The sequence below is a fragment of the Amblyraja radiata genome, chromosome 23 (genome assembly GCF_010909765.2).
Source record: "Amblyraja radiata isolate CabotCenter1 chromosome 23, sAmbRad1.1.pri, whole genome shotgun sequence".
In the NCBI taxonomy this organism is placed as follows: domain Eukaryota; kingdom Metazoa; phylum Chordata; class Chondrichthyes; order Rajiformes; family Rajidae; genus Amblyraja; species Amblyraja radiata.
Genome location: NC_045978.1, coordinates 23,679,925 through 23,740,872, shown reverse-complemented (window position 1 = coordinate 23,740,872; position 60,948 = coordinate 23,679,925). Strand labels below are relative to the sequence as shown.

Sequence of the window (60,948 nt, the reverse complement as noted above, 5' to 3'; positions counted from 1 at the left end):
CCAGGCAAAGTCCTGAGAGAATAGGTTTGGCTTTTATGCAATATCTTATCAATAGATAATAGACAGTAGACAATAACCTTATGTTTCAATAATCTTATATGTTTCAATAAGAACCCCTCTCATCCTTCTAAATTCCAGAGTATACAAGCCCAGCCGCTCCATTCTATCAACAGATGAAGTCCCTATCAACAAATAACAGTCCCTATCAACATATGACAGTCCCTATCAACATATGACAGTCCCTATCAACATATGACAGTCCATATCAACATATGACAGCTCCTCGAGTGAACCAACAGAGGAGGGCTGCTCATGTTAACAGATTAAGAAACCAGGCTACCAATAACACGAGGAAGAGAAGAGGAATTGAGTTTTAAAAATCGATGAGTGATTTAAGAATATATCCCCCCCACCCCCTCTCTTCCCTGTACCACACCTGTACGCGCACCCATTTCTCCCTTCACATTTCACGCCTCTTCTCTCCTTCTTTCACGTCCTTTTGTCTTTTCACCTCCAGCCTTTGACCAACCACCTGCCAATCAAAACTCCCCCTCAACTGTCCCCACCTCTCATTTGCCAGACTTTGTCCTGTCCCCAACTCTCTTCCAGAATTATTTCCCACCCCCACTTCAATCAGTCTGAAGAAATGTTCCAACCTGAAATGTCTCCTATCCATGTTTGCAGTCGTCTGCAATGTGCTGAGGCACAGCACAGCCAATTTAGACTCTAGAGATACAGCGTGGAAACAGGTCCTTCGGCCCACCAAGTCCGCACCAACCAGCGATCACCCCGCACGCTAGCACTATCCTACACACTAGGGACACTTTACAGTTGTTACCGATGCCAATTAACCTACAAACCGGCAAGTCTTTGTGGTGTGGAGAAAACTAGCGCATCCGGAGAAAACCCATGCAGTCACAGGGAGAACGTACAAACTGGACAGACAGCACCCGTGGAACCTGGGTTTCTGGCGCTGTAAGGCAGCAACTCTACCGCTGCGCCACTGTGCATCCAGTTGCTGGAACACATACAATTCTAGTTTACAAATCTACCAAAATACACGTTCTTCTTAAAACGTTTGTTCACGGGGTCTACAAGTCAGCAGAGTCAAATGGGACAACTAGTTGGTTGAAGTGATATTTCTAATCTTCCACTAGCCTTGTGCGGATTATGCTGCTGCATGTGGGAGCTGTAGCTTGGAAATTCTTCACCACCTTGTTGAATTGAATGAAAAGCTGCTTTTATCTGACACCAGAACCTGAAATAGGAGACTTTAGATCTGAAATCACGGACATACGTGATGTTTGAACCATTCGATCTGAAAAGTAAAGAAAAAGGCTCTTTGAAACTCATTTGTGCTTAAGTCTCCATCTGCCAGGGTATGACGCAAAATGCTGGAGTAACTCAGCGGGTCAGTCAGCATCTCTGGAAAACATGGCTGGGTGACTTTTTGGGTCGCGTCCCTTCTCCAGACCCGAAACATCTCTTATCCATGTTCTCCAGAGATGCTACCTGAACTGCTGTTGCTCCAACACTTTTTGTTAATATGTATAGGAGTTTGGTATGACATAGGAAAAGAAGCCAGATGTTTAAAAGCCAGATGTTCAAAATATTTTAAAATGGGTGCAGAAATTAAAATAAATATGTACTTGAAACACAACAACCATTGTCCCTAATAAGGAACGGGAGCTAGCAAGTGAGTGCGTCCACGTGGGCATCCTCTCTACGCTGGACGTTTGAAGAGGCTGGAGAATTTACAAATAGAGAGATTTGTGAATTCTACAACCTCTTCACATGTCCAGATCAATGGCCGATTTAGTGGAAGAGTTCTGAATTTCATGAGACTCAAAACTTTCCAAAATGTTTAACAATCAATAGTTCTGATCTGAGATAGACACAAAGTGCTGGAGTAACTCAGCGGGTCAGGCAGTATCTCTGGAGAAAAGGAATAGGTGACGTTTCATGTTGGGACCCTTGTTCAATCTGATTGTAGTGGGGTGCCGACCCAAAACATTCACCTATCCATTTTCTCCAGAGATGCTGCCTGACCCACTGAGTGACTCCAGCACTTTGTGTCTATCTAAGATTTTGAATTTGTTATTAAATAATTAATCAAGAGACATCACTCCTACTGCCCTAGCTCTAGACCAGAAAGAGGTGGGAGAGATCTGGTTGAATTTCTATAGCAGTAAAGCACCACCCTGCATGCATTTTGAGCCACGTGGATCAGACGAGATAAGGCGTATCGAGAACAGCCACTCCATCAGATATCCCTCCATCTGCAAACTTCATGCTCTTTGTGCGAAGTAGGTGCCCGGCACATATGTTCATGGACAGTCGATTACAATTCCTACAAGAGAGAAACACAAGAGTCAACATTCACAAGCACTAGTGCTCACCAATCCACACTATGAAAATCCACACTATTACACGCACAGTATTTCCACCCACTCCTCCTCCAGTTACCCAGTCAGGTAATTGAAACATTAACTGGATTAAGTGCAGGCAGATGAGATTAGTTTTTGTTAGAATCATGTTGGGCACAGCCATAGTGGGCTGAAGGGTCTGTTCCCATGCTGTTCAGTTCTACATTCTATGTTCTCTCCCCAGATACTGAGTTCTGCTTTATTTTTGAAGACACACACGAAATGAGTAACTCAGCGGGTCAGGTTGCATCTCTGGATAGGTGACATTTTGGGTTGTATGTCTTTCTTTGTTATAAACCAGCATCTGCAGTTCCTTTTATATTACATCTGCTTTATTTTTGGTTATTTTCTTTGCTAGGTTACCATTTTTTGACAGCCAAAAGGAATCGTTGTTGCGATTCCAAGATAACACGCCTCGAGTCTTTTTGTTTAATCTTTCGTGGGATGGGGATGTTGTTGCCAATGCCAGCATTTATCCACCATCCCGATCCTGCCCGTGGACTCAGTAAACTGCTAAGGATTATCATTGCCTGAAAGATGCTAGTACATCATGATAATGTCATTAGACAACCAGATTAGTAAATGCTGTGAGACCTCCTTCCTGCCTTCAAGTACACAGAGCATTTACTGTGTTGCAGCATAGCACATATAACCATACAGGACAGAAACAGGTCCTTCAGCCCATCATTTCTTTATCAAACATGATGCCATGGCCAACTCCTATGTGTCTGCACATAATCCATGTCCCTTTATTCCTGCCTATACATATGCCAATCTAAATGTCTCTTAAATGACACCATCATATCTGCTTTTCAGTACGTTCCAGGCACCCACCATCCTCTGTGTAAAATAACTTGTCCTGCACATCTCCTTTAAACATTGCCTGTCACATTAAAAGTATGCCTTCCAATATTTGCATTTACCGTCCCAGGGAAAAGGTTCTAATTGTTTACCCTATCTGTGCCTCTCATAATTTTATAAACCTCTGCCACATCTCCACACACTTCTGTCATTCCAGAGAAAACAATCCAAGTCTGTCCAACATCTCCCTGTGGCAACCATCGTCTAATCTGGCAATTCTGGTAAACCCCCTGACCCTTTCCATAACGTCCACATCCTTCCTGTCATGGGGTGACAAGAATTGCACGCAATGCTCCAAATGCGGCCTAACCAAAGTCCTATAAAGTTGCATCATGTCTTCCTGACTCTTGCCATTTCTCTGCCTATTTCTGTAGCTGATTAATAACCCGCTGTATAATGCGACAGCCTTCCTCACGGTCCACGACCCCAGAGATCTCGGTGTCAAATGCAAACTAGCTAACCAACCCGTCTATGTTTATGTCCAAATCATTTATAGAATTCGCAAACACCAGAGGTCCCAACACAGATCTCTGCGGAACTCCACTGGTCATAGATCTCCAGGCTGAATAGTGTGCTTCCACCACCACGTGCTACCTTAATTCAGTAAGTCAGGATCTCGCTTGGATCTCTGCTGGGGAATTAGTCCAAGAGTGAAACTTTATTCCCAGGCTACGCTGCACCTGAATCAAATGCTTCAGCAGAATGAGGTGAGAACAGACCAAAATGACAGCAAGTATCCAAGGCCTCTCCTTACCTGATATAGACACCAAACATTCCCAACTCAGGTGTACACTCCAACAGTTGCACAACCGCCCCAGGGTGCAGCAAGTAATTTTTCACCACCTGTGGTTTGAAGCGGTCCATCAGGATATAGGCCGATCTCTGTGAATCACCTTTAATACTCCCCAGAACATGCGCGAGTTCTTCATCAAAAATGTTGTTTCCTAACAGCAACACAAATAGTACGAGTTAAACACATGTCTGAAGAAGGGTCTTGACCCGAAACGTCACCCATTCCTTCTATCCAGAGATGCTGCCTGTCCCGTTGAGTTGCTCCAGCATTTTGTGTCTAAAGATTTATCCGTTCATTTTATATCCATCTGTGATTGAACCGATCACTGGTGCCAACGGCTGCCCTCTACATCTACGCCTACGCCTGTCACGATCCAGTGCAACTCTATCAAATCTATCAACCTCCTTTGCTCTCCAGTGAACAATGCCAGCGTCTCCAGTCTGACATTTTCCCTCATCTCTGGAACCATTTCAATCAATCCTCAGTCAATCCAATCAAACATCTTCAGCATCTTCCCCGAGACCCATCCAGAGAGGTGGTGACCAAATTACAAAGCTCCAGCGTATTACAATGGTTACGATGCTTACCATGTGGCCTAACCTGTATCTGATACAAGTTCAGGCTGGTAACTGGCAAAATCTGCTGTACTTTAGTCAGAAACGCAATAAGTTGTTGTCTACTGCTTCTATTCCCTTTCAGTTTCATAGACAAAGTCCACTGTCCCCAATGGGGTAGTGGTGAATCAAACAGTACCCCAGCTTGAGGAGGGACTCTAGTTCATGTGAAATTTAGAGGAAACCTCTTTCTTCAATTTACAAAGAGAAAGCACCATCTTACCTCCTCCCTCTCACTGTGGTTTCAGCACATAGGCTCCTGGGTCCTCCAGTGCTTTAGCTATTATTTCATCGCCCTCGGGACCCTGCCACAGAGAGAATTTTAGTTTAAGTTAGCAATGTTACAATACTTACCTTCAGCAGCGCTGAAGTTCTGCCACTGGTGACTTTGGTGCCTTTGGGGAGGGGGGGGGGGGGGGGGGGGGGGGAGTGGGGGGGTGGGCGGGATTAAAATCCAGTTTTCTACCGTATGTCCGAGGCCGATTTCGGGCTGCCAGCTGCTGCAGAAAAAGCGTTCCGACTTCCATTCCTGATTTTTTTTTTTTAATCGCGAGACAATTTAATGATTATATTAAAATAAAAAGCGACTTCTAACGCCATCAACGCCTGCAACGTACGGATCTCACATACGGGACAAAACATATGGGATAAAAATCGTTTATTTTACATATAAACTTGCTTCTTGGGATGACTTTAATCAATCCTCTACAGGCGAATATTTGGGCCCCATACGAACCAGCAGTGTTTTTCCTGCCGATATGGGGTTCAAATTCACTGCAAATGCAACGTTCCAATCGATCGCGTTCCAGAAGCAAGATGATTAAAATGCCCTTTTTTTTGGAGATAAGCCGTCTAAATTGTCTATATTTTGTGTCCATTCTCTCTCTCCATGGTCATTATTTTTAAACTAAATATTCACAACAGTTTGAGTCACATGTATTGTGCAAAAAACAATAATTTGATTATATTTTGGGTGGATGTTTCTTGATTAATTTATGGGAATTAAACATTAAATTCCTTCCATCTGGGATATAAATTCATGACAGTGAGATTTAAAAATCAAGTTATATTGTGAATTCTTGTGTGAATGGGATTAGTTTGTTATTTGGATACTTGGGCTATTTAAAAAAAATCCTTTTCTTAAGAAATGTAATCTACAGGACATTGTTAGTGGGAAAGTGATGGGCAGAAAGGCATGTCATGCGTGGTTTGAAGAGCAAAAACTTTTAGTTTACAATGCCAAAGTTGAAAAGTTGAGGAAAAACAAGGTGTACAGAGTTGCTTATTGGTTACAATCTGAGGAGTATGATGATGCTACTGATTATGATATGCCAATGTACCAGCTAGCAACTGATCTTCTCCATAAAGACTTGGTCTATTGCTAGAAATTGTAATTTATTTACCTATCTGTTACAGACTTACAGCATATTAATACAATAATATTAAAGTTCTGATCTTGAAAATATCACATTTTTGAATTTTCAAGGCAGTCTGGGTGTTTATTACTATTTCTGTCACAAGTCAATTTTGTAATTAGCTACAATTAGGTAATTAACTAATTATATGCTTTAATTTCAGGTCATCCAAGTAAGATGTTTTATATTTGTTTCAGAATGCTTCAATCTATAATAACTGAAAATGTCATTCAGTTCTCTTGATTTTTAAGAAAGTTATGGGCTTTTGACTGTCCTCGATTACAGCTTTTGTGTTAAGTCAACATCAAAAGCAATAGGGAACAAGATGCTAATTTCCGAGTATGAAATTGGCCATAACTTTTTTAATACTGAAGATATGAAAGTGAATTAGGTGTCAAATTAAACTTCTTTTTATGCTCTATCTGATGGGATAAATTGCAGACTTGATTTTCTAAATCTAAAATTTTTGTAACATTCCTATTTAAGTTATTAAATAACTTCTGATGCACAAGTTTACAGCAAAAAGATCAGTAAATATTAATTCCACTTGCTAACATGACTCCCATCTCAATATTATAAACAATAGATAATAGGTGCAGGAGTAGGCCATTCGGCCCTTCGAAACCAGCACCACCATTCACTGTGATCATGGTTGATCATCCACAATCAGTACCCCGTTCCTGCCTCCTCCCCATATCCCCATATTCCGCTGCCTTTAAGAGCCCTATGTAGCTCTCTCTTGAAAGTATCCAGAGAACCGGCCTCCACCGCCCTCTGAGGCAGAGAATTCCACTGACACAACTCTGTGAGAAAAAGTGTTTCCTTGTCTTTGTTCTAAATGGCTTACCCCTTATTCTTAAACTGTGGCCCCTGGTTCTGGACTCCCCCAACATCGGGAACATGTTTCCTGCCTCTAGCAGGTCCAAAACATTCTTGATTCTTGACCATTGGTAAATGTTCCCACCACAATTTTATAGTTCAATGTTTTGTTTTTTTATGGGATGCATTGCCACCTTCTGGTGCCTTATCAATACAGCCATTATCTAGAGTAGACTACCTCGTCAATGCTGTAGAGGCCCACAAAAGTTGCACGGATTCGTTCAACAGCAGCCGGGTCGTCTGACAGGTAGTTCTCAAGGACTCCTTCACGCGCCAATTCCTGTTGAATCTTCTTGGTTCCCACAAGGTGGGTGGCGATATTTGGGCATTTAATTGCCATGGAACGCTCAATCATCAGTCGTGCAATCCAGCACTGAAGTAAAGATTAAGTGGATACATTATACCATGTTAAATAGATGTCAATTATTGGATATCAGTCCTAAACTTACTGTTCACTCACTCTTGCCACTGTTCACAGTTTACAATTCCCATTATCCTTAATCGTGAGGTCATATGTGATAGGAGCAGAATTAGGCCATTTGGCTGATCAAGTCTACTCCGCCATTCAGTCATGGCTGATCTAACCCCATTCTCCTGCCTTCTCCCCATATCCCCCGACCCCCGTACTAATCAAATAACTAATCAAGAATCACTTAAAATGGTTGCACGACTTTTCTGAAATGGGCAGCACAGTGGCATAGCTGATAGAGCTGCTGCCTCTCAGTTCCAGAACCTGGGTTCGTTCCTGACCTCTGGTGCTGTCCAAGTGTCCACTGGGTGCTCCGGTTTTCTCCCACATCCCAAAGACGTGTGGGTTTGTCGGATAATTGGCCCTCTGTAAACTGCCCCGAGAAAGGAGTGGGGCAATAGTGGCGCAGTCTACAGTAGAGTTGCTGCCTTACAGCAAAATGCAGCGTCAGAGACCCAGGTTCGATCCCGACTACGGGTGCTGTCTGTATGGAGTTCGTACGTTCTCCCCGTGATCTGCGTGGGTTTTCTCCGAGTTCTTTGGTTTCCTCCCACAGTCCAAAGATGTACAGTTTTATAGGTTAATTGGCTTGATAAAAACATAACAAATTGTCCAGTGCTGAGTGATGGTCTACCTAGAGCTTTTCAGCGAACTGCATCCAGATCCAGATATAGCGCCACTGTGAAATGGTGATCGATGGTGGGCGTGGACTCAGTGGGCAGAAGGGCCTCTTTCCATACTATCTCTTTAAAGTATTTGCATTTTAATGTTGCCACCATCCACTGGATCAATACGTAGATGCAGATACCGGTTACTATGGGGTTCTATGAGCCAATTTTCACACGGTCACAATTCTAAGTATGTTACTCAGTGGCACAAACACAAAAAGGCACTGATTTGAAGAGCAAATGACACATGTCTGGCATCTCCCCCCCTCCCCCACCCCCCAAAGAAAAATCCCTCAATTAAAATCAATGAAGAAGGAGCCCCCTTAGACCAGCCTGGTTAGGAAAGAGCTACCCAGGTTGAACCCACCTGCCAGCCCTAGGTCTGCAACCCTGCAAGACAGGGCTACACAAAGTTTAAATGTGCCGTGAGTTTCTGATTCAGCATCCTGTAACAATTTCAGTGAAGCAGTCACATTGGCGGTTGTGTGGATGCCACACACTTGCCCAAGCTTGTACTAAATGCAGCCAACAGCTTGACCACATTGACAAGCTAGTGCAAGAATATCACTCAAGAATGTGTAGGAAGGAACTGCAGATGCTGGATTAAGCCGAAGATAGACACAAAAAGCTGGAGTAACTCAGCGGGACAGGCAGCATCTCTGAAGGGAAGGAATAGGTGACGTTTTGGGTTGAGACCTTTCCTCACCAGTCTGAAGAAGGGTCTCGACCCGAAACGTCACCCATGCCTTCTCTCCAGAGAGGCTGCCTGTCCTGCTGAGTTACTCCAGCTTTTTGTGTCTATCTTTACTATTAGGTAGCAGGAATGTGCTGCCGGGGGTGGTGTTTCGGCACAGACATCGTCGGCCAAAGAGTCTCGTTACTGTGCTGTACTGTTCTATGTTCCGATGAGGGGCAACAAATAGAAAATGAGTTTAAAAGGACAGCAATGACTACAGGCCTTGTTATAAATAAATATGCATTGGTGGGAAGTTTAAAAATAAACGCACCAACCTCTTCACTAAGGTAATCATCTGGACTGTATCCAGTACGAAAGTAGACAACAGCAACTTCAAATCCATCTCTAAACATCAACACAACATGGACAGACGTTATAACATTTACCAAAACTAAATTTAAAATCAATGAAAATAACTTGAATCACTGAAATATGAGAAGCTTCTCTTTCCACTGAAGCTGTTTGACCTGCTTAGTTCTTCCTGACATTTTTGGATTATAGAGTTAGTCAGGCAACTGTCAGGTCACTGTTAATTACAAGTACTGGACATTTGTCAGCGTCGGGGTATCCCTGGCAAGACCACCCTTTATTTGCCCACTCCCCATTGTCCTCGAGAATGTAGTGGGAGAATGTGGCGACCCGCTGCATGGCTCCTGGTGAGCTGCTCCCACTGAACTATGGGGTAGAATTTTAGACCCAGTGACCATGAAGGAACAGAGATGCATTTCCATCTCAAGCGGGTGCGCAGCATGGACGGGGCCCTGGAGTTTAATTTATTGTCACGTGTACTGAGGTACAGTGAAAAGCCTTTGTCGCGTGCTAACCAGTAAATGGAAAGATGATGTGCGATTACAATCGAGCCATCCAAAGTTTACAGATACATGATAAAGGGAGCTTAGTTAAAGTAAGAAACGCTGCTGTTGGAGTAGAGGTGTAAAAGGGTGTTGCGATTGTAATGCGTGATTGCAGATCCACTTCTGTGACCAGCACACAAAGAGTCGCCTGGCTCTGGTGCCATCCAGGTGGTGGTATTCCCGTGCATTTGCTGTCCTTGTTGGTTGCTTGGGAGGTGTTGTTAGAGTAACCTTGACAAGTAACTGCAACGCATTCCGTGCATGCTGCAGACTCGTGTGTTGTCTTATAAAATAGGGAAATGAACATAATCCAAATGTGGAATGTGTATCTTTACATAGAAAGAAGGCCAGTTTAATAAACAATGTTGACTTGCATTTGTATGTTAGTCATTAGTTAGAGATGCAGTGGAGCATATAACTGTTTTGCAATTGTACAAATGATTCATTTTGCTAGTGTCATTTGAAAGAATAAACAAAACAGAATCTAAAACAACTTTAGGGCAGCACGGTGGTGCAGCGATAGAGTTGTCTTACAGCGCCAGAGACCTGACCACGGGTGCTGTTTGCTCATTATCACTGTGACCGCATGGGTTTTCTCCGTGTGCTCCGGTTTCCTCCCACATTTCAAAGACGTACGGGTTTGTAGGTTAATTGGCTTCTGTAAATTGTAAATTGTCCCTAGTGTATTGGATAGTGCTAGTGTACGGGGTGATCGCTGGTCGGTAGTGACTCGTGGGCCGAAGGGCCTGTTTCCACTCTGTAAGTCTAAAGTCCTCAATAAAAGTTGGGATATGTGCAGTGACTGAAGGATTGGAAGGTACAATGTATGTACACAAGACCACTGCACTGAGTCATTGAAAGTAGTGAAATCATCCCGGATTGATTGGGGAACTTCTCAATCCTCTCCACTCTAACAAGGTACGACTCAGTTATCATCTACAACATTTAAAACTGGTCAACCATCTTGTTACAGTTATTCAGGCAACTAGTGTCAACTAGGCAGAAACTCACACGAGAAGTCTTTTGCTGTTGTCCAAGGTCCCTCGCTCATATATTTCAAGCATTTGTCTCCTTATCACACGAAGATTCCTGTCATAGAAAGTAATGAAAATATCAAGAGCCCAACAGCACACAGAAATGACACTCTTAAAGCACAGACTAAATAAAAAAAACAGAAAGACACAGAGTTGACTTTGCACTTTATGTTTGTCCCTATACTTTCCTTTAGCACAAATTCTATATTTTTGTTTGTCATGTCTGACAGTGACTGGGACTCCCCCAGTACAAAAATGCATTCGGAATGCAAGGATGTGTACAGGACATTAGTAACACGGTATACACCATTACCGAACATTCTACAGTACAGGAACCAAAGTGCTGGGGTAAACCAGTGTCTAGAGAACATGGATAGTTGACGATGCATGCAGGACCCTTCTTCAGACTGATTGTGGGGTGTGAATCAGCCTGAAGAAGGGTCCCGATCCAAAACATCACCCATCAATGTTCTCCAGAGATGCTGCCAGTGTTACTCCAACATTTTGTGTCTTATGTGGGACTCGTGTAGATGGACCATCTTGGTGGGCACGGGGAAGTTGTACTGAAGGGTACGTTTCAGTGTTGTATGACTCTTAGACTATAATTAATTATGAATTTAACATCTCCTTCTGCTATGATGGGATTTGAATCCACTTCTCTAGCTTTGCTTTCAATGTGCCACCACTAATTGTGCAACCATTGGTTCCAAAACGTTACGCACACCAACAGAGCGAAAAATAAAATCAAGAATAGGTCTTTATTCTTTGGAGCGCAGATGGTTAACGGGGGACTTGATAGAGGTCTTTAAAATGATGAGAGGGATAGACAGAGTTGACATGGATAAGTTTTTCCCATTGAGAGTAGGGACGATTCAAACAAGAGGACATGACTTGAGAATTAAGGGACAAAAGTTTAGGGGTAACATGAGGGGGAATTTCTTTACTCAGAGAGTGGTAGCTGTGTGGAATGAGCTTCCAGTGGAAGTGGTGGAGGCAGGTTCGATTTTATCATTTAAAAATAAATTGGATAGGTATATGGACGGGAAAGAAATGGAGGGTTATGGTCTGAGTGCAGGTAGATGGGACTAGGGGAAAATAAGTGTTCGGCACGGACTTGAAGGGCCGAGATGGCCTGTTTTCCGTGCTGTAATTGTTATATGGTTATATGTTGGATCATCTAACATGGTTCACAAGGTTTGGCTTGTTTAAAACTCGTCTGTGCTGAGATTTTTTGTTTAGTTTAGAGATACAGCGCAGAAAAGGGCCCTTCGGCCCACCGAGTCCGTGCCGCCCCGTTAGTGTGGCACACACTACACACTAGGGACAATTTACAATTTTTATCAAAGCCAATTAACCTCCAGGCCCGCACGTGTTTGGAGTGTGGGAGGAAGCCGGAGCACCTGGGGAAATTGACACGGTCACGGGGAAACTGTACAAACTCCGGACAGGCAGCACCCACAGTCAGGATCGAACCCTGGTCTCTGGCGCTGTGAGGCAGCAACTCTACTGCTGCGCCACTGTGCCGTCTCCTTGCGCCACTGTGCCGAGATTCAGATCAACAAGGTGAGGAACTCATTAACCAAGACGGAGAACGACACAACCAATAAGTAAACATAACAATGAGCCACACACAGAAAATACACTAACTGATAACCTCAAACTGCAGACACAAACCTGTTCCAAAGCTTCATTTCCAAACAGCGTTGGTCAAATATATTCTTCGAGATTCTCTCAACCAGGAAGAGAACCACTGCCCTGAATGCAAAGCACAAAATACTGATGGTCAGCATTATACAATCCCCGCCATGGGTTTTCCTCATTCATGTGATACTTAATGTTATTGGGTGTGGCCTCTGCACAAATAATCTACCCTCTTCTCCCCTCTCCCATCAGGCAAGAGGTACAGAGGTTCAAAAACACACACCTCCAGATTCAGGGACCGTTTCTTCCCAGTTATCAGGCATATGAACCATCCTCTCACCAACTAGAGTGGTGTCCTGACCTCCTATCTACCACATTGGAGACATTGAAACCATCTTTAATTGGACTTTACAAGACTATATCTTTCACTAAACGTTATACCCTTTATCCTGTATACGTAGTGTGGATGAATCAATTGTAATCATGCATAGTGCTTTCACTGTCTGGATTACATGCACCAAAAAGCTTTTCACTGACAATTAAATAAACTAAGCATTAACTAAGGTATGTACAGTAAATGACAAGAGAGAGAGAAGGCAGAGACAAAGTGTTGAAGGAAACACGTGGCACGCTTTCCTTCATTGGATGGGGCATTGAGTACAAGAGTTGGGTTGCAGCTATGCAACTCATTGTTACAAGACCACATCTGGAATTTTGTAGGCAGTTCTGGTCGCCATACTATAGGACAGATGTCATTAAGTAAGAGAGAGTGCAGGAGAGATTCAAAAGGACTTTGCTGGGACTGAAGGGGTTAAATTCTAACAATAAATTGGTTAGGGTAACACTGTTTCCCTGGAGTGCAGGAGATATGACAATAACTAAATTAAACCAATGATAATGAAATGTGCAGGAAGGAACTGCAGATACTGGTTCACACCGAAGATACTGTAGATACAAAATGCTAGAGTACCTCAACATCCAGACAGCATCTCTGGAGAGAAGGAATGGGTGGCGTTTCGGGTCGAGACCCTTCCGTCTGAAGAAGAGTCTCCACCCAAAATATCACCTATTTCTTCTATCCAGTGATGCTGCCTGTCCTGCTGAGTTACTCCAGCATTTTGTGTCTATCTTTCAGGATTATAAGAAACAGGCTTCAGGTTTGTTTACCATACCCAGTTTCTGATGAAGGGCCCTTCATCTTGAATGACCACTTGATTTCCCTTTGCACTGATGCTACTTGACGTGTTGAGTATTTAGCTCAGATTTCTCAGTATCTGCGATCTTTTGATTTCCATTTACTGTTGAACGGTACTCACTCATGTGACCCATACAATTGCCATGCTTTAGTGATGCCTTTGCAAATTCCTTCCACTGTTACTCAGGATCTTTGCCGCTTCGTCAGGTTTTCCCCAGACATTCAATACATGCCTATGTGAAATATAGGAGGATAAATTAAATTGCATCAAATCACAAGTGGAATAGATAGGCTGAATTCACGCAGACTTTTACTTGGGTAGTGGAATCCAGAACCCGAGGACAAAGGTTTAAGGTGAGAGGTCAACGATTTAATAGGACCTGAGGCGCAACATTTTCACTCAGAGGATACATGGAACGAGTTGCCAGAGGTGGTAGTTGAGGCAGGTACCATAACAACATTGAAAAGACACTTGGACAGGTCTCTGATCAGGAAATATTATGGGGATAGGTGTCGCTCCCGAATTGCATGCCCTATATTGACGGATGCTACATGGGAGGAGCAGACCATGACCCTGGACACAACATGAACTAAATGGACAGAAACCGCCTAATGCCGAATCTTACCGATGGACTTCAGGGATCCTGCAAGCCAGCCCTGCCAAGCCGGCAGCGATGGTGTTAATCTCCACCTGTTTCAGAGTGGCACTCTCACTGTGTCTCTTGTCAAACATGTAGTCTGATCGGTTCACACCCAGAGTTATAGGCTGAACAAGGGGAATAAAATTAAAATGATTGGACTCAAGTTTATGCAAAAGCGTTACCACATGAAACATTTCCCAATGTGCAGGTTTTAAGACAATGCCCGCGTTTTTGAAAATCAGCTGAAGTTGCAGTTGCATGTATAGAGGAGGTTGTAGCGAGACCAAGCGGGAAGAGCAAATGGTTTTATTAACAAAACGTTGCTTGAACTACACGTTTAAGAAAGAACTGCAGATGCTGAACAAATAGACCCGCTCACCCGCTGAGTTTCTCCAGCATTTATGTCTAACTTGAACGACACGAGAACTTAGCCGGGAGAAAATTTTTTTTTTTAAGCTCTTGCCGTTGCAAAGAGCACTAGCTGCTGAACAAACTTACTAACTCTATAAACCCCGTGAAAATCCCTGTCACGTGACAGTCCCAACTTCTGACGAGGGTTCTGCATGCACGGCTTAACCACTAGGAGCCGCTATAAGATTACCAATTTGAAGTATGAATTCGAGACACAAAAGACCACGTGCTGGATTCTGAAGCGAAATAACTAACCTCCGGAGGAACTCAAATCATCTGGAATGATTATCCTGCTACTGATGGAAAGAGATGAGAGAAAGGGGTGGGACAAAAACTCTTCCCCTCACATCTTTCTTCCAGCAACCTCCCTCCCAGGCCTGAAGAAGGGTTCTGACACAAGTTACCTGTCCATTCCCCTCCACAGATGCTGCCTGATCTGCTGATTTCTTCCAGCCTATGCTTGTGCCTATTAACATTGCTTGAGGCTATCCCCGCAGATCAACAGTACTTCATCACACTCTTACTCATGGTGTTTTTTGCACCAAATGTTATCATTTTTGACGGATATAAAATGATTGGATGTTTTTTCGAGAAGGTCCTCTCCGAAACGGCATAAAACATAATCCATTACCTGGGTAATTCCTTCTTCAAGCACCTGACTGTGGATGCTGAACAGGCGAGCTGTAAATCCATCTGCTTCTATAGTACTGGAAAAGGCAGCACCAAAAACATATTTGATAAGACTGCAGCAATTAAACAACCAAAACAAAGTTCAATTACATTTAATGTAATACGTTAGACACAGTTCATTCCTTGACCCACAGGCCCAATTCCATACACATTTCAGCAATGTTTTTACGATCTTGCTAACAGGAAGCTCAAGACAGCATGGGTTATATAAAGTTCAGTCTGAAGAAGGGTTTCGACCCGAAACGTTACCCATTTCCTTCGCTCCATAGATGCTGCTGCACCCGCTGAGTTTCTCCAGCATTTTTGTGTACCATGGGTTATATAAATATAGACACAGAGTGCTGGAGTAACTCAGCGGATCAGGTTGCACCTTTGGAGAAAAGGAATAGGTGACATTTCGAGAGAAGATGTCCCAACCTATGGTGTCTGTCTATTCTCTCTTCAAACACTGCCTGGCCTGCCTAGTTCATGCAGCACTCTGTGTTTTGCTCAAGATTGCATAATCTGCAGCTGCTTGTGTCTGCAAGCTTCCTTCGTCTCCTTCCCAGTTCTGACAAACATTTCCCAATGTCATATATTGACCATTTCTCTTCCCACAGATGCAGTCTGAACGGCTGCGAATTTCCCCATTTTCTGTTTTTGTTTAGCATCTACTATCAGCACGTGCGTAACAATGATCTGGAATCTCAATACAGCCACCCCTCATTCTTCTGGACTTCAATTAGCCCAAGCCTTGGTATTTCCAGGAAGCTGTTATCACATCCCTTCCTGTTCTTTCCCTATGCCCACCCTAACATTCCCTTCCACCCTCCACTCCTCCCTCTGGTCCTACATTTCACTCCCCACCTTCCTTCCTTCTCAGGTTCCATCATTTCCACCTATTTGTCTAGTCAAACCTGAGCCATTGTACTATCTCTACCCCCCTCCCCTTTTCCCAGTTGACCATTCTGCCGATCAGATCAGATTCAGATTCAGATTCAATTTTAATTGTCATTGTCAGTGTATAGTGCAGGGACAACGAAATGCATTTAGCATCTCCCTGGAAGAGCGACATAGCAAATGATTTGAATAAATAATAATAAGTGTCCGGGGGGGGGGGGGGGGGGGGGGGGGTGATTGGCAGTCACATGGTACGTTGTTGAGTAGAGTGACAGCCGCCGGGAAGAAGCTGTTCCTGGACCTGCTGGTTCGGCAACGGAGAGACCTGTAGCACCTCCCGGATGGTAGGAGGGTAAACAGTCCATGGTTGGGGTGAGAGCAGTCCTTGGCGATGCTGAGCGCCCTCCGCAGAGAACGCTTGCTTTGGACAGACTCAATGGAGGGGAGCGAGGAACCGGTGATGCGTTGGGCAATTTTCACCACCCTCTGCAATGCCTTCCGGTCGGAGACAGAGCAGTTGCCATACCATACTGTGATGCAGTTGGTAAGGATGCTCTCGATGGTGCAGCGGTAGAAGTTCACCAGGATCTGAGGAGACAGATGGACCTTCTTCAGTCACCTCAGGAAGAAGAGACGCTGGTGAGCCTTCTTGATCAGAGTTGAGGTATTGTGGGTCCAAGAGAGGTCATCGGAGATGTTGACTCCCAGGAACCTGAAGCTAGAAACACGTTCCACCTCCGTCCCGTTAATGTGGATGGGGGTGTGCGTGCCGCCCCTGGACTTCCTGAAGTCTACAATGAGCTCCTTGGTCTTCTTGGAGTTAAGGGCCAGGTTGTTGTCAGCGCACCATGCTGCTAAGTGCTGGACCTCCTCCCTGTAGGCCGACTCATCGTTGTTGCTGATGAGGCCAATCACCGTTGTATCATCTGCATACTTGATGATGGTGTTAGTACCATGTACAGGTGTGCAGTCATAGGTGAAGAGGGAGGAGAGGAGGGGGCTCAGCACACAGCCCTGTGGAACGCCGGTGTTCAGGGTGAGGGTTGAAGAGGTGTGCTTGTCTAACCTAACAGACTGGGGTCTGTTGGTTAGAAAGTCCAGTATCCAGTTGCAGAGGGAGGGGTCGATGCCCAGGTTACCGAGTTTGGTGATCAGTTTTGATGGTATAATGGTGTTGAATGCTGAGCTGTAATCGATGAACAGCATTCTTACGTAAGTGTCTCTGTTGTCGAGGTGGGAGAGGGCGGAGTGAAGTGCCGTTGAGATGGCATCCTCCGTACTCCTGTTCTTGCGGTAGGCAAACTGATAGGGATCCAGTGTGGGGGGTAGGCAGCTTTTGAGGTGTGCCAGGACCAGCCTCTCGAAGCACTTGGTGATGATGGGGGTAAGTGCAACTGGGCGGAAGTCGTTGAGGCTTGCCGCAGTGGAGTGTTTTGGCACTGGCACGATGGAGGTGGTTTTAACCCTCCTCACCTGGCTCCAACTATCACTAGTCCTTGCCCTGTGCTTCCCCTCCCCTCTTTCTACCGGCTATCTCTCCTCTATTCCATCAGTTTGAAGAAGGGTCCCAACCCAAAATGTGATCTTTCCATTTTCCTCCACAGATGCTGCCTGACCCACCGAATTCCTCCAGCACTAAGTGTTTTGTTCTAGGTTCTGTCTCTCATGTCTCCCGCTTCTTCTTCTTCTTCTTCTTCGGAGGCGAGGAGGAGAGGCGGAGGAGGAGGAGGAGGAGGGGGAGGAGGCGGAGGAGGAGGGGGGAGGGAGGAGGAGGAGAGGAGGAGGGAGGAGGGAGGAGGAGGAGGAGGAGGAGGCGGAGGAGGAGGAGGAGGAGGCGGAGGAGGAGGAGGAGGAGGAGGAGGAGGAGGAGGAGGAGGATGGAGGAGGAGGAGGGGAGGAGGAGGAGGAGGAGGAGGAGGAGGAGGAGGAGGAGGAGGAGGAGGAGAGGAGGAGGAGGAGGAGGAGGAGGAGGAGGGGAGGAGGAGGAGGAGGAGGATGAGGAGGAGGAGGAGGAGGCGGAGGAGGAGGAGGAGGAGGAGGAGGAGGAGGAGGAGGAGGAGGAGGAGGAGGAGGAGGAGGAGGAGGAGGAGGAGGAGGAGGAGGAGGAGGAGGAGGAGGAGGAGGAGGTAGGAGGAGGAGGAGGAGGAGGATGAGGAGGAGGAGGAGGAGGAGGAGGAGGAGGAGGAGGGAGGAGGAGGAGGAGGAGGAGGAGGAGGAGGAGGAGGAGGAGGATGAGGCGGAGGAGGAGGAGGAGGGAGGAGGAGGAGGAGGAGGATGAGGCTGAGTCGGAGTAGGATGATGGATGAGTCGTAGGGGAGGAGTGGAGTAGTATTATCTGAGTCGTCGGGTCTTAGGCGCTCTTCTGTATTCTTCTTATTCTATGTCTTTATGTATTACTTCTTCTAGTGAGTCTATTCGTCTCTTCTTCTTCGTTCTTCTTGAGTATTGATGCTTCTTGCTTCTTATTCTCTTATCTTCTTCTTCTTCTCTTCTCTCTTCTTCTTCTTCTTCTCTTCTTCTTATTCTTCTTTTCCCAAGAAGTTGTTAGGGGGAGCTGAACACACTTCTCGGAATCTGCATACCATGGTGTCTGTCTTGCGCTTCTTGTGCTTCTTGTGCTGGTGTTGGAAAGTTTAACGAAAACCACGGCCGCGACGTGACCGCTCTTTCCTTGACCGTCTCCCGCTACCGTTACCACTTCAAAATAGTTACTTTCACTTATATGGAACTAATGCAGTAGAAAACACATCCAGGCTCTTTGCTGTTGTGTCCCAAAAATTGACACTGAACCACATAAGATGGATGAATGACCAAAAGCTCAGACAAAGGAGGAAATTGTAGATTTCAAGCCCTTTGCACGGCAACTACAATGGAGGAAGGGAATTAAATTATGGATACATGGGAGGGCCAGGAGTTTAAATATCTCAGCCTTGGAGAAAATTAGATTTAGGAATGGGACTGTCCACAGGGGTTTTGAAAAAAAATCAAAGTATGGTTGGTTAGGAAGGTGTGGGTGGTTAACAAGGTTCTACTTCTTCCCGTGTTCATTTATTTATTCTAGAGTCAGAAATTACTCTTGTCGTTGAGAAAATCTCCAGCAGTTTCAGGATGCATTTCCGAAATGCCCACCCTATAAGTTTAAGTTTAAGTTTAAACCTGCAACAACAATTCCTATGACCGTTTAAAAAGGCTCCAGGGGACAAGAGCAACAAAACAAGTGAACATGGAAGAGAGGAGTAGAGAACGCAGGACAAACCTGCAACATCCAATGCAAAACAAGAGAGAGTCCAGACAGCAGATACACAAAGTACTTTGTACAACTGCATAGGCAACTCCTGCACAACAGCCGCCTAGGTGACAGAAACTTTCTTGAAAAGATTTCACACATCACCGGGCAGAAATTCCACATGTGAAATCAAATTTTCTCTCTCAGAATGAATGTGGAAAAACCACCACAACATTTATATTTTATTCAACGTGTCTCTTGACGCATGAACCGATGACGTGGTTTCACGTTACAGAAAATGGCGATGAGGACAGATTTCTGTGAATGCAACCCCCTCTTTACATTGGAGGGCCCGTTTTTTTTTGTATATCCTATCGTCAGAGTCTCACCTTGCTAGTGCTTGTTTTAGAAATTCTGAATCCATGCTGATTTTATCAACTAGCACGTTGAAGTCTTACTGGACCTCAAATGCCTGGGTGAAGAGTCTTGTTGGTACCGGTGATGGGAACAGGTTGAAGGGAGCATAGTTGATCGTCTAGAAGGGAAGAGGTGAAAGATCCATTACACTAGGTATATGAGACTAAAACTATCAGCAATACAATATAATCTAGTACAGAGTCCAACGAAAGGACATTTACAAATACTGGAAATCAAAATTTGGAAGTGATGGAAACATACTTCAGGTCTTTCAGTTAGTGTTTCATGATCAGGAGACAATACATTGGTGGTAAACCTAGTTCCTAAATATTTAAACAAGTTGCATTTTAATTGTGCCTTAAATATAGTATATTTCTACAGATAAAGAATTTTTAAAAAGGAGGGACTTCATGCTGAAATCCATAAGAAAATAGCAGCGAGGGGAAACCAACTTTACTGAAGAAAGAAGACTTGCAGATGTCCCAGAGTGGAAAGCCTCAACTTGGGAGCAGGTGTGGTAAAGACAGAGGAGTTGAGAGCAAGGGACAGTCCCCTTGAAAGATGAGGTGGAGTCGAGGTAGCTGTGGGACTCAGTGGCTTTGTAGGAGATAAGTGGAGGGGAGGATGCTCCTCAAACTGCGAAGAATCTTGGACAATACAATTCACCTCCTCCATGACCCATGAGTCAGCCTGAGGAGTACCTTCAGCAACAGACTTGTCCCACCAAGATGCAGTACAGACCGCGGAGATCCTTCTTCCCTGTGGCTATCAAACTGTACAACTCCTCCCTCTTCTGTCGTGGGGTGGACTGACCCCCCTTTCCCCCCCCCCTTTTGCTCATATGTTGCAAAACATACTTGGCTAATAAATTACGATTGTGATTATGATGATCGTACCGTATAAGTTAGCAGGAGCAATTTAACGAGAATATATGTAGGATTGATTGCAAATTTGACCACGAGTTTCAACGTACTGCCCAAATTAAAAGTCCACTCTCACCAGAACTGACCTCACTGCTGTTTGGATCTTCCTTTGTCCTCATAAGGACCCCCTGAAGGAGAGCTGCATCTTTGGCTGCAGCTGTCAGGCGCTGGATGAGACTACTGTTCTGCAGGACTTCATCATCCGGGATCGCAAGCTCCTGTGACAACAGAGAAATCTTAGAACAGATACATCCAAATTATTGCTCCTTCCATCTTACCACCAGCACCTCTGCTGAATTTATCCAGGAATATCGGGTCAAGGAAAGAGCATTCACGTCGCGGCCCTGTTTTCACCAATCTTTCCACCACCACGCACAAGAATAAGAAGACAGACACCATCGTATGCAGATGTCGAGAAGTGTATCCAGCTCTGGCTGAACAACTTCTAATCTTGTGTATGGACTCGATAAGAAGACGAAGATCCAGGAATATGATTTTACAAAACTCTGACCAAGTGGCTTTTTATTTGGACGGGACTCGTGTTGCAGACAAAAATGGGGAAGGACAATGTTATCCTCCAGCAGGAACATTCCTTACTTGTGCAGTTTAGTGTAGTTTGGTTTAAAGATAATAACAGCATGGAAACAGGCCCTTAGGCCCAGAGTAATTTCCTGTAAAGGATTATTAAAGGTATAATCAATCGAGTCAATACCGACCAACAATCACCCGTACACTACTTCTATTCTGTGCATGAGGGACATTTGCAGAAGCCAATTAACCTACAAGCCTGCACATCTCTGGAATGTGGGAGGAAACCGGAGCACCAGGAGGAAGCCCACATGGTCACAGGGAGAATGTGCAAACTCTGTACAGACAGCACTTGCTGTGAGGATCGAACCCAGGTCTCTGGCACGGTAAAGCAGCAACTCTACCGCTGCACCACTGTGCTGCCCTAATTTAATTTAGAGATGCAGCATGGAAACAGGACCATCGATCACGCTAGTTCTGTGTTATCTCACTTGAGCAGAAACATCCAGGACCTGTGTTAATGGCCCAGCGGAGATCATTTAACTAAATGTTCAGCATCCCCATGGTCAATCATGGCACACGCTTCAGAGTGACTATCTTTGGAAGATTTGTTACACTGTAGTCAAATTTGGTGCTAGTGCTCAACTGAGCAGCTGAACTCAACCCAAGCTCAAGAACTGGGAGCTAGAACAGCATCTTATATTTCGCTTGGGCAGCTTAAAACCCAATGGTTTAAATATGGAATTCATATTGTTATTGTTCTATATCTCTCTATATCGCCGTCTATAATCTCTCGCCTCTCTTTCCCCCGTCTAGCCTACAACTAACAATGGAGCATTTCCAAGATTATTGTTACTTTTTTTGCATTTCTTTCATTCCTTTGTTCTATTTCTCTCTACATCATATATCTATATCTCTCGTTTCCCTCTCCCCTGACTCTCAGTCTAAATATAGCACTATGGCCACAGCGCTATGGGTCACAGGCTGTTCGGGAAAATTCTCGTATAACATTCCACCCCTCGAACAATCTAGTTACCGTCACATCCGGCCCGCAGGGTTACCACGTTACACCCGGCCCGCAGGGTTACCACGTTACACCCGGCCCGCAGGGTTACCACGTTACATCCGGCCCGCAGGGTTACCACGTTACACCCGGCCCGCAGGGTTACCACGTTACATCCGGCCCGCAGGGTTACCACGTTACATCCGGCCCGCAGGGTTACCACGTTACACCCGGCCCGCAGGCGTTACCACGTTACATCCGGCCCGCAGGCGTTACCACGTTACACCCGGCCCGCAGGGTTACCACGTTACATCCGGCCCGCAGGGTTACCACGTTACATCCGGCCCGCAGGCGTTACCACGTTACATCCGGCCCGCAGGGTTACCACGTTACATCCGGCCCGCAGGCGTTACCACGTTACACCCGGCCCGCAGGCGTTACCACGTTACACCCGGCCCGCAGGCGTTACCACGTTACATCCGGCACGCAGGGTTACCACGTTACATCCGGCACGCAGGGTTACCACGTTACACCCGGCCCGCAGGCGTTACCACGTTACATCCGGCCCGCAGGCGTTACCACGTTACATCCGGCACGCAGGCTGTAGTAAAGTCCACACGGTCGTGATGCCAATCCGCACATACAACGATGTAATATTATGGCCAACAGGATTGTCCCAGTGGTCAGCGAGGATGGTGATGTTCTCTTTTACCCCACCCAGGATCAAACCAGTAACCGAGTCTGTCTGACCATGCATCGTAGAAATTAACTTGTTTTGTTGGAGGTCCCAAACCATAATGCCATCAGCAATACGACCAGAGAAAGACAATAGGGGCAGGAGTAGGCCATTCGACCCTTCGGGCCAGCACCCCCATTCAATGTGATCATGGCTGATCATCCCCAATCAGTACCCCGTTCCTGCCTTCTCCCAATATCCCCTGACTCCGCTATCTTTAAGAGCCCTATCTAGCTCTCCCTTGAAAGTATCCAGAGAACTGGCCTCGACCGCCCTCTGAGGCAGAGAATTCCACAGACTCACAACTCTCTGTGTGAAAAAGTGTTTCCTCATCTCCGTTCTAAATGGCTTACCCCTTATTTTTAAACAGTGGCCCCTGGTTCTGGACTCCCCCAACATCGGGAACATGTTTCCTGCCTCTAGCATGTCCAAACCCTTAATAATCTTATATGTTTCAATAAGATATCCTCTCATCCTTCTAAACTCCAGAGTATACAAGCCCAGCCGCTCCATTCTCTCGGAATATGACAGTCCCACCATCCTGGGAATTAACCTTGTAAACCACCGCTGCACTCCTCCAATAGCAATAATGTCCTTACTCAAATTAGGGGACCAAAACTGCACACAATATTCCAAGTGTGGTCTCACTATGGCCCTGTACAACTGCAGAAGGACCTCTTTGCTCCTATACTCAACTTCTCTTGTTATGAAGGCCAACATGCCATTCGCCTTCTTCACTGCCTGCTGTACCTGCATGCTTACTTTCATTGACTGATGAACAAGGACCCCCAGATCCCGTTTTAATTCCCCTTTTCCCAACGACAACATTTAGATAATACTCTGCCTTCCTGTTTTTGCTACCAAAGTGGATAACCTCACATTTATCCACATTAAACTGCATCTGCCATGCATCTGCCCACTCACCCAACCTGTCCAAGTCACCCTGCATCCTCATAGCATCCTCCTCACAGTTCATACTGGCACCCAGCTTTGTGTCATCTGCAAAGACCAATGTACAGACCAATGTGGTCGCCATCAGGCAGGATAACATGAATTCACAAAGGATGTGTGACCTTTAAGCCTCTTGATTCTTTCACCAGTCCCACACTACTGACGTTTTGCCTGTTGATGCCAAGGCGACGAGCGGCTGCAACTGGTTGCGGGAGTGCTTGGCCTGAACCAGCGCCATCTCGTTTGTTATTTCTTTTTATCAAACATTTTCTATTCTATTCGTCCATCCTGCCGACTACGCCAATTGTTACAAGGGAACAGGCTCAAGGATCTGACAAGTTGAACAGAAAAAGGCTCACTCGTCTGTTTAATTGCAAATCATTATTGGTAAGAAAGACTGGATACTCGGCTTCTACTCGCTAGAATTTAGAAGATTGAGGGGGGGATCTTATAGAAACTTACAAAATTCTTAAGGGGTTGGGCAGGCTAAATCTTTTAGGACCGAGATGAGGAAAACATTTTTCACACAGAGAGTGGTGAATCTCTGGAATTCTCTGCCATGGAACCCTTTCTTGGAACTTGTTAACTCTCCCGGGGTCGCGGTGTTTGAGCCGCGGGACTGGTTGCTACATCGCCCGGTGGGGTATCGCCTCAGCGCAGAGAGAGAAGAGGAGGGAAGAGACTGCAGCCCTAAGACTTTTGCCTCCATCACAGTGAGAAGGTGCTATGTGGTCTCACTGTGGTGGATGTTAATATGTGTTTATTGTTGTTTTTTTATTGTATTGTATGTATGTATGACTGCAGGCACGAAATTTCGTTCAGACTTCGGTCTGAATGACAATAAAGGAAACCCTGTAACCCTGTAACTTGTCCCCGGACTCGGAAGAGGACTGAGTGCTCTCCACCATTGTTCTGCTCTACTGCAGCTGCTCTCCCCTTAACCCCCCCCCCTCCCACACTTATTTATTTAATCACTTACTTATTTACTGTTATTAGTGACCCCCTTTTTTAAATTTTTAATTAAAAAAAAATTTTTTTAGTACTTTTTGTTTCGTTTATCTTACCATATTTGTGTGGATGTGTATGTATGTGAGTGTTGTTTGTCCCCGTTTGGTTCCGACCTGATTCGGGTGGGTTGAAGGTGGGTAAGGGTAAGGGCTTTGAGGGTCGCTTACATACTGTTGCACAATTATGCCTTGACTGTCACTGTCTGTTATCATTTCATTCTACTTTTATGCAGACGACGGTCAGATTTATGTGCCTCTTAAAAAGAAGGATGAACACTCTGTCGGACTGTTACTTGAGTGTCTCAACGACATAAAGGCCTGGATGGCTCTGAACCTTTTAAAATTTAATGATAAAAAGATGGAAGTAATGGTTTTTGGTGGCACCACTGGGGCCCCCCCTGTAGATCTGGGCTCCCTGGCCCAGTATATCAAACCAAGCATCACAAACCTAGGGGTTAAATTGGACCCTGAGCTTAAATTTGACAGTCAGATCAAGGCTGTTGTTAAATCAAGCTTTTTCCATTTGAGGCAGCTGGCCAAAATAAAGCCAATTCTGTCAAGGCAGCACTTTGAGACGGTAATCCACGCCTTTGTTACCACTCGGCTGGATTACTGCAATGCACTGTATGTGGGGGTTAGTGGGTCCTCCATCGCCCGTCTCCAGATGGTACAGAATGCAGCTGTACGTCTTTTAACTGGCACACGTAAACATGAGCACATTTCGCACATTTTAGCCTCACTCCACTGGTTGCCTATTCAGTTTAGGATCCATTTTAAAGTTATTTTATTTGCTTTTAAATCCCTAAATGGTCTTGCCCCGCCCTACCTATCTGAGCTTCTACACCCACCCGCCCGCTCTCTCAGGTCAGATAATCAGCTGCTCCTGAGTGGGCCTAAAACTAAGCGGAAGCTCAGAGGGGACCGTGCCTTTGCTGTGTCGGCACCCAAATTATGGAACGATCTGCCTCTCCACATTAAACAGGCCTCTTCTCTGTCTGTTTTTAAATCTCTTCTTAAAACCCATCTCTTCTCCGTGGCCTTTGATACCCAGTAAGATGTCGACTTTATTTGCTTGATTTAGTTTCTTATTTTGATTGCTTTATTGCATGGTTATTATTTTTACTCATGTTTTATGTCTTTTGATTTATTGTTGTATTTCATATGTGATTTATGTGCCTTATGTGAGCTGTTATGTTATGTTCTGTTATGTTGTCTGTTTATGATGTCTTGTTTATTCTTCTGTACAGCACTTTGGTCAACATTGGTTGTCTTAAAGTGCTTAACAAATAAAGTTGGATTGGATTGGATTGTATGTATGCCAATTGCTGTGAAATTCAAATAAAAAGATTTAAATCAAAATTCTTAAGGGGTTGGATAGGCTAGATGCAGGAAGATTGTTCCCGATGTTGGGGAAGTCCAGAACAAGGGGTCACAGTTTAAGGATAAGGGGGAAATCTTTTAGGACCGAGATGAGGAAAACATTTTTCACACAGAGAGTGGTGAATCTCTGGAATTCTCTGCCACAGAACATAGTTGAGGCCAGTTCATTGGCTATATTTAAGAGGGAGTTAGATGTGGCTCTTGTGGCTAAATGGATCAGGGGGTATGGAGAGAAGGCAGGTACAGGATACTGAGTTGGATGATCAGCCATGATCATATTGAATGGCGGTGCAGGCTCGAAGGGCTGAATGGCCTACTCCTGCACCTATTTTCTATGTTTCTAAGAGAGGACAAAAACAACACTTGGCTCGGTATGCGCGGAGTCCAGTTTTACAGCACCACACCTCTCTCTCTGTGCCACCGCCCAGATCGTGACTCAACTGGCAAGAGAGATAACAAAAAAAATAGTTGTCTTGGTATGCCTGGGTTCAGTTTTACAGCAGCACACCTCTCTCTCTCTCTCTCGCTCTCTCTCTGCCTCCGTCCTCGGCTCTGATCGTGACTCAGCCAGTCGGTGAACCCCTCTCGTACATGAACTAACATGGCTTACTGGCGCCTGCCTTTATGCAGGTGAGAAATCAGCCATTAATAAAACCGCCAGTAAGTTCTCTCCCCCCCCCCCCCCCTCCTTGGGAACAAAGCACTATCAGCTGCAGACTGGTGCGGAAAGCAATACACAGCGCTACGGACTTGGAGCGTAATTGTAATACACACAGCTTTGCCGCGGTTTAGCGAGCATAGTTGGCTTAACGCGTGGGAATTTAAACAAAGCTGTGGGCTGCAGTGCTATGGGGGTTAAATATAGCGCCACTGGCCACAGCGCTATGGGTCACAGACTGTTCGGGAAAATTCTTGTATGACATCATGTGATTATTTTCAGCTTTCTGCTTTGATAATGCAAAAAAGCTGGTGAGAGATTCTCCCTGGATTCTTAAACAATCATACATTGAAGTACATAACTGGTTTGACCACGTTGAAAGGCCTCTGCGTTACCAAATTAAAAAATCGATATTAAATTAAATAATCGTCCATGCTATTGCAATTAACACAGGCAATTGTCTTAAAAGCAACTGCACGCACACATAGTTTTGTGGTGTGGCCACCTGGGCTTGGAGATATTATGGTGCACCTTGTTCTGGGCGGGTGCTGACTGTCAGGCCGTCTCCACCAGGTTCCCTGTTTAGTTTAGAGATACCGGGTCCGTGGCGACCAGCGATTCCCGCACATTAACACGATCCTGCATCCACCACGGACAACTTTTACATTTACCAAGCCAATAAATCTACAAACCTGTACGTCTTTGGAGTGTGGGAGGAAACCGAAGATCTCGGAGAAAACCCACGCAGGTCACTGGGAGAACGTATAAACTCCGTACTGACATAACCCGTCGGCGTGGATCGAGCCCGGGTCTCCGGCGCTGCTTTCGCTGTAAGGCAGCAACTCTACCGCTGCGCTACCGTGACTGTGACTGTTCCTGGGCATGGACTCAACCTCGGGCTGCCAACATTCTCACTCTCAAATAATGGGCAAAAGGTGTCGTGCCGCGGCGGTGTGGGTATGGTGCAGGCCTGGGATGAAGTGACCGAGGGGGCTGGCAGCTAGCAGATGGTAACAGGGGGCTTTTTCAAAAGAGAAAGAGAGAGGAAAAAAAACAACAACCCTGAATAGGTAAACAAATCCAATATAGGAACCATGTACATATCTTCAGTGTTATATAAAGCATAATATGACTGCCAGTCAGACAGAAATAACACCAAATAACCCTATCTTTATGTGCCTATAGAGTAGACATGTAATCACTGCAAAAGAGGAAGGGTGGGGGGGGGGGGGGGGGGGACTCACCAAGTCGATTTTTTCCATTGATATTTCTCGCTGCTCCTGACTGATTCAAGCAGTCCGTTAATGCGCTGATGAGAACTCCACATGCAACACGCACGCACGCTGTGTTAGGATCTGCCTGTAAGATCTAGGATCTGTCTGTAAGATCTAGGATCTGTCTGTAAGATCTAGGATCTGCCTGTAAGCGTACCTTCTGGTGATTACAGTAGCAGTCAATTACGGGACAAGGGCAGTCCCATATGGGACAAACCAATATATGTGATGTCCCGGCTAATACTGGTACAGTTGGCAACCCTACTGCAATGCAAAACATATCCAATTCCTTCCCTCCCCACAGATGCTGCTCGACTCGCTGAGTTCCGCCAACGAGTTTCGCTTCTTTAACCCGCAAAAAAATCGATAAACATACCATTCAAAACAGCAGCTTAACACACTCGTGACACAAATGCACACACATAGTATTTTACTGACAGAGCTCCCTTTCGCCCATTTTTAACAGATCAGAAATGTTTAAACCATTTCTATAGTTATTTATTTTAAGTTGCAATTTCTATCTACCTCATTGACGACCTTCCAACTATCCGACATCTACTACGAACCCACTGACCCCCATGCATATCTGGACTATACTTCTTCCCGCCCTGCTTCTTGTAAGGACTATCCCCTACTTTGGAGTGCATACTGTCGTTGTGTCCTTGGGCAAGACACTTCACCCACCTTTGCCCGTGTGTGAATGTGTATGAGTGATTGGTGGTGGTCGGAGGGGCCGTAGGCGCAGAATGGCAGCCACGCTTCCGTCAGTCTGCCCCAGGGCAGCTGTGGCTACAGAAGTAGCTTACCACCACCGAGTGTGACTGAGGAGTGAATGAATAATGCGATGTAAAGCGCCTTGAGTATTAGAAAGGCGCTATATAAATCCCATCCATCATTACTCCCAATTCCTCCATCTATGCCATATCTGCACCCAGGATGAGGTGTTCCAAACCAGGGCATGGGGGTTCCCCTCTTTGACTATAGATGAGGCTCTCACCAGGTTCTCCTCTATATCCCGTAGCTCTGCTCTCACTCCCCATCCCCCTACTCGTAAGAAGGGCTGAGTCCCCCTTGTCCTCACCTTCCACCCCACCAGCCTTCACATACAATAGATAATCCTCCGACATTTTCGCCACCTCCAACGGGATCCCACCACTGGCCACATCTTCCCATCTCCACCCCTTTCGGCTTTCCGCAGAGACCGCTCCCTCCATAACTCCCTGGTCAATTCGTCCTTTCTCACCCAAACCACCCCCTCCCCGGTACTTTTCCTTGCAACCGCAGGAAATACTACACTTGTCGCTTTACCTCCCCCCTTGACTCCATCCAAGAACCCAAGCAGTCTTTCCAGGTGCCGCAGAGGTTCACCTGCATCTCCCCCAACCTCATCTATTGCATCGGCTGCTCAAGGCATCAGTTGCTTTACATCGGTGAGACCAAGCGTAGGCTTGGCGATCACTTCGCCTAACACTTCCGCTCGGTTCACATTAACCAACCTGATCTCCCGGTGGCTCAGCACTTCAACTTCCCCTTCCCATTCCAAATCCGACCTTTCTGTCCTGGGTCTCCTATGGCCAGAGTGAGTCCCACCACAAATTGGAGAAGCAGCACCTCATATTCCGCTTGGGCAGTTTACACCCCAGCGGTACGAACATTGACCTCCAATTTCAGGTAGTCCTTGCATTCTCCCTCCATCCCCTCCCCTTCCCAGTTCTCCCAAGCTACCGTCTCCGCCTCTTTCTTTCTTCTTCCCGCCCCCCCCCCCCACCCCCACATCAGTCTGAAGAAGGGTCTTGACCCGAAACATCTCCTATTCCTTTGCTCCATAAATGCTGCCTCATCCGCTGAGTTTCTCCAGCATTTTTGTCTACCTTCGATTTTTCCAGCATCTGCAGTTCTTTCTTAAACATTCCAACTCTCTTTAATCGGACTTTATCTCACACTAAACGTACACTTGGACACTGTCGACATCTTGATTCACTGACTGGAAAGCATACAACAAAAAGCTTGTCACTGAACCTCGGTACATGTGACAATAATAAACTAAACTAAATCAGCATAAGCTGCAATAGACATTGGGCAACATATACTGAGCCCTCCATAATGTTTGGGACAAAGACTCATCATTTATTTATTTGCCTCTGTACTCCACAATTTGAGATTTGTAATGGAAAATATCACATGTGGTTAAGTGCCCATTGTCAGATTTTAATAAAGGCCATTTTTACACATTTTGGTTTCACCATGTAGAATTTCCAACAGTGTTTTAACATAGTCCCCCCCCATTTCAGGTCACCATAATGTTTGGGTCACAGCAATGTCATGTAGATGAAAGTTGTCATGTTTAGTATTTGTTGACCCTATTACCTCTATAGGGTATCAACTGACGTGTCGAACAAAATACTCTAAACCAAGGTTTAGTTTAGATCAGTACAACTTAATCTTTATTAACTCTCGAGTAACTTTAAACATGCATGCAAACAATTGACTTCTAATAACTTCTCATTTACTTTGCTAGTTCAACATCACTTCCTAAACTAAATCACAAAACGCATGACTTGGAGTCAAATATTACTCGTATGAATGAATTGGCCAGATTCACTCTGTTGGTAGGGGGTAGTCTTCTCTGAGCTTCGAACTCGGGTTCCCTCCTTCTTGCGATGGTTGTTCCCGAGTTGTCACTGCAGATGTCTTGGACCGCCCTTCTTTTATGCTAATTTCCCTTCCACCTTCGAAAGGAAGCCTTTGTTCTAACCCGAGGCTCTCATAGCTTTACAGTCAATCATTTCAAGCTGTTACTCCTCCAAGGGCTGAATAAACTAACATCTTTATTCCTTATCAGGCTAGGGAGTTCTTAATTATGTTGCCTGTTCCTATCTCCTTCTCATTATAGTTATTTTGCAATATGTCTGTTCCAGGCACTTTATCTTCTCAAGGCCGTACTGCCCGAGCTGTGAAGTTACCTTCAACTCGGCTCCCACCAGATATCAATGACGTGACTATTTTCACTGTGCTCCTTTGTTCTCCTGGCTCCAGCATTTAGCTCTGTCTGTCTCTCGCTAGTAGCATCCTCCCAAAGCCTGTCGGGATACTTGACATCCAGTCCCAGGCTATATATCCCTCTTTGACTCATTGAGTGTCTAGCGAATTGGATTACACTGAACCTTGGCCATAATTCATCTCATACATGTAAATATCTGAGCCATGTTACAATTATCTACAAAGCATAGCCATGCAAATAGTAATTAAGATTATCACGCTACTCTTAAAGCATTATTTCCCTCATCTTTTACCTTATCTACGTATACATGTCCGACCCTGCTTGTTGCCTATAATTTGGCAGTTCTTACTTGTTCTCTAACATTTGTCCTTTCTGATTTTTGATTAAGTTTCTCTCTATTCCCACTTTTCAAGTTTAAACATCATCAATACATACGTTTCATATATTAAAATTAAACCCATCCCAATGATAGCAATGTGGGAGGCAATGCCTACCCACGGGTGAATTTGCACATTTACACCCGTTTCAAATATCATCCCACCAGCTGGTTTCCTTAATTTTTTAAATATTCATCTCAATTTCTCCAGTGTGCTGGATGACCTTAATGAATGTACTATGGGTATTAATTCACTGTTTCTTAAAGCATTGTAAATTCTCAGGCAGGAGTCTAACTTCAGTAATATATATATTATGGAAGCATTTGCCTGAATCTTCTTTTATTCCCTCAGTTACTTCCATTGTGATTTCTTTACATTTATGTGTATCAATCAACTTGATTTGACCAATTCTGGCGGGTATTTGCGGGTTAATACAGAAGGTTGTATTGGTAATAGGGCAAGTCTGAACACCATACTGATATTCCTTTAAAGAAATGGTTATACATACATACATATACATACATACACACATATACATACATACACATACACACACACATAAAGGGAATGGACAACAATCCCGTCAGTGTGTTGGCATTTAGTCAGGGCTGTACCTACAAATCCCTCTGTATTTACTATGGCATAAGACAGACCATCTTAATGTCCTAGACATATCCCTTGCCTAATGATGCTTATATTTTGTACTTGGTAAACGTCCAGCCCACGTTTATCCTGAGGGATCATCAGAAGTCCCAGTATCATTCCCAAAGCTTTACTAGCAGCCAGGGCCGGTGCTAGGAATTGCGGGGCCCAATTAGAAAACTGATGGCGGGGCCCCTACTCTACAAAAGTAAAAATTTATGTATGTTTATATTTCGTGTAGTATGCTCGTCTTTAACCAAAAAAAACATTAAATGCTTGATATACTAAAATTTTGAAAAACTATATGAAAGTTTTATTTTTTTTAATACAAAGTAAGGCAATTACAGACATAATGCTTATACACAGGTCTTTTAGAAAAATACTTTTCTGGCTTTTTTATTTGCAAAGTCTCTCAAAATATTTTCAAGGTCAATGGTTTTAGCAATGTCATTTTCTATAGATATCATTGCCAAATTGTTTAGTCTCTCTTGTGAAATTGTTGACCGTAAGTATGTTTTAATCAGTTTTAGTTCTTTCACCTGATGCGACTGTTACAGGCATTGTTAAGTAAATCCTCAAAGCAATAAAAACATTAGGAAATGCTGTAAATCGATTGTTTACTACCAGGTATTCAAACAGAGCATGAGGCTTAATGATACTGGAGGGAAGAAATGTTTTCAGAGCTTCAAGTTCTTCAGCCAATAGGCTATGTTTACATTCATTACAAACATTCATTACAAACAGATGATTCCTAGCCAAACCTACCGCTAGATAAATTTTGAGTCATCTAATGAAACCAAACCAAACCAAACCTAACCTGCGATTGCACTTTTCATAATATAACATTAATTTAGGCCACATGTCGCGGATCTACTTACCCGGGCGGAATGATTTGCCGACGGTAATGTGGTGCGTTCCCCAAAAGTAAAAACTACCCTATATAAGTATCCATGGAACACGAAAAATAATCATTATATTCAGAATCAGCTATTGCACCCACAAGCCATTTTTGATGCATTGTTTACATTCATGACAGCTGATCGTAGGCTAGACATATTTCCATTTCCATGGCTAATTTCGTACTGTTCTTATGGAGTCTTTCTCTATGATATCCCAAACACTCTCTAACACTGTCATATCATTATCATGCACTAAATATATATAAATATCCATGGAACACGATAAATAATCGGTATATTCTGAACCAGCTGATCACTCACCAACCATTATTTCGTCTTCGGAGACGCACAATATTCACACTGTCATATGTCATTTATATGGCTAATTAGCCCACTCTTTCTGTTTCGTTTTTTTCTATACACTAATGTTTTGTAAAATTATGTTGTTACAGCACAATATATCCTTAAATACGTGACAAAACACGATATATCCAAAGAGCAATGACACTTGAAGAAAACAGTCTTTACACAATATACAAGGAACTTAAAGTACGACACATAAAAAACGAGTCACCATTCAGATAATAGTCTACTTTCCTGTTTTTGCCACCAAAGTGGGTAACCTCACATTTATCCACATTATACTGCATCTGCCATGCATTTGCCCACTCACCCAGCCTATACGTCACCTTGTAGCCTCCTAGTTTAGAGGGGTTTAAACGGTTTAGAGATGTTTAGAGGGCTTCAGATGGGGTTTAGAAGTGTTCTGAAGTGTTGTAGAGGGAAATAGGGGGGAATAGACGGGGTGTAGAGGTGTTCGGAGGGTCCCAGAGGGGTTTAGAGACGTTATAAGCCCCCCGTAAGAAATTGTATTTCTCTGAAATTGAAGATAGACATAAAGCTGGAGTAACTCAGCAGGCCAGGAAGCGCAGCGACTCTGGAGAGAAGACCCTTCTTCAGACTGAATTGAACTCTCGTCGGTGAGAGTACTTGTGATTGCCTGAAGAAGGGTCTCGACTAGAAAGGCAACCTCCTCCCCAGAGCCGCTGCCCGTCCCGCTGAGCGACCTTCAACTTCAGAGCCAAACAATAAACACAGAGTGCTGGAGGAACTCAGCGGTCAAGGCGGCTGCCTCACCCGCTGGGTTTCTCCAGCATTTTTGTCTACCGCTAAACGTCAATGATTCCGGGAATGCTGAGGAGACAGGGTGATAGAGAGGGAGTGGGAGAGCTAGAGAGAGACGAGATGGGGAGCGGGAGAGAGGGAGGGAAGGAGGGGGAGAGCAAAACACAGGGAGACACAACGTGGGTCGGTAGGTGAATGACTAACCTGCACACCAGGAAGAAGCCCCTTCTCGCGGTCCGGGGCCCTCACTCATGATGATGAGTTTAAAGAAATTCTCAATGTGTCATCGATCTACATTCCTCAGTAAATGTAATTGTGTTTTAAACAAGTATTATTGACGGCGCGTGAATTTTATTCAAATGAACACGGCGCCATTAATACTCATTCAAAACACAATAACATTTACTGAGGAATGTGGATGGATGCAGATTGATATAACAACTTGTTAACTACTTCATGTTAAGAAGTGCTAACAGTACTAGTTAACAAATCGTTTGTGTCTGATTGCCGTGCAGCAGTTGTTATACGTGTTCGTTTAAAAAAAAAAAATCCGCATGGCGAATTAAAAAAAAAAATCTTTATTTAACAAAGAGAATTCGTATCTCCGTACGAAATACGGAACAGTAGTGCGGGGCCCCCATTAGGAGTGGGGCCCAATTGGGGGCAATCGGTCAAATCGGCTTAAAGCCGGCCCTGCTGGCAGCTCTCCCACAACTTTCCTTGAACCAGACTTCAGTTAATTGGTGGCATTGACTCCCTGGTATCCTCGGATGTATTTCTCGGTTGGTTAAAGTCCCTAATTGTTCATCACTAATACAAGATGGAAAGCTCTTCCTTGCCTGACCTGGTCAAGATTTCTCTCATTTGTTCTCGCATCCAATTCCCATAGATACTACACAGGATCCTCTTTTGTGAGAGCTCATCTTATCTTCAGTCTTTTCCCTTATGATCTAATTCATTGTTTTTACAAGGCTATCTAGAACTTTGACCACTTGTTCCTTTGCCGAATTTCCCTCTGTATAGTCCCGATCCTAGCTTATTATTCAATTTTGCCAGAACTTGCTTGATATGCTGAGTTAAGTCTCTCAGCTTGCTATCTAGATTTTCCAGATCAAGGGCATTGACATTGGACATTCCAGCACTGTAAGCTGTGCCTACATCATTAATTATACCTCTTCTCATACAGGTCTTAGCTCCAAGCTACTTTTTTTTTGTTTTCCCCTGCTTCTTGCTCAAGCAATGTTTGTATCAATCCAATATATATATCTCGGATTGGAATTGGACACCATTCTGGTAACTGTATACCTGTGATATCCATTTTGTGATCCCTCTTTTGTATTGGGACACAATCCAATCTTCCCTCCACCATTGCCGACCCAGCTTTGGACCCTTCACACACTGGATTCTATCTTTATTTGTGCATTTACCATATATAATATTTATACCAGAATATGCTAGCATGGTCTAACCTCTGAGGCACAACGCCTCAGTAAGATTATATATCAGACCGACATCTTGAGCTGTTCCAATGCTGATCGGTATCCCCTCTGTTATCACCGCAATCAACGATTTCACTTTGCAGAACATCAATTATCTGCAAAAGACAAGCAATATCTGCTCTTATTTAGAGTTCTTGGTACAGGCCAATAAGCCAGTATTTTAATACGTCTTGACTTTATTTTTTTGCTAGCGATGGATGGGAGTCGGAGACGATGCCTCACATGGATCCACCAGGATGTGGTACTGACGGTTACTCTGTTCACTGAATGAGTTTAATTGATTGACATGGTACCATCCATTTCACATAGAATCGTTCTGTTGGGTCAATTTTCTGAATCATTGTTTCAGGGTTCTATTCATTCTTTCAATTATACCATTTGACTGCAGATGGTATGCTAGGTGGAGTTTCTGGTTTATTCCCAATAACCACATTACATTCTGCATGACATGTGCAGTAAAATGGGCGCCTTGGTCTGTCGCAATGTTGCGTGGAAATCCGCATTTGGTAAATATCTGCCGTATCAGTATATCACCCGTGGTCTTAGCTGTGTCATTCCTGATAGGAAAAGCTTCAACACATTAGGTACATGTGTCAATGGTTACCAAGATATACTTACATTCCCCCTTGCATGTTGGCAGAGAGTCAATATAATCTACCTGTAAGTTTGTCCAGGGACCATTCACTGGTCTGGTAAATTCTCCTTCGTTAGCAGTGATCTGGGTTATTCTGGGCACACACCAAACAGTTATCCCCATAGTGGTTTATGTCATTATCCATACTTGGTCACCAACACAAGATTTTAATTCACTCAGTGCTTGCTTCAACCCCTTGGTGTCCCTGAATATCGTGGCATTATCAAATAATTATTTAATTACGATCTCAGATGGGTACCACATATCATCCGCTTGTATCTTAGTTGTCATGTGATACTGGGTAAATTCCGTCTCGGATTTGTTTTATTTTATTGTCTGTGGTCTGAGCCTGTATCAGATCTTCAATCTGAGTCTGATTGAATAAGACTGCATCTAACTGTTCACCTTTTGGTGGTTGCCATACCTCTCCTTCTTGGATACCTATCTTTGCCAATTCATCTGCTCGTATGTTCACTGCAGGGGAAAATTTATAGCGTGCTTTTATTTTAATTATACCATATTCTCCTCCTTGAACTTACTGATTGATGCATTTGAAGAGATGCAGATAGTAAGATTTTACCGTTCGCTGACATAAAACCCCTCGTTTGCCATAGTAGCAAAAATCAGTTGGGCTGTTACATACATACATGCTGTCTGAGTATATGTTGACTGTTGGAGAAACTTGTCAGGGTGGATGACCATATAGGTTATTGCTACTAGCTCAGCATTCTGAGCACTCATTCTATCTGGTAGTTGTGCTTTATTTCAAACCAAGCACCACCAACCATTTGCTGTGCTTTTTCAAATAACCCCATTTTCATTTTCAAAGCACATCAAGGGCACTCAAGGTCAGTAAAACCCCACTCACAGTTTAGTAGACATGTGTTCAGTGTTATTCACATCTCAGACTGAGAGACGTGACCCTCTTGCTCCCCCATCTTGCAGAGACTGACTGAGGCATTCAACACTTCCGGGTTTTATCGTCCATCCTGAAGGGGCATGGTCTTCAGGAGAGAGAATCTCAACATTTTTTAAACACTGATAACTCTTTTATTTTTCCATTGATGGGAAAAATCCTATTGTCCTGCGCAGCGGAGAGGGACTCCGAGTAAGATGGCCAAATATCGCAGCCATTAGTGGCAGCGTTTTTTCTAAAATCAATATACAGAACAGGAAGTGGTCAAGATCAGACTTTTAGTAATATAAGGTAATATAAAAACAAATCTCGATGTTTACACTTCTCTTTCTTTAGAATCTTCAACATAACTGGAAAACTTAGAATAAAGTTAATTTCCACAGTGAAAACTTCCAACACATAATCCAACGAATAAATGAAACGAAAAGATGGATGGGACTCACACACAACTTCTTAAGGCAACATTACCTCCTAAGGGGTTAAGCAGTTAACAATACAAGAACAAAATTATGCAAACTTTAATGAAAGTGTTTGACTTTAACACTTTAAAGCAGAGGAATGCTGGAAATTATTGATTAATCAATTATTCATCATGTTAAAAGTGAAACAACCCCACAGCAGACAAAACTCCAACTATCTGGGTCCTTTTAGTAATAAATGTTGATGTTCTGTGCCAAGCCCCTGCTCTCGCGAACTCGAGTGAGGCTCTCGACAATCTCTAACGTAGTGTCCCTCTCGACCACAATTGTAACACTGAGTCTGATATCTCGGATCCTTATTCCAAACGGCTCTCTGAAATTGGTTTTCTCCCCTCCCTGCCAGGGATCTGTACAGGGGTGGTGGACCCCAGTAACCATTGCCACCTCTTCCTCTTCTCCTTCCATAATTTTTCCATACTGGACCCATGTCCTGGGTTTTAATACGATTCATTCTTCCCTCCATTTTAAACTTTGCAGCTTCTCTAACCTCCTCTTCCCAAGCCCGTATCAAATGTCTCAATACCTATGCTTCTGTGTGTGTCGGGTCACCTGGGCCAAAGCTTTCGCATGCCCTTCTACTGTCGTCTTGTACACAAAATCTGCTGGCATAAGCTGTCAGGTGTTCCCCTTTTTTCTATCTACACCTATTCAAACCCTCCACTGGATCAGTTCAATCACTTCCCACCTACATCATTATGACTATTTTCATGGCCTGCAAGCTTCCTCGCCAGTTAAGCACTTCGTGAAGTGTAATGATACATCTTGGAATAGTAAATCAAATGATATTAAAACAATCTTTCACGGAATTGCATGGAGATTCGAAATCCTTTTATTGAAAATAAAATCTCTATCACATTCCATCATGATTAAACTCTAATGTGCCACACAATGATGGCTAAAGGTCTAAACTGCGCTTCTCAGATCCATCCCAAGGTCCCTCCATTACATATTATTGGCAGCCTGGGTTCTAGTTGTGCTGACATGAGCAGCTTTCTCTTACCTCACTTGTGACATGGTACTCTGGTGAGATATTGTATTAAAACTAACCCAAATCTCTCATGGCATCTTGTCTTCCGGATGTTTACCTGGATCCAGTTTAGTTATGGCTCTCTGATGCCAGATTTGCCAGCCACTTAGACAGCTACCCCAAGAACAATGTCCGTCTGATTTAGGAGACAACCTTTCTTGCCCAAACTATAGTCACAGAACCATTGAGCTATACAACAGCTATTTTGTGCATTGAGCACAAAACAGGACCTTTGGCCCACCATGTCCAAAACGACCTGTTGGCATTCTGGGCTAGTCCCATTTGCCTGCATTTGACCCATACCCCTCCAACCCCTTTTGAAAGTCATAATTGTATCCTCTTCCATGGCTACCTCTGATACCTCTACAAGTGGAAAGATCTGTCAGCTATGATTGAAAATGTAGGCTAGTTGGCAAAGATATTGAGAAGAGTTAAATAAAAAATATTTAATTGTAATGTGGAACTGCAGAGACACAATGATCCAAGGCAGATCAGCCAAGATACAAGATGATCCTCAAGTCTGGGAGTGGGGCCTCACTGAATCCTGGTTGAAACTGGATTATACCAGGTCTCAGTGACTGGATGTAAATATTGTGACCTTATGCGAGTCCACTCCTGGATGCTGCCTAGCAACCACTGCAGACTCCGGAAGAGGGGTAATGATTTAAGTTTTTGCGTTTTAGAGATACAGAGTGGAAACAGGCCCACCGAGTCCGGGCCGACCAGCAATTTATCTTGCATACTAGGGACAATTTGCAGAAGGCAATTAACCTACAAACCTGCACGTATTTGGAATTAGGGAGAAAACCGGAGCACCCAGAGAAAACCCACGCGGTCACACGGAGAACATAATAACACCGTACAGACAGCACACGTAGTCAGGATCGAACCCGGGTCTCTGGCACTGCGAGGCACCAACTCTCCATGCTGTGCCACTTTGCATAAGGTGGAGTATAGTGTGGCCGTGCACATCTGTACCATGACACACGTCGCACAAGTTGGCCAAATTATAAGCAAATAATTTGTTCTGAAAGTAAACCCTGGACTCCACGTGAATAGTTCATCTACAGGAACACAAGCCAGGAAAATGGTGGGAAGTAGATTCAATAATAACAATCCAAAGTGGAATGAATAAGTATTATTGTTCTGTGCGAAATGACACTATAACTTATAGTTTTGACCAACTAGGATTGATTGCAATCTGTGAAATGCAGTCATCAATTTTCACACATTGATATCGTCTCATAAATGTTGATCACATGGTAAATTGGCTTGTAGTGAAATCCCATCTCCTGTCTTTTTTTGCAACAGTGGCGTGCCGAGAATGAAGGGGGACCCTGCCGGGGGTCGGGGGTTGGCGGTCACATGCGGTAGCAGGCGGTAGATAAGACTTTTCAGTGAACTTTTGTAACTTTGTCACACCGAATCGTGGCAACACCGTGTACTGCCTAGGTGAGGTCTGCTGTAGATGAACATACAGAATTCCAATGTTCAATGACATTCAATGATACTTAATGGTCATAGGTTGTTGTGTTCAGTGAAATGTTTTGTTTTGCATACAGCCTGGTAAAATCATACAGGGCTTTTACCGGGTTGTATGCAAAACAAAACATTTCACTGAACACAACAACCTATGACCATTAAGTATCATTGAATGTCATTGAACATTGGAATTCTGTATGTTCATCTTGGACAGTAGTTGGACATTTTGTACGAAATACAATTGCAATTGGGCAGCACTCCCTCAGTACTGCACTGGGACCACCTGCCGAGATCTTGATGCCTAAGGTTCTGGAGAGAGACCTGAACACAGACTTGTTTTAAAGCAGAGGCAAGATTCAGGCCCACTCGTCCACAGCTAACAACTGCAACATGTGAAACACACTAGAAAGCCCTATGGCATATCAATGTAAATTGTTACAAATATAATTACTGCTCAGTAACATTTTGCTTCTTTCAGATACCGCCAGTGCTTTAAACAACCAGAGACATTTTACTTCATATTTGGATTGAGTCATTCTCTTGGTCCATTTTATTTAAACCTAAGATTTTGAATCCTTCACTAAATAATGAGTCAAGAGCCTTCACCAGTACTGCCCTCTCTCCAGCCTAAGGAGAGAGTGTAAATGTTCTGGCTGAATTTCTACAGCAGTAATGCAGCAACCTGCATGCATTTCGAGCCACTTGTGGGTCAGATGAGATAAGGCGTATCGAGAACAGCCACTCCAGCAGACACCCCTCCATCTGCAAACTCCGTCCTCTTCGTGCGAAGTAGGTGCCCGGCAGACAAGTTCATGGACAGTCGATTACAATTCCTACAAGAGTGAAACAAAAGAGTCAACATTAACAAGCACCAGTGCTCACCAATCCACACTATGAAACATTTCACTACAGGTCCACCACTGATTTTCTGGCAACTGGTGGTCTGGCACCTCCTTTAATCCGGATAAATTATGGGAGCGCACTCAAAATCCCCACAAAAAAATGTGGCGCCTAGGCCAGGCCAGGCGGTCGATTGGCGGGTTGAATTTGCCCCTTGCGGTCAGGGCTCAGGAACTCCAGCCCCACTGTAGCCGGCAGATCCGTTCCCAACGCTGACTCCCGCGGCCGACTTTGCGGTTTGTTCCAGTACCGGTGGATTCCTCTCGGAGACCGTGACCTCTGTTGGTCGAGCAAAACGCGTCTGGAACCAAGAATGCCAGAAAATCAGTGGTGGATCTGCATTTCACACACTGCATTGCAGCAGAGCTACTCAGTCAGGTCATAGAAACATTAACTGGACCATGTTAATCAGGAGGATGAGGTGATCTTATAGAGCTACACAAAATCATGAGAGGAATAGATTAGGCAAACACCCAGAGTAGTGGAATTGAGAGCCAGATGTCATGGGTTTAAGGTGAGGAGTGGGGGCGGGGGGGGAGAGGAGGAGGAAGATTTAATAGGAACTGGAGGGGTAACTTTTACATACAAACAAATGGCAGTGGGTGTGTGGAACGAGCTGCCAGAGGAGGTAGTTGAGGCAGGTATTATCGCAATGTTTAGGAAACATTTGGACAGGTACATGGGTAGAACAGGTTTAGAGGGACATGGGACAAACACAGGCAGGTAGGACTAGTTTAGATGGGACATTTTGGTCAGTGCAGGCCAGTTGGGCTGAAGGGCCTGTTTCCACACTATGTGACCCTGTGACACAGTCAACTGCTTCAGCAGAAAGGATAATGTGGTGAGAATGAACTCAAAGGGTCCAGGGACTCTCCTTACCTGATGTAGACACCAAATACTCCCAACTCAACTACACATTCAGACAGTTTCACAGACGCCCCAGACTGCAGCAGGTAGTTCTTTACCACCTGTGGCTTGATGCGGTCCATCAGGATGTAGGCCGATCTCGAAGCTTTATCTTTAATACCCCCCAGGACTTGTCTGAGTTCTTCACCGAAAATGTTGTTTCCTAGCAGCAACACAAATGGTAAGAGTTTAATGCACACTATTACAGATCCAGCAGAGTGCAAGGAGGCCCACCGGGTTTATACTATCTCTTTGAAGAGCAATATCAGTTCCAATCCCCATCACCCCATAGTTCTGAAGAACATTTTCCCTCTTGTGCTTATCCAATTCCTCTCTGGGATCCCTCACTGCTTCCATCAGCTTCACAGACAGCAACATCCTGATTATAACCTCACAGCTTTTCCTGTAATCCCACCGTTTTATCCCTTCATCCTATATCCAGCACCAAAATAGAGGCTGGTTAAACTAGAGTGATATCATGGAGTGAAAATCCTTTGTGAGAAAGAAAAGTGCTGGGAAAACTCAGCAGGGCAGGCAGCATCCGTGGAGGGAAAAGCACAGGAGATGTTTCAGGTGGGATTCCTTCAGAGGACTGAACAGATCAGTCTGAAGGAGGGTCTTTACCCGAAAGGTCACCTGTCCGTTTCCCTCCACAGATGTTGCCTGACCCCCAAATCTGACAACACAACAATGCTGAAACTCCTCCAGCACTGTATTTTACTCAAGGTTTTAGCATCTGCAGTTTCTTGCATCTCCAGTGAAAATTCTCCTTCGCTTCCCATCCAGAGTGGCATGGAAATCTGGGAAAAGGTTTGGATGCTGATGACGATTCTGAACCAATATACTTTATCTGTGCTATGTGAAAGTTCCGAGTACAAGGAGAATATTCTGTCTTCCAATTTACAAAGAGAACTGCAAAACACATATTGGAGGACCAGCACCTCATATTTCGCATGGGAAGCTCTCAACCCAGCAGTATGAATATTGATCGCTCTAACTTCAAGTAACCTTTGCACCCCTCTCTCTCCGTCCCTCCCCCAGTCTAGTCGTCGTATCCGTTTCCCTGTCGTCCTGTTGCGTTTCATTATCTATATAACTCGTTGTCACCTTGCCCACAGCCAACAATCGACTGTTTCCTATACACTTGTTACTTTTTTGCATATCTTTCATTCATTTGTTCTATATCTCTCTATATCACCATGACTATCTCTCGTTTCCCTCTCCCCTGACTCTCAGTCTGAAAGCGGGTCTCGACCCGAAACATCACCTATTCCTTTTCTCCAGAGATGCTGCCTGACCCGCTGACTTACTCCAGCATTTTGTGTCTATCTTAGAGTCATGTAGTTCGGTGACTGCATAGCTGCAAACTACATAGACTTCTGAGGATTATTTTGAGATTGCTGTGTATACATGTGTGTATGTATGCATGTGCACACGCACACAAAAATTATTATTGGTTTTATAGTGTATTATGTTCACACATCTGTTGTGCACTACAAGTAAGAATGTCATTGTTCCTTTTGGGGACATATGACAATAAAACACTCTTGACCTGAAAGTATCATCTTACCTCCTCCCTCTCGCTGTGGTTTCAACACATAGGATTCTGGGTCCGCCAGTGCCTTTGCTATTATTTCATCGCCCTCAGGACCCTGTGACAGAAAAGGTTTGATCTAATTTATTAAAAACTTCACAAGGTTACCACTGACAAATCAGTAAATTTTCATGTGTAGGAAGGAACTGCAAATGCTGGTTTAAACAGTAGACACAAAAAGCGGGAGTAACTCAGCGGGACAGGCAGCATCTCTGGAGGGATGGAATGGGTGACGTTTCGGGTCGAGACTTTTTTTTGCATATCTTTCATTCATTTGTTCTCTATCTCTCTACATCACCATGCACATCTCTCATTTCCCTCTCCCCTGACTCGGTCTAAAGAAGGATCTCTACCTGAAACTTCACCCATTCCTTCTCTTCAGAGATGCTACCTGTCCCGCCGAGTTACTCCTGTTTTTTGTGTCTATCTTCAGTAAATTCTCATTCTCCTTGTGAACACGACTCGCATCGTGGACACAGGTCTCCCAAACCTCCCTCCGAGGGAGGTTTGGGAGACCTGTGTCCACGACTCCAGTACTGCTCCAGGAGAACAAATTTGCAAATGTTCCCACCTCAATTTATCAGTACATTGTTATTTTGTGCGGATCCATTGCCACCTTCTGGTGCCATATCTCTGCAGTCATTTACACACAAAATTGATAATGTGTTATCAAGGCTCATAAGCTCACAAGTGGCAACACCAGTGATTCTGTTCTCCCTTGTAAAACTGCAGTGCACACTTTCAATTGCAGCATGCATGCGTTGTTCAGTTAAGATGAGATGCCTCCTGCCATTTTGAAGCTATATCATTTTAAGTCTGCAGATGAACACAAAGTGCTTGAGCGACTTAGTGGGTCAGGCAGCATCTCTGGAGAACATAGATTGGTGGCGTTTCAGGTCGAGACCCTTCATCAGACCCGAAGACTTGCCAAGTTACTCCAGCACTTTGTGTCCTTTCAATTTTAATCTGCATAGGATGTTCACCCTTCATTCTCCAAAGTTTGTATATATTTTTTATTATGAATAGTCGAGACCCTTCTTCCGACAGAGTCAGGAGAAAGGAAAACGAAAGATATAGAAAGTATGCAGAACAAATGAGTGAAAGATATGCAAAAAGCAATGATGATCAAGAAAAGGTGGGGCCCACATTGGTCCATTGTTGGCTGTGGGATAGGTGATAACGGGTTATACTGAGAGAGAAACTCAACAGGACGACCGTGAAACTAGTATGAAGACTAAGGTGTGGGAAGGACGGAGAGGTGGGGGGGGGGGGAATGCAAGCGTTACTTGAAGTTAGAGAAATCAAAATGTATACCGCTGGGTTGTAAGCTGCCCAAAAGGAAATCGAGATACTGTCCCTCCAATTCGCTTTGGCCTCACTTTGACAATCGAGTAGGCCCAGGACAGAAAGGTCAGTATGGGAAGGAGAGTTAAAAAGTGTTTGGCAACTGTGAGATCATGTAGGCCGAGGCAGACTGAACGAAGGTGATCACCAAAACGTTTCGAAGAAATTGTTTGTTCAGTCCGCTTTGGCCTATGTCTGCAGGTACCAACGACATAGGTAAAAAAAGAGAAGAGGTCCTGAAAGAAGAATTTAGGGAGTTAGGTAGAGAGTTAAGGAGAAGGACTGCAAAGGTAACAATCTCAGGATTACTGCCTGTGCCACGCGACAGTGAGAGTAGGAATGGAGCGAGGTGGAGGATAAATGAGTGGATGAGGGACTGGTGCAGTGGGTATGGATTCAAGTTTCTGGATCATTGGGACCTCTTTTGGGGAAGGTGCGACCTGTACAGAAAGGACAGGTTGCACTTGAACTCGAGGGGGACCAATATCCTGGCGGGGAGATTTGCAAAGGCTACTGGGGAGACTTTAAACTAGTATGGTTGGGGGAGGGACTCAAATTGGGAAAGCTAGCAGTCAGTGTGTGAGGCAGGAGGCAGAGAATGGTAGCACTCTGACCCAAAATGTAGGGGAGAGAGAAGAAAAAGACAATAAACAGAGAATAAGAGAGGGTGGGTTTCTTAAATGTGTATATTTTAATGCTAGGAGCATTGTAAGAAAGGTGGATGAACTCAGAGCCTGGATTGACACCTGGAAGTATGATGTTGTGGCGATCAGTGAAACATGGTTGCAGGAGGGCTGTGATTGGAAACTAAATATTCCACGATTTCGTTGCTTCAGGTGTGATAGAATTGGATGGGCAAGAGGTGGAGGTGTTGCATTGCTTATCAGGGAAGATATTACAGCAGTGCTTTGGCAGGATAGATTAGAGGGCTCGTCTAGGGAGGCTATTTGGGTGGAACTGAGAAATGGGAAAGGGGTAGCAACACTTATAGGGGTGTATTATAGACCGCCAAATGGGGAGCGAGAATTGGAAGAGCAAATATGTAAGGAGATTGCAGATATTAGTAGTAAGCACAAGGTAGTGATTGTGGGAGATTTCATTTTTCCACACATAGACTGGGAAACACATTCTGTAAATGGGCTGGATGGGTTGGAGTTTGTAAAATGTGTGCAGGATAGTTTTTTGCAGCAATACATAGAAGTACCTACTAGAGAAGGGGCGGTGCTGGACCTCCTGTTAGGAAATGAGACGGGTCAGGTGGCAGAGGTATGCGTTGGGGAACAGTTCGGGACCAGTGATCACAATACCATTAGTTTCAATATAATTATGGAGAGGGTCAGAACTGGACCTAGGGTTGAGATTTTTGATTGGAGAAAGGCTAACTTTGAGGAGATGCGAAAGGATTTAAAAGGAGTAAATTGGGACATTTTGTTTTATGGGAAAGATGTGGAAGAGAAATGGAGTACATTTAAAGGTGAAATTTTAAGAGTACAGAATCTTTATGTCCCTGTTCGGTTGAAAGGAAATAGTAAAAATTGGAAAGAGCCATGGTTTTCAAGGGAAATTAGACACTTGGTTCGGAAAAAGAGGGAGATCTACAATAATTATAGGCAGCATGGAGTAAATGAGGTGCTTGAGGAGTATAAAGAATGTAAAAAGAATCTTAAGAAAGAAATTAGAAGAAGATATGAGGTTGCTAAAAAAGCTAAAAGAAGATATGAGGTTGCTTTGGCAAGTAAGGTGAAAGTAAATCCAAAGGGTTTCTAGAGCTATATTAATAGCAAAAGGATAACGAGGGATAAAATTGGTCCATTAGAGAGTCAGAGTGGACAGGTATCTGCAGAGCCAAAAGAGATGGGGGAGATATTGAACAATTTCTTTTCTTCGGTATTCACCAAGGAGAAGGATATTGAATTATGTGAGGTAAGGGAAACAAGTAGAGTAGCTATGGAAACTATGAGATTCAAAGAAGAGGAAGTACTGACACGTTTGAGAAATATAAAAGTGGATAAGTCTCCAGGTCCGGACAGGATATTCCCTAGGACATTGAGGGAAGTTAGTGTAGAAATAGCAGGGGCTATGACAGATATATTTCAAATGTCATTAGAAACAGGAATAGTACCGGAGGATTGGCGTACTGCGCATGTTGTTCCATTGTTTAAAAAGGGGTCTAAGAGTAAACCTAGCAATTATAGACCTGTTAGTTTGACGTCAGTGGTGGGCAAATTAATGGAAAGGATACTTAGAGATAATATATATAAACATCTGGATAAACAGGGTCTGATTAGGAACAGTCAACATGGATTTGTGCCTGGAAGGTCATGTTTAACTAATCTTCTTGAATTTTTTGAAGATGTTACTCGGGAAATTGATGAGGGTAAAGCAGTGGATGTTGTGTATATGGACTTCAGTAAGGCCTTTGACAAGGTTCCTCATGGAAGGTTGGTTAAGAAGGTTCAATGGTTGGGTATTAATGGTGGAGTAGCAAGATGGATTCAACAGTGGCTGAATGGGAGATGCCAGAGAGTAATGGTGGATGGTTGTTTGTCAGGTTGGAGGCCAGTGACTAGTGGGGTGCCACAGGGATCTGTGTTGGGTCCACTGTTGTTTGTCATGTACATCAATGATCTGGATGATGGTGTGGTAAATTGGATTAGTAAGTATGCAGATGATACTAAGATAGGTGGGGTTGTGGATAATGAAGTAGATTTTCAAAGTCTACAGAGAGATTTATGCCAGTTGGAAGAGTGGACTGAAAGATGGCAGATGGAGTTTATTGCTGATAAGTGTGAGGTGCTGCATCTTGGCAGGACAAATCAAAATAGGACGTACATGGTAAATGGTAGGGAATTGAAGAATGCAGGTGAACAGAGGGATCTGGGAATAACTGTGCACAGTTCCCTGAAAGTGGAATCTCATGTAGATAGGGTGGTAAAGAAAGCTTTTGGTGTGCTGGCCTTTATAAATCAGAGCATTGAGTATAGAAGTTGGGATGTAATGTTAAAATTGTACAAGGCATTGGTGAGGCCAATTCTGGAGTATGGGGTACAATTTTGGTCGCCTAATTATAGGAAGGATGTCAACAAAATAGAGAGAGTACAGAGGAGATTTACTAGAATGTTGCCTGGGTTTCAGCAACTAAGTTACAGAGAAAGGTTGAACAAGTTAGGGCTTTATTCTTTGGAGCGCAGAAGGTTAAGGGGGACTTGATAGAGGTCTTTAAAATGATGAGAGGGATAGACAGAGTTAACGTGGATAAGCTTTTCCCACTGAGAGTAGGGAAGATTCAAACAAGGGGACATGACTTGAGAATTAAGGGACAGAAGTTTAGGGGTAACATGAGGGGGAACTTCTTTACTCAGAGTGGTGGCTGTGTGGAATGAGCTTCCAGTGAAGGTGGTGGAGGCAGGTTCGTTTTTATCATTTAAAAATAAATTGGATAGTTATATGGACGGGAAAGGAATGGAGGGTTATGGTCTGAGCGCAGGTGTATGGGACTAGGGGAGAATACGTGTTCGGCACGGACTAGAAGGGTCGAGATGGCCTGTTTCCGTGCTGTAATTGTTATATGGTTATATGTGATCTTCCGCTTGCCACAACCACTCTCGCCGTCCCGTTCCCACCCGACTATCGTCTTGTTGAGTTTAACGGTCTGTATTACTCGTATTAATCACCTACCCCATTGCCAAACAATTAACAATTGGGAGTTCCAACTTTCCATGATCATCGTTGTATTTTGAATACCTTTCATTTATTTGTTCCACAGTGCCCTCCATAATGTTTAGGCCAAAGACCCATCATTTATTTATTTGTCTCTCCACTCCACAATTTGAGATTTGTCATAGAATAAAAATCACATGTGGTTAAAGTGCACATTGTCAGATTTTAATAAAGGCCATTTTTATGCATTTTGGTTTCATTTGGTCCCCCATTTCAGGACACCATAATGTTTGGGACACAGCAATGTCATGTAAATGAAAGTAGTCATGTTTAGTACTTTGATGCATATCCTTTGCACGCAATGACTGCTTGAAGTCTGCGATTCATGGACATCACCAGTTGCTGGGTGTCTTCTCTGGTGATGCTCTGCCTGGTTTGTATTGCAGCCATCTTTAGCTTATGCTTGTTTTGGGGACTAGTCCCCTTCAGGGTTCTCTTCAGCATATAAAAGGCATTCTCAATTGGGTTCAGATCGGGTGATTGACTTGGCCACTCAAGAATTTACCATTTTTTAGCTTTGAAAAACTCCTTTGTTGCTTTAGCAGTATGTTTGGGATCATTGTCGTGCTGTAGAATGAACCGCCGGCCGATGAGTTTTGAGGCATTTGTTTGAATTTGAGCAGATAGGATGTGTTTGTACATTTCAGAATTCATTATGCTACTACCATCAGCAGTTGTATCATCAAAAAGATAATTGAGTCAGTACCTTCAGCAGCCATACATGCCCACGCCATAACACCCCCACCACCGTGTATCACAGAAGAGGTGGTATGCTTTGGGTCTTGGGCAGTTCCTTCTCTCCTCCATACTTTGCTGCCATCACTCTGATACAAGTTAATCTTCATCTCATCTGTCCACAAGACCTTATTCCAGAACAATGGTTGTCCTTTTAAGTACTTCTTGGCAAACTGTAACCTGGCCATCCTATTTTTGCAACTAACCAGTGGTTTGCATCTTGCAGTGTAGCCTCTGTATTTCTGTTCATGAAGTCTTCTGCGGACAGTGGTCATTGACAAATCCACACCTGACTCCTGAAGAGTTTTTCTGGTCTGTCGGACAGGTGTTTGTGGATTTTTCTTTATTATAGAGAGAATTCTTCTGTCATCAGCTGTGGAGGCCTTCCTTGGCCTGCCAGTCTTTTTGTGATTAGTAAGCTCACCAGTGCTCTCTTTCTTCTTAATGATGTTCCAAACAATTCATTTTGGTAAGCCTAAGGTTTGGCTGATGTCTCTAACAGTTTTATTCTTGTTTCTCAGCCTCACAATGGCTTATTTGACTTTCATTGGCACAACTTTGGTCCTCAAGTTGATAAACAGCAATAAAAGTTTCCAAAGGTGATGGAAAGACTGAAGGAAAGACTTGGTGCTGAGAGCTCTCTTATACCTGCATTGAGGCATTTAAACACCCATGAGCAATTACAAATGCATGTGAAGCCATGTGCCACAAACATTATGGTGCCCTGAAATGGGGGGTCTATGTATAAACACAGTTGTAATTTCTACATGGTGAAACCAAAATGTATAAAAATACCCTCTAATAAAATCTGACAATGTGCACTTTAACTACATGATTTTTTTCTATTACAATTCTCAAATTGTGGAGTACAGAGGCAAATAAATAAATGATAGGCGTTTGTCACAAACATTATGGAGGGTATTAAGGGGTTGGACAGGCTAGATGCAGGAAGATTATTCCCGATGTTGGGGAAGTCCAGATCTAGGGGTCACAGTTTAAGGATAAGAGGGAACTCTTTTAGGACCGAGATGAGAAAATCATTTTTTACACAGAGAGTGGTGAATCTGTGGAATTCTCTGCCACAGAAGGTAGTTGAGGCCAGTTCATTGTCTATATTTAAGAGGGAGGCCCTTGTGGATAAAGGGATCAGGGGGCATGGAGAGAAGGCAGGGATGGGATACGGAGTTGGATGATCAGCCATGATCATATCGAATGGAGGTGCAGGCTCGAAGGGCCGAATGGCCTACTCCTGCACCTATTTTCTATGTTTCTATGTGCCATCTATATCTCTCTTTTTGCTTTCCCCAGACTCTCAATCTGCAGATGGGTTTTGACCCAAAACGTCACCTATTCCTTTTCTTCAGAGATGCTGCCTGGCCCACTGAGCTACTCCAGCTTTTTTGTGTCTATCTTCAGTTTAAACCAGCATCTGGAGTTCCTTCCTACACATTCATAATGTGGAACATTGTTTACATAAGGTCTGATCTACCCAATTTGCTGAAAGACTATAAAAGGATCCTGATAAAAAGGATTTGTAGTAAAAACAGAAACAGCATATTTCTCTACCTCATCAATGCTGTAGAGGCCCACAAAAGTTGCACGGATTCTTTCAACAGCAGCCGGGTCCTCTGGCAGAAACTTCTCAAGGACTCCTTCACGCACCAATTCCTGTTGAATCTTCTTGGTTCCCACAAGGTGGGTGGCGATATTTGGGCATTTAATTGCCATGGAACGTTCAATCATCAGTCGTGCAATCCAGCACTAAAATAAAGGTTAAACAGACATTATACCAAAAAAGGTGCAGAGAAGATTTACAACAATGTTGCCACGACTTGAGGGCCTGAGCTATAGGGAGAGGTTGAATAGGCCATGACTCTATTCCTTGGAACACAGGAGGATGAGGGGCGATCTTACTCAGGTGTACAAAATCATGAGAGGAATAGATGGGTAAACACACAGAGTCTCTTCCCCAGAGTACGTGAAATCAATAACCTGAGGACATAGGTTTAAGGTGAGAGGGGAAAGATTTAACGGGAACCCGAGGGGTTACTTTGTTCTTTACACACAAAGGGTGCTGGGTGTATGTGACGTGCTGCCGGAGGTAGTTGATGCAGGTATTATCGCAACATTTAAAAAACATTTAGACAAGCAGATAGGATAGGTTTAGAGGGGTATGGGCCAAACGCAAGCAAGTGGGACTAGTGTAGATGGTCCATGTTGGTCACTGTTACACAGAAGGCCTGTGCAGCAGAAAGTGCCCCAATGGCGAGACAGAATTCAAGCCGACAATGGCGGTAGTGCTTACCCAGAAGGCCGGGCTCTGCAGAATGTCACTGAAAGTTTATACTCCCAGCGAGTTATTTTGGGCAGGGGATGGAGATGCGGATTGCAACTTACATAAAATCTGACTTACAGAAGGATTCACGGAACGCAACCATTACCTGTCGGGGAGTGCCTGAATATGAAATTAATGCTGCAGCCTGACTAATATGGTATACACCTTTTGCATGATTCTCCTTGCCCTTGATTTCTACACCTTGACAATTAAACAGGTTATCGGGACATTATTACAATTGTTTACGTATGCTGTGCAAAGCAGTAAGGTCCTTTCAGATGTCTGCAAAGGATGAGAATGGTGCTACAGAAATATAAGTCAATTAATATTTTCTCTCAGGACGAGGTGGGAACTGGTTTCATTTCATCTTCCACATATTTACATTTCATCAAATGACTTGTGTATACTTCTAAACCTACAACATAAAGGTTTATCACAGCCAGCTACATCACCACTATTTAAAAGAACCAAAAACATTTGGTTGCGCAGGCTTTTACTCTTCCACCTCCATCCAATTCCCCTTTGAAAGTTATTTTGAATAACTAGAGATTTGAAAAAAATACTCGCGGTTGGCAGTGGCATTGCTTTACAGCACCAGAGACCCATCTTAATCCTGACCTGGTGTGCTGGCTGTACAGATTTTGCACATGCTTCCTGTATCTGCGTGGGTTTCCTCCAGATCAACAATATCTACAGGTCTTGTTATAAATGAATCAGAATCGGAAGTTTAAAACACACCAACCTCTTCACTAAAGTAATCATCTGGACTGTATCCAGTACGAAAGTAGGCAACGGCCACTTCATTTCCATCTCTAAACATCAACACAACATGGATAGATGTTACTAAACTAATTTTAAAGTCAACAAAAAAAAATCAACAGAATGGCAGACACTGAAATATGTGAAGTTTCTCTTTCCACTGAAGCTGTTTGACCTGCTGAGTTTTTCCTGACATTTTCGGATTAGTCAGGCAACTGTCAGGTCACTGTTAATTACAAGTACTGGAAAGTTTTCAGCGTCGGGGTATCCCTGGCAAGACTGCGCTTTATTTGCCCACTCCCCATTGTCCTCGAGAATGTAGTGGGAGAATGTGGTGACCCGCTGCAGGGCTCCTGGTGAGCTGCTCCCACTGGGCTATGGGTAGAATTTTAGACCTAGTGACCATGAAGGAACAGAGATGCATTTCCATCTCAAGCGGGTGCGCAGCATGGACGGGGCCCTGGAGGTGGTGGTGTTCATGCGCGTTTGCTCCCACCATCGCATGTTTGGGAGGTGCTGTCAGATTGGCTTTGACAAGTAACGGCAACGCATTTTGTACATGGTACAGACACACATGCAGTCTTATAAAATATGAACGTAATCCATATATGGAATTTGTCTCTTAACGGAGAAAGCAAGCCAATTAATTAAAATTATAGAAACAAGGAACTGCAGTTGCTGGTTTCCAAAAAAGACGCAAAGTGTTGGAGTAACTCCGCCTGTTGGGCAGCATCTCTGGAGAACATGAATAGGAGAGGCTGAGGTCAGAACCCTTCTGCAGACTGATTCATACCCCACAGTTTGAAGAAGGGTCCCAACAGGAGCCATCAGACAGCATGTTAGTTAAAACAGTATGTTGTCATTAGCTCGAGTTGCAGTGGGGCATATGATGGGGTTTGTGGTCGCCTTTTGAACAGCTGTTATTTTAGCCAGAGATTTTAAAGAGCAAAGGAAAGGGAACCCTCAGCAACTTCGTTTAGAGATACAGCATGTAAACAGGTCCTTCGGCCCACCAACTCCACACCGCCCACCATCTCCACACCGAACACCAATCGCCCGTACAATAGTTCTATCCTACACACTGGGGACAATTTACAGCAGCCAAATAATCTACAAACCTGTACGTCTTTGGAATGTGGGAGGAAACTGGAGCACCCAGAGGAAACCCACGGAGAACGTGCAAACTCCATAGAGATAGCACTGTTAGTCAGGATAGAACCCAGGTCTCTGGCGCTGTCTGAATATACGCAGGGAAGGTGCAGTGACCGGAGTATTGGAGGTACAACGTATGTACGCAAGATTGGCGAGTCACTGAAAGTAGTGAAATTACTAAACTTGGAATACAGGCCTAATGGGAGTAGGTTGGACATGTTGATGGGGCATGATGGTTGGCATAGGCAAGTTGTGCCAAAGAGCCTGTTTCCATGCCGCACGACTCTATGACACTAAACTGGATTAATTGGGGAACTTCTCAATCTTCTCCACTCTACCAGAGAATGCCACCATCACCATCTACAACCTTTCGAAAGAATTAAAACTGAAGTCAATTATCTTTTTAAAGTTTAGAAAGAAGCAACTGCAGAAACTGGTCTACAAAAAAAAAAGGAGTATCTCAGCGGGTCAGGCAGCATCTCTGGAGAACAATGATGGGTGACATTTTGGATTACTCCAGCACTTCGTGGGTTACTGGGTTACTAAAGCTCTTTGTGTCCTATTTTTATTCAGCAACTCATGTCAACTAGTCAAAATCCTCAGCTTCACAATCAGCGAGAGGGAAAAGAAAACTCACATTAAAAATAAAACTCACACAAAAAGTTTTTTGTTGTCATCCAAGGTCCCTCTCTCATATATTTCATACATTTGCCTCCTTATCACACGCACATTCCTGCCACAAAAAATAATGAAAGTATCAATTGTTTAACAGCAGATAAGTGGAAAATAACACTCAAAGTAAACGCAAAGCAATGAACTATCACAAAAATGAAACCAGAGACTCACGAGGTGTTAGAGCTGAATTTACATTGAATTATTTTCCCATGCTTTAAAAGTCACCAGACTTGTGTATCTCTTTGGTTGTCAGGCCATTAGTGGGCTGATAGTGCTTAACCCCAAAAGCACTCAGCCCCAAAACACATTCACTTTATACAATTATAAGAGCCTGAGATAGGGTAGATAGTCAGAACATTTCCTTCCCCACAGCGGAAATGTCAAATACTAGAGGGCATAGCTTTAAGGTCAGAGGGGGAAAAGTTTAAAAGGAGATGTGCAAGACAAGTTTGTTCATGTTGCCTCAGCAAGTCCACCAACATAATCAAGGACCAGTCTCACCCCGGTCGCTTCCTCTTCTCCCCGCTCCCATCAGGCAAGAGGTACAGAAGTTTGAATACACATTCCGACAGATTCAGGAACAATTTATTCCCCCGCTGTTGTCAGGCAACTGAACAGTCCTCTCACCAGCTGGAGAGCGGTCCAGACTTCCTATCACACCTCCTTGGAGACTTTTAAACCATATTTAATCAGACTATATCTTGCACTAAACCTTATACCCTTTATCTGCACACCGTGAACGGCTTGATTGTACTCATGTATCGTCTTTTCTTTGACTGGATAGCATGCAAACAACAGCTTTTCACTGGACAATAATAAACAAAACTAAAGTTTCATGCTGCCAGGGGTGGTGGTGGAAACAGATACAAGAGTGGCATTTAAGAGGCTTTAGGTAGGCATCTGAACATATAGGGAATGGAGGATTAAATATTTCATGCAGATAGTAATCAGCAGATCAATTTAGTTTTATTTGGAGTTCATAAATCATAAATCATAAATCATAGGCCATTTAACCCATTGAGTCTACTCCCCCCCGTCAATCATGGCTGTTCTATCTTTCCCTCTCAACCCCATTCTCCTGCCTTCTCCCCATAACCCTTGACATCCTTACTAATCAAGAATCTGTCAATCTTACATTAAAAACACCGAATGGCCTCCACAGCTGTCTGTGGCAATGTATTTCAGATTCACCACCCTCTGTCTATAGAAATTCTTCCTCATTTCCTTTCTAAACATACATCCTTATATTCTGAGGTTATGCCCTCCGGTTCTAGACCCTCCCACTAGTGGAAACATTCTCTCCACATCCACTCTAACCAGGCCCTTCATTATTCATTAAGTTTCAATGAGGTCCCTCTTCATCCTTCTAAACTCCATCAAGTACAGGCCATCAAATGAGTGTGAGGAATGTGCAGGACACCGTAAAAACAAGGAAATTCAGACGCCGGTTTACCAAAGAAAAAAAAACATTGCGTGCTGGAGCACCTCAGCGGGTCAGTGGATATCTCCGGACAACATTGATATGTGATGTTACGGGTTGAGACATTCCTTCAGATCTACGATGGCACAGGACATTAGCAACATGAGACACGTCCATAGCTACACATTGAACAATGCAGCACAGGATCAGGTCCTGTATCTCATGATGGCTGTGTCATACAACGAGTACAATTTGGATTAAAAAAAATAGATGAACCAACACTTCAACCTCATGGACACATACTTTTTCCAAAGCTCCATTTCCAAGCAACGCTGGTCAAAAATATTCCTCGAGAACTTCTCAACCAGGAAGAGAACCGCTGCGCTGTATTCAACACAAAAGGTTAGTATTACACAGTGCTTTTTTGTAGACAAATGGGTGTCAGTATGTATACAACAGTTCACGGGATGCTACACATCGATCTAGTTTAACTTTGAGTAACATCAGCGTGTACCGTTATGGAAAACAAAATCACCTGTATTAAACGACTTGCACCAGCCAATCCACAGGTTTTTAAATTGAAAATGGGATCTGAAGAGGAAGCTAGAGCTATGGCAGCCGACTGGTCGTGATCAAGTTAAATGGTATTTATTTATATATTGGATTATTCATTTCTTATTATTTTTTTATCACCATTGTGTGTGGACAATGCACTCACATTTCGAGTACTGTGAGCAAATTTGGGCCCCATTTCTAAGGAAGGATGTGCTGGCTCTGGAGAGGGTCCAGAGGAAATTTCCAGGAATGAGTGGGTTTGCCTACTTCTTTAGTCAGAGGGTAGTTAATCTGTGGAACTCATTGCCAGAGGGCTGTGGAGGCCAAGTCAGTGGGTATTTTTAAGGCAGGAATAGACAAATTCTTGATTAGAACAAGTGTCAAGGGTTATGGGGAGAAGGCAGCAAAATGGGATTAGGAGGCAGAGATCCACCATGATTGAATGGCAGAATGGACTCCATTTACTGAATGCTCTAATTCTACTCGGAAAACTTGTGTGGCCCCTGCACACACAATTGTAGTGCAAGTTTGAATGGCGCATTTTAGCACATAGGCTGCAAGTTAGAATGGCGCATTTAAATCTCTCATACGGATCAAGGGTCCTTCGCCTGGAATTTGTATAGCATTGCCCGAAAGGGTGGCACAGTGGTAGAGCTGCTGCCTTACGGCGCCAGAAACCCAGGTTCAATCCTGACTATGGATGCTGTCTGTACGGTGAGTTTGTACATTCTCCCTGTGATTGCGTGGGTTTTCACTGGGTGCTCCGGTTTCCTCCCACACACATACAGGTTTGTAGATTAATTGGCTTCAGTAAAATTGTAAATTTTCCTGTGTGCATAGGATAGTGCTGGTGTACGGGGTTCAATGGGTTTTTTATTGTCACGTATGCATAGGTGATCACTGGTTCATGCGGACTGGGTGGTACAAAGGGGCTGTGTCCACACTGTATCTCAAGTCTAAAGGCACAGATGCTGCCTGAACTGTTGAGCATTTTAGGTCAGATTTCACAACATCTAGTTCTTTTTATTTTCATATGCTGTTGAATAGTACTTACTCTGATGACCCGTACAAGTGCCAGGCTCTTGCGATGCCTTTGCAAATTCCTTTCACTGCTTTGTTACTCATGATCTTTGCTGCTTCATCAGGTTTTCCCCAGACATTCATTACCTGCCTACGTGAAAATCAGAAATATATAGACACTGCTTATGTGTTTAAAAGCATACAGTACCCTCCATAATGTTTGGGACAAAGACCCATCATTTATTTATTTGCCTCTGTACTCCACAATTTGAGATTTGTAATAGAAAATATCACATGTGGTTAAAGTGCACATTGTCAGATTTTAATAAAGGCCATTTTTACACATTTTGATTTCACCACGTAGAAAGTACAGCCGTGTTTATCCATGGTCCCTCCATTACAGGGCACCATAATGTTTGGGACACTGCAATGCAATGTAAATGTCTTTGACCCAAACATTATGGAGGGCACTGTAAGTACACATAAAATTAGCCAGCACAGTATTAAAAGGATGCAAAAATCTTGTTTATGCACAAAAATCTTTCAGAGGCGACACAATGGGGGAGGGAAGGGGGGTGGCACGGTGGCACAGCGGTAGTGTTGCTGCCTTACAACGCCAGAGACCCGGGTTCGATCATGACTATGGGCGTTGTTTGTAAGGAGTTTATGTTCTCCACGTGATCGTGTGGGTTTCCTCCCACACTCCAATGACGTACAGTTTGAGGTTAATTGGCTTTGATAAAAAATTTAAATTGTCCATAGTGTGCAGGATAGTGCTAGTGTACAGGGATTGCTGGTCAGCACGGACTCGGTGGGCCGTTTCTGCATGGTATCTCTAAAGTAAATCGCAAAGGCAAACAGCCATGTGACAGGTCCTTTTTTTTTCTTTTGGAAAGGAAGGACATTAGTTTGGAGGATGTGGAATCGGTATGGGTAGAGCTGCGAAACACTAAGGGGCAGAAAACGCTGGTGGGTGTTGTGTACAGGCCACCTAACAGTAGTAGTGAAGTTGGAGATGGTATCAAACAGGAAATTAGAAATGCGTGCGACAAAGGCAAAACCGTTATAATGGGTGACTTCAATCTACATATAGATTGGGTGAATCAAATTGGCAGGGGTGCTGAGGAAGAGGATTTTTTGGAATGTATGCGGGATAGTTATCTAAATCAACATGTAGAGGAACCAACGAGAGAGCAGGCTATTTTAGACTGGGTATTGAGTAATGAGGAAGGGTTAGTTAGCAGTCTTGTTGTACGTGCCCCCTTGGGCAAGAGTGACCATAATATGGTTGAGTTCTTCATTAGGATGGAGAGTGACATTGTTAATTCAGAAACAATGGTTCTGAACTTAAAGAAAGGTAACTTTGAGGGTATGAGACGTGAATTGGCCAAGATTGACTGGCAATTAATTCTAAAAGGGTTGACGGTGGATATGCAATGGAAGACATTTAAAGACTGCATGGATGAACTACAAAAATTGTTCATCCCAGTTTGGCAAAAGAATAAATCAGGGAAGGTAGTGCATCCGTGGATAACAAGGGAAATCAGGGATAGTATCAAAGCGAAGGATGATGCGTACAAATTAGCCAGAAAAAGCAGCATACCGGAGGACTGGGAGAAATTCAGAGACCAGCAGAGGAGGACAAAGGGCTTAATTAGGAAAGGAAAAATAGATTATGAAAGAAAACTGGCAGGGAACATAAAAACTGACTGCAAAAGTTTTTATAGATATGTGAAAAGAAAGAGATTAGTTAAAACAAATGTAGGTCCCTTGCAGTCAGAAACGGGTGAGTTGATCATGGGGAACAAGGATATGGCGGACCAATTGAATAACTACTTTGGTTCCGTCTTCACTAAGGAAGACATAAATAATCTGCCGGAAATAGCAGGGGACCGCGGGTCAAAGGAGTTGGAGGAATTGAGTGAAATCCAGGTTAGCCGGGAAGTGGTGTTGGGTAAATTAAATGGATTAAAGGCCGATAAATCCCCAGGGCCAGATAGGCTGCATCCCAGAGTACTTAAGGAAGTAGCTCCAGAAATAGTGGATGCATTAGTAATAATCTTTCAAAACTCTTTAGATTCTGGAGTAGTTCCTGAGGATTGGCGGGTAGCAAACGTAACCCCACTTTTTAAGAAGGGAGGGAGAGAGAAAACGGGGAATTACAGACCAGTTAGTCTAACATCGGTAGTGGGGAAACTGCTAGAGTCAGTTATTAAAGATGGGATAGCAGCACATTTGGAAAGTGGTGAAATCATTGGACAAAGTCAGCATGGATTTACAAAAGGTAAATCATGTCTGACGAATCTTATAGAATTTTTCGAGGATGTAACTAGTAGCGTGGATAGGGGAGAACCAGTGGATGTGGTGTATCTGGACTTCCAGAAGGCTTTCGACAAGGTCCCACATAAGAGATTAGTTTACAAACTTAAAGCACACGGCATTGGGGGTTCAGTATTGATGTGGATAGAGAACTGGCTGGCAAACAGGAAGCAAAGAGTAGGAGTAAACGGGTCCTTTTCACAATGGCAGGCAGTGACTAGTGGGGTACCGCAAGGCTCAGTGCTGGGACCCCAGCTATTTACAATATATATTAATGATCTGGATGAGGGAATTGAAGGCAATATCTGCAAGTTTGCGGATGACACTAAGCTGGGGGGCAGTGTTAGCTGTGAGGAGGATGCTAGGAGACTGCAAGGTGACTTGGATAGGCTGGGTGAGTGGGCAAATGTTTGGCAGATGCAGTATAATGTGGATAAATGTGAGGTTATCCATTTTGGTGGCAAAAACAGGAAAGCAGACTATTATCTAAATGGTGGCCGACTAGGAAAAGGGGAGATGCAGCGAGACCTGGGTGTCATGGTACACCAGTCATTGAAAGTGGGCATGCAGGTGCAGCAGGCAGTGAAGAAAGCGAATGGTATGTTAGCTTTCATAGCAAAAGGATTTGAGTATAGGAGCAGGGAGGTTCTACTGCAGTTGTACAGGGTCTTGGTGAGACCACACCTGGAGTATTGCGTACAGTTTTGGTCTCCAAATCTGAGGAAGGACATTATTGCCATAGAGGGAGTGCAGAGAAGGTTCACCAGACTGATTCCTGGGATGTCAGGACTGTCTTATGAAGAAAGACTGGATAGACTTGGTTTATACTCTCTAGAATTTAGAAGATTGAGAGGGGATCTTATAGAAACTTACAAAATTCTTAAGGGGTTGGACAGGCTAGATGCAGGAAGATTGCTCCCGATGTTGGGGAAGTCCAGGACAAGGGGTCACAGCTTAAGGATAAGGGGGAAATCCTTTAAAACCGAGATGAGAAGAACTTTTTTCACACAGAGAGTGGTGAATCTCTGGAACTCTCTGCCACAGAGGGTAGTCGAGGCCAGTTCATTGGCTATATTTAAGAGGGAGTTAGATGTGGCCCTTGTGGCTAAGGGGATCAGAGGGTA

The 60,948-nt window shown here is 44.0% G+C and overlaps 1 protein-coding gene and 1 pseudogene across 3 annotated transcripts in view; both read right to left on the bottom strand.

Moving 5' to 3' along the window:
• Positions 1–2,085: 2,085 nt before the first annotated feature.
• Positions 2,086–28,416, bottom strand: LOC116986070 (annotated as a pseudogene).
• A 12,489-nt stretch (positions 28,417–40,905) lies between these two features.
• The window catches only part of LOC116986351 (glutathione synthetase-like), a 54,889-nt gene continuing 34,846 nt past the window's right edge, over positions 40,906–60,948 (bottom strand). For all 3 annotated transcript variants that reach the window (XM_033041801.1, XM_033041803.1, XM_033041802.1), the window contains 8 exons: positions 57,540–57,656; positions 56,234–56,314; positions 54,491–54,568; positions 52,667–52,736; positions 51,156–51,350; positions 43,767–43,848; positions 42,170–42,359; positions 40,906–41,223 (listed from right to left, as the gene is read on the bottom strand). In XM_033041801.1, coding sequence (XP_032897692.1) covers positions 41,100–41,223; positions 42,170–42,359; positions 43,767–43,848; positions 51,156–51,350; positions 52,667–52,736; positions 54,491–54,568; positions 56,234–56,314; positions 57,540–57,656 — 937 coding nt within the window. In that variant the 3' untranslated portion in view covers positions 40,906–41,099. The remainder of the gene's footprint in view (positions 41,224–42,169; positions 42,360–43,766; positions 43,849–51,155; positions 51,351–52,666; positions 52,737–54,490; positions 54,569–56,233; positions 56,315–57,539; positions 57,657–60,948) is intronic.